Consider the following 72,089-nt stretch of genomic DNA (forward strand, 5'->3'; position numbering starts at 1 on the left):
CTGCGGCCCAGCACCGAGGAACGTCTCCAGGTAGTATTGCCTGAGGCCGCCAGGGCGAGGGGCCGCTTGGACGACAGCTTCGTCTCCTTGTTTGACGAGGTCCTCGTCGGTTTCCTCGACAAGTTCACCGTCGTCAAGAAGCTTGCGGACGACTTTGACGTAAGCCTCCAGCCGACGCGCCCAGGCTCTGCGATGCCCGCCACCCTCAACGACCACTATGGTAACAACCTCTTCGACGCACTGGTGGCCCTGCGACTGCCCGCCGTCGCGCCGAAGAATGTCCACCTCAAGGTTGCGCTCGCCGCGCAACGCCTGGCGCAGCAAGACACCATCGACATAATCACCCACGTCTACGCGCAAATCGTCCACAATGACTACTACATGAAAGAGGAGGACGATAGGACCCTAGCCTTCTTGGAGCGCAGGGCAACCTTGGACGGCACTGTTCAGAAGCACGTTGAGCTCGCCGCCAACGCCGCTGCTCCTCACACGTCGGTTGGTGACCTGGCGCACTAGGGCGTGAGGATATCGTTGAACGTTGATGGATCCGTATGTATTTTTATCTTTCTGTCAAATCCATGTAGTAGTATATGATACTATAGTAATTATCTTGTCGGATGGCTGAGAAAACAGGAGGGAGAAGAGATGGCTATAGCACGGACTCCAAGAAAATTGGTGTCGGATGGGACTCGTGTGGGTGGCGTGTGCCGTACTGCTAGACGTGAATGCTACTGAGTTATGGCCCATGCCACCCCACTATATCGAGGTACATAGAACAAATTTCCTGCAGTCCGTGCTCAGCCCTCCTCTATCTCTCTTCTCAGCCAGCCAGCGGACGCGCGGAGCCCATCGTCTGTTTGCTCACATGCGGCCCCACATGTCAGTGAAAACGCAAGAGGACCCACTGAACCTGCACATCTTTCACCTCGACGTGCTGGTGATGAAAAACAAATCCAATAAAGATCTTCGGTGGCCGCTTTTGGAGTTACTCAAGAGTAGTAAGATTCTATTTACAGTTTAACCCAAGATGCACATCTCGTGGCTTCAACTACCACTCTATTTTCTTTCATGACACAACCTGGATGCTGGATGTCCCACGTGTCGGCAAAAGGAGGAAGAACCCGACCAAATCTTCGGTTCTGCTATCAGATGAGATTAGTGCACTTGTTGATACTCCTACTAGAATAGAGGCTAGACATGAAACTAGATGCGAGGAAGCAACGTCTACTTCTTTACACTCAAAGAAGAAAGAAGCACGCAAGATCGAGCCTCCGCAGATCAACAATGAATGCATTAAGAAGGCACTAATCCAACTTAAAGGAGTAGTAAAATGTATTCTTGTGGTTCTTGTTTTCTTTGGTCTTGCTTTTCTAGTCAAAATTATCGTTGGAGTTCATGCAAAACGGAGGTCCGTTTGGGGTCATGCATTGGAGTTGGCCTTACAAGTGGGACCGTAGTTAAGGAAACTAACTATCGGCAAACTCCCACCTCGCCCACCGCGTGATGGCTGAAGTTAGGCTGGTCATAGTGGGAGTAACTTAGCAAGTAACATAGTGCATTTCAAGACAAGTTTGCTTATGTGGCATATAGTTAATGACGAGAGAAATGTTTGGAGTAACATAATATGTTACTATAACATAACGCAAACCAAAGCAAAATGAGTCTATAATGTAATAAATGCAATCATCTATGATACTACTTGTATGTTACTTTGCACTATGAAGGTAGTAACAAAGACTAGTGTCATATGCATGACACTAGTCTAAGTTACTCCCCACTATAACCAGCCTTAGAGAAACGACGAGGTTGAAGAGATTGCTCTAGCACGGACTCCAAGAAATAATATGGTGTCAGATGGATGTCGTGGTGGTGGCGTGTGCCATACTCCTGGACGTGAATGCTTGTTCTGGCCCATGCCACCCTACTACTCCTACTACTTACTCCTACTAGTATATAGTATACTAGTATCGAGGATTCGAGGTGCTGGTTACGTACAACGAACACATTAACATATGGCTACAGTAAAAACACCCGCCCGACGCGCGAAGCATGTGAAGCTAGTACAAATTTAGAGAAGCGACTCGAAAGCCATTCATAAATTTAGTAAGTTTATCACAGGCATATCATTTTATTACATACAACAGGTCATCAACCCACATCGACAACGAGGATACATTATAAATACTAAAGTTTTCACCACACAACAAATAACAAGCCATGAAATGAACGTCAACTCAACCATTCCGCGGCGTTGGAAACGCTTGCTTTGAACCACAACTGATTCTCTGGGATGGGCCATCTGTTGTCGATCTGGAGACCAACGCAGGACCGATCATCCAGGCTGAAGCGGCCTACTATATCAGTACGAGGGTAGGGAACCACCCAAATGTCCGAGGTATAGACACAGTTGCTTCTCATAAATGTGTCAGCGGCAGTTGGATCACCTTTCACCATCATCGGATAGTTTTGTCCAAGGAAGAGCGAGTTTTCTCCAAGACTATCAATTCTGTGCCAGGGAGAAGGAGTTGGCGCTAGCACACTAGTATCCATCCCGAATACCATGCAACGGGTGTTGGAATAGATCCGGAGAGTGCGACCATGGGAGACACCTGCTTCCTTACCAGTAACATCATCAGTGGGTTGTATACATACAAGAAGAGGTGATCCATCGGAATTAGTTGCCAGGCGCCACAGAGTATATCGGCGCTGCTTGTCCTCATGCTCGTGATCATCACCATCGTCATCTCCCCCTTGGTTATAAAAATTTTCAAGTATAGGTGGTGGGATGTACACAGGACCTTGGAAACACAAGAAGAAGGTTAATTAGTAAAGGGAAACTTGCTAACCCGCATGCATGTGGATGAAACAATTATAATTATGGTGGAAGACAAACGTACCGAAACTACTAGGATGCCATGCAAAAACAGTGCCACGAGTGGTGGCAGCAAACACAAGGCCCTCATATTAAATTGCATCACAGTACTCATCCGTGTACAGAAACTAATTTTTGAGCAATATCCATCGAGTCGAACCACGAAGGACGGCAACAAGCTTGTCGAAGATAGCAACAACTTGATAGTTGTTGTAATTCCAAGAGCGGTTGGGAACTCGACAAATTGCTATCTTCCATAGAAGACAGTCACCATGATCGTATTTGAACATGCGTACATTACCGGTGTGCTCAACCTCTGGGCAGTGTGCTGAGATTTTTGGAAGTGGAACCCACTGACGAGTGTACACATTCACAAGTTCCCACTTGCAGTTGGACCCAATGTAAACAAACCAATCTCCATTTGCGCCCGCCCAAGCCTTGCCCTCGAGCGATGTCATCTTAACATCATACATATCATTATCAAGCGGCATCAACTGGCATAGGGCGAGGCCTCCGTCATGCCGGCGCCAGTCATCAGGGTCACGGCAAAGAAGATAGGGGAGATTAAACCGCTCCTTGACTCTTGGGTTCTTTGTAATGATGTTATTAGTTGACTCGAGAATGGGCTTGAACGAACCTGCCATGCTAGCCAAGGTGATGATGTCGCACCGATCAATGAGTTCCTCCACCACGTCATCTTTCAGATCGGGGCAAGAATAACGGGGTCGTTTCCGGCCTGTTACCTCCATGGAGAAGACGATCAAACAATGGCAGAAGAAAGGGTGAAGGGCTGAAGGAAAATGGAGGAGGGAGAGGAAGAGCATGCGACAACAGTTCCAAATCGAGAGGGAAAGGCGAAGAGTCGGTGGACGGTTGCGAGTTTGCCATAGTTCACGAAGAGGCGCCCCGGCCTACACGTCCGTTCGGAAATACTGGGTTGTGCGGGACACTCTGGCCTGTCTAGACAGCCTTTTCTTTTATGTTTACCACAGACCAGCCCAGTAGTTTTTTTTTCTTTCTGAAAATGGCTAGCCCAGTTCTTTTGTGATTTGTCAAGTAAGTCGCTTTATCAGGCCTGCTGGGCTGCAAATCTTTCAAGACGAGGAGAGCTTCATTCGGCTGGCCGAGAAAATGGCCTATCAGTAATGAGAAATGGTCTGTACATTTTTAAAACACATCAAACCGGCAATTATTTTCAAATATCTTTTTTTCATTTCAAGATTTTAAATTGCACTGATTTTCATGCGTGGACAATTTATTGGATTTTATATTGATATACATTTATTTTTTAAATCAGTCTGAATGTGACTCGAAATTTCGGGATTAAAAACAGTTCAGACCGCACCGACATATGCAAAATTTCGCATAATTTTTTAATCGTGGCCACAATATGGGCTGTAATGCTAACATAAAGAATATGGGCTCCAAAAAAACCCGTAAGAATCAGCAAATGGGCTGTAAATTATTTGAAATAATGGCAGATGGGCTATATGCTGTTTTCCATAGATTTGAGGCTTTCCACAGATGGCATGTATACTGTTGGATGTCCATCCAACGGCCGTCGTGCTTCTTCAATCTCTGCTCTTCCTACTCCAGCTGCTCAAACAAGCGCCGGCGGGACTGCCTGCTCCCTCCTCCCCGTGGCCGGCTGTGCTGCCGCGCAGGCCTCACTGCCCCATCGTACTCCCATCGCTGGCCTAGCCATCCCTCTACTCACCCACACCTGTTGTTATTCTCCGGCGATGGCAAACGAACCAGTAAACCCTCGTACAGTCATACTCCCCTCCGCGTGGGAAACAAAAACAACGGCCGAGTCTTCCCTGCCTCCGTGTCATTCCCGTCCTAGGCCTCGCCGTCGTCCACCACCCTGGTGCTCTCGGCGTGGCGTGGTCGGCGTGGTCAACGACCGACATGCATCTGAAGTGGACTGTACGTGGAGAGGCTGACAGCTGGGTCCATGGCCGCACGCAAGGAAATGCCTCCTTATTACGCGCAAAATAATGATTTCCTCCACCTGACATCTGAGACCCACCGAAACGGCCTCTGTATTAAGCGGAAAAAACGTTACCGCCGCTGACAGCTCGGACCCACCAGCTATATCTTCGCACGCAAGGAAGTGCCTCCTTATTACGCACAAAAAAATGAATACCCCCTGCTAGCTGGGACCCAGTATAGTGGGCCTACTAAGTTGACGGGGACGAAGGGCTTTGTCAACTTAGTCAATACGCACGATTCTAGCTCGACTGACCGTACGATGTCCATCCAACGGTCGTAGTGCTTCCTCAACCTCTGGTCTTCTTGCTCCAGCCGCCCAAAGCAGCGCCGGTCGTGCCGCCTGCTCCTGCCTCCCGTGGCCGGTTGTGCTGCCGCGGAGGCCTCACCTTCCCCATACTACTCCCACCGCTGGCCAGGCCATCCCTCCACTCCACTCACCCACACCCCTTGTTATTCTGCGGTGACGGTAGCGCAGCCAAACCAGTGAACCCTCGTACTCCTCTCCGTGTGGGCATCCATTGCCGCATCTTCCCCGGCTCCGCGTCGTCCCCTTCCTCGGCCTCGCCGTCGTCCACCGTCGTGGTGCTGTCAGCGCGGCGTGGTCAATGTGGTCAACGACCGAATTCCATCGGAAGAATACTGTACATGGAGAGGTTGATAGTTGGGTCCACGGCAGCCGCAAGGAAGTGCCTCCTTATTACGCGGAAAATAATTATTCCTCCACCTCATAGCAGGGACCCACCGGACGCCCACCAGTATATCGCGAAAAAAACGTTTGCCCCTGACTGCTGGGACCCACCCGACGGGCCACCGTATTTCGTGAAAAAAACGTTCCCCCTGCTGTCAGCTCGGACCCACTGGAAGTGCCTCCTTATTACGCACAAAAAAATGAATACCCCCTTGCTAGCTGGGACCCACCTTAGTGGCAGGCTGACTTGTGGGCCTACTAAGTTGACAGGGACGGAGGGCTTTGTCAACTTAGTCAATATGCACGATTCTAGCTCCAGTGACCGTGCGATGTCCATCCAACGGTCGTAGTGCTTCTTCAACCTCTGGTCTTCTTGCTCCAGCCGCCCAAACCAGCGTCGGTCGTGCCTCGTGCTCCTGCCTCCCGTGGCCGGCTGCGATGCTGCGGAGGCCTCACCGCCCCTACTACTCCCACCGTTGGCCAGGCCATCCCTCTACTCACCCACACCCCCTGTTATTCTGCGGCGACGGCAGCCTCACACCGCAGCGAACCAGTGAACCCTCATACTCCTCTACGCGTGGGCATCCACTGCCGCGTCTTCCCTGGCTCCGCGTCGTCCCCTTCCTGGCCTCGCCGTCGTCCACCGCCCTGGTGCTCTCGGCGCGGCGTGGTCAACATGGTCAAGGAACGGCTTCCATCGGACGTGGACTGTACGTGGAGAGGCTGACAGCCGGGTCCACGGCGGCAGCAAGGAAGTGCCTCCTTATTATGTGCAAAATAATTATTCCTCCACCTAACAGCGGGGACCCACCGGACGGGCCACCAGTATTTTGCGAAAAAAAAATCTTTTCCCCCTGACAGCTGGGACCCACCGGGCGGGCCACCGTATTTCGCGAAAAAACGTCCCCCCCCCCCCGCTGTCAGCTTGGACCCACTGGAAGTGCCTCCTTATTACGCACAAGAAAATGAATACTCCCCCGGCTAGCTGGGACCCACCTTGCTGGGAGGCTGACTTGTGGTCCTACTAAGTTGACGGGGACGAAGGGCTTTGTCAACTTAGTCAATATGAACGATTCTAGCTCCAGTGACCGTACGATGTCCATCCAACGGCCGTAGTGCTTCTTCAACCTCTGGTCTTCTTACTCCAGCCGCCCAAAGCAGCACCGGTCGTGCCGCATGCTCCTGCCTCCCGTGGTCGGATGTGCTGTCGCAGAGGCCTCACCACCCCCTACTATTCCCACCGCTGGCCAGGCCCTGCAGCAACGGCAGCCTCACACCGTAGCTGAACCAGTGAACCCTCGTAATCCTCTCTGCGCGGGCTTCCACTGTCGCGTCGCCCCCTTCCTAGGCCTCGCCGTCATCCACCGCCGTGGTGCTCTCCATGCGGCGTGGTCAACGTGGTCAAGGAACGACTTCCATCGAAAGAGTACTGTACGTGGAGAGGCTGACAACTGGGTCCACGGCCACAACCCAGTTTTTTTGTGATTTGCCAAGTAAGTCGCTTTGTCAGGCCTGTTGGGCTACAAATCTTTCAAGACGAGGAGAGCTTTCATTCGGCTAGCCGAGAAAATGGCCCATCAGTAATGAGAAATGGGTTGTACATTTTTAAAACACATCAAACCGGCAATTAGTTTCAAATATCTTTTTTTCATTTCAATATTTTAAATTACATTAATTTTTATGTGTGGAGAATTTGTGGGATTTTATATTGATATACATTTATTTTTAAAATCCGTTTGAATGTGAGTCGAAATTTCGGGATTAAAAACAGTTCGGATCACACCAAAATATGCAAAATTTCGTATAATTTTTTAACCATTGCCACAATATGGGCTGTAATGCTAACAAAAAGAATACGGGCTCCAAAAAAACTTTAAGAATTAGCAAATGGGCTGTAAATTATTAGAAATAATGGCAGATGGGTTGTATGTTGTTTTCCACAGATTTGAGGCTTTCCTAAAAAAAAGGTTGACGCACAAGCACTAACTGTTGGATGTCCATCCAACGGCCGTCGTGCTTCTTCAATCTCTGCTCTTCCTGCTCCAGCCGCTCAAACAAGCGCCGGCGGGACTGCCTGCTCCCTCCTCCTCGCGGCCGGCTGTGCTGCCGCGCAGGCCTCACTGCCCGACCGTACTCCCATCGCTGGCCTAGCCATCCCTCTACTCACCCACACCTGCTGTTATTCTCCAGCGACGGCAGACGAACCAATAAACCCTCGTACAGTCATACTCCCCTCCACGTGGGAAACAACTGCCGAGTCTTCCCTGCCTCTGTGTCGTCCCCTTCCTAGGCCTCACCGTCGTCCACCGCCCTGGTGCTCTCGGCGCGGCGTGGTCAACGTGGTCAAGGAACGACTTCCATCGGACGTGGACTGTACGCGGATAGGCTAACAGGTGGGTCCACGGCCGCAGCAAGGAAGTGCCTCCTTATTACGCGGAAAATAATGATTCCTCCACCTGACAGCTGGGACCCACCGGACGGGCCACTGTATTTCGCGAAAAAAACGTTTCCCCCTGACTGTTGGGACCCACCAGCTACATCTTCGCACGCAAGGAAGCGCGTCCGGGAAAAAAAAAGATTTGCCCCCTGACTGCTGGGACCCACCAGCTACATGTTCGCAGGCAAGGAAGTGCCTGACAGTCGGGACCCACCTGGTCGAAGTGTGCGTAGCATTGTCATTCTGGTCGCGAATGTGTATGTACATACTGGTCGATGTAGAGGCGCGCACGTGTCGTAGTAGAGGCACGCACGTAGCATGTACATGTACGTACAGCGGCCAGGGTGCAAGAAAGAAAATATTGCCACATATGTGTACATACGGGTGGGGTCTCGAACGCCTACTCGCGCATATGTCCGGCAAGGGCTTGTGTACATGGCTGGGTCGGAACAGAGAAACAGCGTCATCATCGTGTTCATGGGGAGGCAACGGAATGCGTCGTGTTCATGGGGAGGCAACGGAATGCGTCATGTTCATCGGGAGGCAACGGAATGCGTGGGAGCCAACCGGCTGGGTCGGAACGGAATGTGTGGTCGTGTTCATCGAGAGGGCTTGGACGGAACAGACGATGGAAACGAGGCCTGGCGTACCGCACAATGGAGGAAACAGACCTCCTACGTTCGGAACGGGGTCCTGTTGATCGGGAGGGGTCTGGCGTACCGCAAAATGGAGGAAACGGACCTCCTACGGTCGAAACAGGGGTCCTGTTGATCGGGAGGGGTGTGGCGTACCGCAAAACGGACGAAACGGACTTGTGTTGGAGCGCTACGGTCGAAACGGGGGTCCTCTTCATCGGGAGGGGTGTGGCGTACCGCAAAACAGGACTCCACGGGATACTGTTCATCTCCACCGTCGACCCCCTCCAGCCTCCACGAGCTACTGTTCATCCACCGTCGACCTCCTCCAGCCTCCACCTGCGACTGTTCATCCACGAGCTCCTGTTCATCCAGCCTCCACCGCGCGCTACTCCACCGGCTACTGTTCAACCAGCCCTCTCCACGGGCTCCTGTTCAACCAACCATCCACGGGCTACTGTTCATCCTTCCCTCCACCGTCTACTGTTCATCCTGCCCTCCACGGGGTGGTCCTGTTCATCCAGCCCTCCACGGGGTCCTGTTCATCCAGCCCCAACCGGCTTGATCGATCGGGGTCCTGTTCATCCAGAGGCAACACCATGGGGTCCTGTTCATCCACCCCACCGGGAACTGTTCATCCAACCCCCCTCCCCCGCAACGCTCACTGTTCATCCAGAGGCAGCATCGATCGGTTTCAGTTAGCAACAGTAGCGAAGGAATCGCTCGATCAGGTTCAGTTAACAGCCATCGATCGATCGCTCGGATTCAGTAACGCGTAGCCTGCAGTGCAATCGCTCGGGTTCAGTTAGAGCCCAATGCCTCGCTCGGGTTCAGTTAGAGCCAACGCCTCGCACACACGCGCGTACGTGTACGAGAGAAACGCGCATCGGTCGGCCCCCGACCTCCCACCGTAACCGGGAACTCCCCGAAATTTTCCTCCCCCTCGCTTCTACCATGGTTTTTTTCATCATGGACGGCCCAAAGAATGTCATGCAGCTGCGTCTCCGGCCCGCCCAGGACGAAAAGCCCATTTTCTGTCATGATTTTTTGTCATAGAAGTAGGAGCCCACCACATCTATGATGATACCAGGTTTTGTCACAATTATCGTCATAGAAGTGTCATATGTATGACAGGAAAAAAATTCGTTCAGCCCAAAATGTCACGGATGTGTCTTGTTTTTGTAGTGTCAAGTTTCCGGTTAATACATTTCTAGGATGAATAATAAACATTTATCATGATATAAGGAAATATAAATAACAACTTTATTATTGCCTCTAGGGAATATTTCCTTCAGTCTCTCACTTGCACTAGAGTCAGTAATCTAGATTATATTGTAATGATTCTAACACCCATGGAGTCTTGGTGTTGATCATGTTTTGCTCGTGGAAGAGTCTTAGTCAACGGGTCTGCCACATTCAGATACGTATGTATTTTGCAAATATGTATGTCTCCCTCCTTGACTTGATCATGGATGGAGTTGAAGCGTCTCTTGATGTGTTTGGTTCTCTTGTGAAATCTGGATTCCTTCGCCAAGGCAATTGTTGCAGTATTGTCACAAAAGATTTATTGGACCCGATGCACTAGGTATTACACCTAGATCGGATATGAACTCCTTCATCCAGACTCCTTCATTCGCTGCTTCTGAAGCAGCTATGTACCCCGCTTCACACGTAGATCCCGTCACGACGCTTTGCTTGGAACTGCACCAACTGACAGTTCCACCATTCAATATAAATACGTATCCGGTTTGTGACTTGGAGTCATCCGGATCAGTGTCAACGCTAGCATCGATGTAACCATTTACGACGAGCTCTTTGTCACCTCCATAAACGAGAAACATATCCTTAGTCCTTTTCAGGTACTTCAGGATGTTCTTGACCGCTGTCCAGTGATCCACTCCTGGATTACTTTGGTACCTCCCTGCTAGACTTATAGCAAGGCACACATCAGGTCTAGTACACAACATTGCATACATGATAGAACCTATGGTTGAGGCATAGGGAATGACTTTCATTTTCTCTCTATCTTCTGCAGTGGTTGGACACTAAGTAGTGACTCAACTTCACACCTTGTAACATAGGCAAGAACCCTTTCTTTGACTCATCCATTTTGAACTTCTTCAAAACTTTATCAAGGTATGTGCTCTGTGAAAGTCCAATTAAGCATCTTGATCTATCTCTATAGATCTTGATGCCCAATATATAAGCAGCTTCACCGAGGTCTTTCATTGAAAAATTCTTATTCAAGTATCCTTTTATGCTATCCAGAAATTCTATATCATTTCCAATCAACAATATGTCATCCACATATAATATTAGAAATGCTACAGAGCTCCCACTCACTTTCTTGTAAATAGAGGCTTCTCCAAAAGTCTGTATAAAACCATATGCTTTGATCACTTCATCAAAGCGTATATTCCAACTCCAACATGCTTACACCAGTCCATAAATGGATCATTGGAGCTTGCACACTTTGTTAGCACATTTAGGATCGACAAAACCTTCTGGTTGCATCATATACAACTCTTCTTTAATATATCCATTAAGGAATGCATTTTTGATGTCCATTTGCCAGATTTCATAATCATAAAATGCAGCAATTGCTAACATGATTCGGACAGACTTAAGCATCGCTACGGGTGAGAAGGTCTCATCGTAGTCATCTCCTTGAACTTGTCGAAAACCTTTCACAACAATTCAAACTTTGTAGACAGTAACATTACCATCATCGTTAATCTTCTTCTTGAAGATCCATTTATTCTCTATGGCTTGCCGATCATCAGGCAAGTCAACCAAAGTCCACACTTTGTTCTCATACATGGATCTCATCTGAGATTTCATGGCCTCAAGCCATTTCGTGGAATCTGGGCTCATCATCGCTTCCTGGTAGTTCATAGGTTCGTCATGGTCTAGTAACATGACTTCCAGAACAGGATTACCGTACCACTCTGGTGCAAAACGTATTCTGGTTGACCTACGAGGTTCAGTAGTAACTTGATCTGAAGTTTCATAATCATCATCATTAGCTTCCTCACTAGTTGGTGTAGGTATCATGGGAACGGTTTTCTATGATGGGCTACTTTCCAATTCGAGAGAAGGTACAATTACCTCATGAAGTTCTACTTTCCTCTCACTCACTTCTTTCGAGAGAAACTCCTTCTCTAGAAAGGATCCATTATTAGCAACAAAGATCTTGCCTTCGGATCTGTGATAGAAGGTGTACCCAACAGTTTCTTTTGGGTATCCTATGAAGACACACTTCTCCGATTTGGGTTCGAGCTTATCAGGCTGAAGCTTTTTCACATAAGCATCACAACCCCAAACTTTAAGAAATGAGAACTTAGGTTTCTTGCCAAACCACAATTCATATGGTGTCGTCTCACCGGATTTAGATGGTGCCCTATTTAATGTGAATGCAATTGTCTCTAATGCATAACCCCAAAACAATAGTGGTAAATCAGTAAGAGACATCATAGTTCGCACCACATCTAATAAAGTATGGTTACGATGTTCAGACACACCATTATGCCATGGTGTTCCAGGTGGCGTGAGTTGTGAAACTATTGCATATTGTTTTAAATGAAGGCCAAACTCGTAACTCAAATATTCACCTCCGCGATTAGATCGTAGAAACTTTATTTTCTTGTTACAATGATTCTCAACTTCACTCTGAAATTCTTTGAACTTTTCAAATGTTTCAGACTTGTGTTTCATTAAGTAGATATACCCATATCTGCTCAAATCATATGTGAAGGTCAGAAAATAACGATACCCGCCGCGAGCCTCAACACTCATCGGACCGCATACATCGGTATGTATTATTTCCAATAAGTCAGTGGCTTGCTCCATTGTTCCGGAGAACGGAGTCTTAGTCATCTTGCCCATGAGGCATGGTTCACAAGCACCAAATGATTCATAATCAAGTGATTCCAAAAGTCCATCCGCATGGAGTTTCTTCATGCGCTTTACACCAATTGACCTAAATGGCAGTGCCACAAATATGTTGCACTATCATTATCAACTTTGCATCTTTGGCATCAATATTATGAATATGTGTATCACCACGATCCAGATTCAATAAAAATAGACCACTCTTTAAGGGTGCATGACCATAAAAGATATTACTCATATAAATAGAACAATCATTACTCTCTGATTTACATGAATAACCGTCTCGCATCAAACAAGATCCAGATATAATGTTAATGCTCAACGCTAGCACCAAATAACAATTATTCAGGTCTAAAACTAATCCCAAAGGTAGATGTAGAGGTAGCGTGCCGACGGCGATCATATCGACCTTGGAACCATTCCATATGCGCATCATCACCTCGTCCTTAGCCAATCTTCGTTTAATTCATACCACCTGTTTCAAGTTGCAAATATGAGCAACAAAACCAGTATCAAATACCCAGTCGCTACTACGAGCATTAGTAAGGTACACACCAATAACATGTATATCAAATATACCTTTGTTCACTTTGCCATCCTTCTTATCCGCCAAATACTTGGGGCAGTTCCGCTTCCAGTGACCAGTCCCTTTGCAGTAGAAGCACTCAGTTTCAGGCTTGGGTCCAGTATTGCGTTTCTTCCCGGGAGTGACAACTTGCTTTCCATTCTTCTTGAAGTTCTCCTTCTTTCCCTTGCCCTTTTTCTTGCAACTAGTGGTCTTGTTAACCGTCAACCCTTGATGCTCTTTCTTAATTTCTACCTCCGCAGCTTTGAGCATAGCGAAGAGCTCGGGAATTGTCTTATTCATCCATTGCATATTATAGTTCATCACGAAGCCTTTGTAGCTTGGTGGCAGTGATTGAAGGATTCTGTCAATAACACTATCATCTAGAAGATTAACTCCTAGCTGAGTCAAGTGGTTATGGTACCCAGACATTCTGAGTATGTGTTCACTGACAGAACTGTTCCCCTCCATCTTGCAGCTATAGAACTTGTTGGAGACTTCATATCTCTCAACTTGGGCATTTGCTTGAAATATTAACTTCCACTCCTGGAACATCTCATATGGTCCAGGATGTTCAAAACATCTTTAAAGTCCCAATTCTAAGCTGTAGAGCATGGCACACTGAACTATAGAGTAGTCATCAGACCGCATCTGCCAGACGTTCAAAAGCGTCTACATTAGTGGGAGGGAGCTTGTCACCTAGCGGTGCATCAAGGACATAATTCTTCTGTGCAGCAATGAGGATAATCCTCAGGTTACGGACCGAGTCCATGTAGTTGCTACCATCATCTTTCAACTGAGCTTTCTCTAGGAACGCATTAAAATTCAAGGGAACGGTAGCACGGGCCATTAATCTACAACATAGATATGCAAAAACTATCAGGACTAAGTTCATGATAAATTAAGTTCAATTAATCATATTACTTAAGAACTCCCACTTAGATAGACATCCCTCAAGTCATCTAAATGATCACTTGATCCATATCAACTAAACCATGTTCGATCATCACGTGAGATGGAGTAGTTTTCAATGGTGAACATCTCTATGTTGATCATATCTACTATATGATTCACGTTCGACCTTTCGGTCTCCAGTGTTCCGAGGCCATGTCTGTACATGCTAGGCTCGTCAAGTTTAACCCAAGTATTCTGCACGTGCAAAACCGTCTTGCACCCGTTGTATGTGAACATAGAGCTTATCACACCCGGTCATCACATGGTGTCTCGACACGACGAACTATCGCAACGGTGCATACTCAGGGAGAACACTTATACCTTGAAATTTTTAGTGAGGGATCATCTTATAATGCTACCGCCGTACTAAGAAAAATAAGATGCATAAAAGATAAACATCACATGCAATTAAAATATGTGACATGATATGGCCATCATCATCATCTTGTGCCTTTGATCTCCATCTCCAAAGCACCGTCATGATTTCCATCGTCACCGTCTTGACACCTTGATCTCCATCGTAGCGTCGTTGTTGTCTCACCAACTATTACTTCTACAACTATTGCTAACACATAGTGATAAAAGTAAAGCAATTACACGTCGATTGCATTTGATACAATAAATCGACAACCATAAGGCTCCTGCCAGTTGCCGATAACTTTTACAAAACATGATCATTTCATACAATAACGTATATCACATTATGTCTTGACCATATCACATCACAACATGCCCTGGAAAAACAAGTTAGACATTCTCTACTTTGTTGTTGCAAGTTTTACGTGGCTGCTATGGGCTTCTAGTAAGAACCATTCTTACCTACGTATCAAAACCACAACGGTGTTTCGTCAAGTTTGTTGTTTTAACCTTCAACAAGGACCGACCGTAGTCAAATTCGATTCAACTAAAGTTGGAGAAACAGACACCCACCAGCCACCTTTATGCAAAACAAGTTGCATGTCTGTTGGTGGAACCGGTCTCATGAACGTGGTCATGTAAGGTTGGCCCGGGCCGCTTCATCCAACAATAACGCCAAATCAAAATAAGACGTTGGTGCTAAGCAGTATGACTATCACCTCCCACAACTCTTTGTGTTCTACTCGTGCATATCATCTAAGCATAGACCTGGCTCGGATGCCACTGTTGGGGAACGCAACATGAAAATTCCTACGCTCAGGCAAGATCTATCTAGGAGATGCATAGCAACAAGAGGGAAAGAGTGTGTCCACGTACCCTTGTAGGCCGAAAGCGGAAGCGTTAGCTTAACGCGGTAGATGTAGTCAAACGCCTTCTCGATTCAACCGATCAAGCACCGAACGTATGGCACCTCCGAGTTCTACACACATTCAGCTCAATGACGTCCCTCGAACTCTTGATCCAGCAAAGTGTCGAGGGAGAGTTCTATCAGCACGACGGCATGGTGACGGTGATGGTGAAGTGATCCGCGCAGGGCTTCGCCTAAGCACTACGTGAATATGACCGGAGGCGTAAACTATGGAGGGGGCGCCGCACACGGCTTGGAACAATTGATGTGTGTTAGAGGCGCCCCCACCCCCGTATATAAAGGAGGGAGAGGGGAGGAGGCCGGCCCTAGGCGCGCACCAAGTAGGGGAGTCCTACTTGGGCTCCTAGTAGGATTCGCCCCCCCCCCCCATTTCCATTTACCGGAAGGGGAAAGGGGGAAGGAGAGAGAGAGGAGAAGGAAAGGGGGGCGCCACCCCCTCCCATAGTCCAATTCAAACTCCTCCCTTGGGGGGGAGGCGCCCCCTTGTGGGATGGCTTGCCTCCCTCCTATGGCCCATATGGCCCATATCTCCCCCCCGGGGGGGGTCCAGTAACCCCCCCAGTAATCCGACATGTACCCGATACAATCCGAAGCACTTCCGGTGTCTGAATACTATCATCCAATATATCAAACTTTACCTCTTGACCATTTCGAGACTCCTCGTCATGTCCGTGATCTCATCCGGGACTCCGAACAACATTCGGTCACCAAATCACATAACTCATATAATACAAATCATCATCGAACGTTAAGCGTGCGGACCCTACAGGTTCGAGAACTATGTAGACATGACGGAGACACCTATCAGGTCAATAACCAATAGCGGAACCTGGATTCTCATATTGGTTCATACATATTCTATGAAGATCTTTATCGGTCAAACTGTAATGACAACATACGTCATTCCCTTTGTCATCGATATGTTACTTGCCCGAGATTCGATCATCGATATCTTCATACCTAGTTCAATATCGTTACCGGCAAGTCTCTTTACTCGTTACGTAATGCATCATCCCGCAACCAACTCATTAGTCACATTGCTTGCAAGGCTTATCATGATGTGCATTACCAAGAGGGCCCAGAGATACCTCTCCGATACTCGGAGTGACAAATCCTAATCTCGATCTATGCCAACCCAACAAACACCTTCAGAGATACTTGTAGAGCATCTTTATAATCACCCCGCCCGTTACACTGTGACGTTTGATAGCACACAAGGTATTCCTCCGGTATTCAGGAGTTGCATAATCTCATAGTCAAAGGAATATGTATAAGTCATGAAGAAAGCAATAGCAATAAAACTTAACGATCATTATGCTAATCTAACATATTGGTCTTGTCAACCACATCATTATCCTAATGATGTGATCCCGTTCATCAAATGACAACTCATGTCTATGGTCAGGAAACTTAACCATCTTTAATCAACGAGCTAGGCTAGTAGAGGCTTACTAGGGACACTGTGTTTTGTCTATGTATTCACACATGTATCAAGTTTCCGATTAATACAATTCTAGCATGAATAATAAACATTTATCATGATATAAGAAAATATAAATAACAACTTTATTATTGCCTCTAGGGCATATTTCCTTCACAGGGTCTGGCCAGAGAGGTTTTGGTGAAGTATTGACTGCCTTAGAAATAGTACAACAACGTCTCGGTTCCTAGGGTGAGCGCGAGTTTGGCAGCCTGGCTAAGAAGGTTCGCAAATTGCAATCTAGACTAGAACGCCTCCGTGCCACCTCGGTTGGGCAAGGCCCAACAGTGGAAGAGCTCACGGTTGCTGCTCAGCTATGTGAGGCCCTTCGTCAAGAAGAAATATGGATGAAACAAAGTTCTCGGGTTCGTTGGCTTCGAGCTGGTGATTGGAATACGGTTTTTTAAGCCCAGGTAGCCCAGCGAAAATGAGATAATAGGATTACCTCTCTCCAACTTGGAGATGGGAGAATCAACGTGGATCCGGGCAAGCTGAAAACAAAAATAAATGAATTTTACCAAACTTTGTATCAGTCTCAGGGATACAATGATATGCAACTCTTGTTGCAGCATGTTCCTAGCCGAGTTAGCGAAGCCATGAACGACTCTTTATCCAAGGATTACTCGTCAGAGGAGATAAAAACCGCTCTATTTCAAATGGCTCCCTCGAAGGCCCCTGGAGTAGATGGGTTTACAACAGGCTTCTTCCAACGGCATTGGGAGATAGTGGGCGAAGATGTGACACATGCCCTTTTGGGATTTCTTAATGGGGGCGATCTTCCTTCGGGTCTAAATGACACGTCGATTACATTGATACATAAGGTACGGAACCCCAAAAAGATCTCTCAATTTAGACCGATTACTCTTTGTCCCGTTCTTTACAAGATCGCGTCCAAGATTGGTACAAACAGACTAAAGGGTCTTATGGACGAGGTAATTGGTATGGAGGAGAGCGCATTTGTACTAGGACGATTAATCACTGATAATATCCTGGTTGCATACGAGAGTGTACACGCCATGAAGAAGAAGAAAAGATGTAATTCAACGTCTTGTGCAGTTAAGCTCGATATGCTTAAGGAATACGATAGAGTCAAGTGGCACTACCTGGAAGCGATGATGATCAAGCTGGGTTTCTGCACCAAGTTCGTTAGGTTGGTCATGAAATGTGTTTCCTCTGTATGTTTTTTAGTCAAGGTGAATGGATGTCTACTCCCCTCCTTCATACCGTCCAGAGGATTACGCCAAGGGGATCCTTGGTCTCCTTTTTTGTTCTTGTTGTGCGCCAAAGGTTTCAGTTCTTTGACGAATTACTACGGTGACAACTTCATGGATCGTGGCATTCGAGTAAATGTTCAGTCACCTTGGATTAATCATTTACTCTTCGCCGACGATAGTCTCATTTTTCTCAATGCTCAAGTACAAAGTGCCACACGTTTGAACGACATACTTCACATTTACTCTGAGTGTTCGGGACAAGCAGTGAACAGAGAAAAAAGCTCTCTATATTTCAGTCCTAATGCCTCACAACCTGTCAGAACAACAATGAAACATACATTAGGGATACATGTGGAGGCTTTTACGGAAAGATATCTTGGCCTTCCCACTGCAGTCGGACAGATCAACATTGGCACGTTCGAACATATCTGCGAGAGAAGCCGGACAGGAATGAAAGGTTGGTGAGAGTGGAATTTTGCATGTGCAGGGAGAGAATTTTATCTGAAGTCCATTATTCAGTCCATCCCGTTACACAACATGAGTTGTTTTCAACTAACCAAAAAAGTTTGTAAGCAATTGACGTCTTGCATGGCAAAGTACTGGTGGAGCAGCTCTATCAACAAACGCTTATTACACTGGATTTCATGGGAGAACCTAGCTACACCAAAAATCAAAGGAGGCATGGGATTTTGAGATTTTGAGAAGTTTAACTTGGCACTTATTGGGAAACAAGGATGGCATTTGATTGCACATCCCGATTCACTATGCTCACATGTCCTCAAAGGGAAATACTTCCCGGAGTGTGATTTTATGCAGGCTCAAGCTCCAACTAAATCTTCTACAACATGGAGAGCGATTATCGCCAGGAGAACAATGCTACAAATAGAATTGTTGAAACGAGTGGGAGACGGCTCAACAATTCCCATATGGATCGATCAGTGGATTCCTACCATAGCAACACTGATGCCTATGGGAAGAATAGAAAATGAGGACCTGAATCTGGTTTCAGACCTCATTAATCAACACGGACAGTGGGATGTTGAAACAGTAAGGAGAAATTTCTTTGCGACAGACATAGAGGCCATTCTCAACATACCTTTGCGGGCGTCAGGTGGGGAAGATACCTTGAGTTGGGCTTTGGAAAGATCAAGGGAATATTCAGTCAAAACAACATACCGCACTCTTGTGACTCGCGACAAGCATCGAGCTCTAGAGGAAGGGCGGCAACAGGGACTTCATTGTCAGATGTTCACCTCTGGTATGCTTTATGGAAGCTCAAGGTAATCCCGAGAATTCGGGTCTTTTGATGGAGAGTTCTTCAGGGAATTCTTCCAGATGCTACACTGAAGCATCGACATATTAGACATATTGCTAGATGCGACCTCTGTGAAGCAATGGATGAAAATATGATGCATGCTCTTGTATCATGTTCCCATGCTATTGGATGGCAGCCAGAGAGGTTCTGGATGTTAAACTACCTCAACTCCATCCGGACACATGGGCTAAAGATATTGTGCTTGACCAACGGTTCGGTGACAAGGACAGATGCAAAATTATCACGACCATACACATTATATGGGCGTCTCGTAACAATTGGACACATGAAAAGGAGCCTTTTGACCCAGTTCATACGGTCAAAAAGGGTCGGGGATGATCTCTCAGTACTGGACATGCCTCCAGATACACAACAATTGCGGCAAGGACAGTGTTTAAGACCCCCGAACCGGGCTGGGTAAAGATAAACACCGATGGTGCTATTGATTCCGATTCTTAGAATGGAGGTGGAGGAGGTGTAGCAAGATCGCATCTCAGTTTCCAAGGAGCTTGGAGCAAACCGTTTTCAGGGATAACCGATCGATTTATAGCTAAAATTTTGGCTTTACAAGAAGGAGTTATATTTGTCCAGCTAAGGGACTTCTCACATGTGATAATGGAGACAAACCGTTTAGAGGTTGTCAACCTCTTGTTGTCATCACGGCACAATGATCACTCAATTGTGACGCCTATCTTTGATGAAATAGGGGAAAGATTTTCAACATTTTGCATCTTTTTCGGTTCGTCATGTTATGAGGGAGGCTAATTCCCCGGCTGACTTATGTGCTAAATATGCAAATACAATTAGTAGTACAGATTGCTGGATTGACGAAAATCTAGGGTTTCTTATTAGAACCCTTGTGGCTGATTGTAATCGAATTTTTGTAAAGTAATAAAGATCCTGAGTTTTGAGTCAAAAATGTAGTTGTACCAAATATGCGTCAATTAATATATGGATTGGACGGAGTAGTAACTCTTTTTCAAATGAATAAAGTTCGACGTAGGCTTTTCCTTTTTTATGTAGTACTATTATTAGATATAGAAAAAAGGGAAAAATTCAGCAGCACAGCTGTATCCTACAACTGCAGTTCCGTTTCTTCTCTCCTCGCCTCCCCTCTCCCCTCTTCAGAGTTCAGACCCCTGCCGGCCTGCCGTCACACGAACCCGTAGAACCCCACGCAAGCGCCTCTCAGCTGTGTACCTCGATCCGAATGGAGACGGGAAGCAGCGGCGGCCGGAGGCTGCCGAAGACGGAGTCGGCGGAGATGCGGTGGGTGGTCCCCGGCGGCGCTTATGAAGAGGATGAGATCGATAGCTCGGACGACGGCGACGGCGGCACAGACACCCCCACGGCCGCCCTGGGCTCCCGTGGCGGTGGAGGCGGCTACTCGGACGCTGAAGAGGATGAGGAGGACGCGCTGCTGCGCCAGCGCCTCGTGCGCACCGGCCCGCGCGCCGACTCCTTCGACGTCGAAGCTCTCGATGTCCCCGGTCTGTACCGCCACCAGGTCTGCCTCCCATCCGCCCCCATCGCGTGTGATTAAATTGGCTTCAATTTCGTTGCGGGCTAGGTGGTTGCGTGCAAGCTGTTAGTGGGATTGCCTTCTTGCCTCCATCTCTTTGATCGATCGATATCTCTTGTTAGAACTTAGGTGTTCCTACTTAGCGCGATTGTTTATACGAGTTTGTGGCATGGGGCTGATAAGCTTTACCGGGTTAGGAGTGTTAAGACCATGTATTGTATGATTGCTCACTAGGTGTTTGTGCATTTGATTATGAGCTTGCTTGGAGTGGGTTGCTAAGGTTTGTTAGGTTGGTTCGGGCGGTGCATGTAGCACAGTCTTAGACGGGCTTGCTTGTGCAGTGCGGGTTCTATTGGGTGGTTTACATCTACATGCGGGCGAGGTGTGTTTGCAGCGTTGTTCAGATGAACCTGCCTAATGCGAACGTCCAGTAAATCTTCGGTAAATTTGATGATCTTGCCTTCTGTAGTATCTGTGTTGGTACTTGTGGTCTGCAAGCTAGATTTTGTTCTTAATTTTGTGAAGGCCTAATTAGGGGGCATAATTTGTATTTTTTAGACATAATTTCTTTCCATGAAAGATTTATTTTGTTTCAGAAAAGTTAGGTTATGTTCATTGTCCTTATAATACTCAACTTGCTTTATAAGAGTGTTTCGCAAAAGCTGAAGCATTTGAAACAAATCTTTGATGGTCTGCTCAGACTTCCAGTGTTGGTTCCACCTCAAGATATCCATCAAACAAGGTTGTAAGTTTTAAAATTGAGTTGTGTCACCATGCCACCAACTTGCCAACTTGTCATGACTAGTCTTTGACTATGTGTCACCTCTATTTGTTGCCTGTTGCTGCTACAACTTCTAGGCAGGATCAGAGAGGGAAATAGAGAGATTGCTTTATTTTAACACATTTGGCCTCATACGACAGGCTCAAATTTGGATTTCGGGGCTATGAATACTGGAAAGAGTGGCAGATTGTGCATTGAGGGGTGGTAGCCTATTTAGAGGTATTGGTGGTGAGTGAGTGAGGGATTTTTTTCCTATCTTTTTATTTTAGTTCTTGCAAGCATGATTTGCGATTTACCTTTTCTGAGGTACATAATCTAAATTTCTCATGATTTTTTTAAGGCGTACTATGATTACCTAAGAACATAGAGGTGAAGCAATGAGCAATGGCAAGTTGTGAAAGACTTATATGCACTATGCCCTTTAGGTGGAATCAGGTTGAATGGACATCCAAAAAATCATGTAATTTTTCAAAAAAATATAAATAGCTTTGACACAAGATGTATCTACCATCACAAAATTTAAAATCTAAATGATAGGTTGATGAAAAAAAGAATTCTTTGGGAAAGCTGAAAAGTTGCTAATTCTGATTTGACTGCCCCGCTACTATTCATGCTAGAATATCAAGTGAAACCCCCGCTACTTTGATAGCCCTGTGGACTATCCTCTTGCTCCTACTAGCTAATGGCCCGTGTGTTGCAGCGGGAGCAAACATATTTTAGTGATTCAGCATCAATTACGAGTGCCTCAACAAAGAAGTCACGAGTCTATGGCACGTCCCACATCGACATCGTCAGGTAAGATCGTGTGGCAGAACGTGAATATGATGGAAAGGAAACGAGAGATTTTAGGAGGAGCCCACATAAAATGGTACTTTCCCTAAATTAAGGTGATCCTCGCTTGAGGTATTTATAACCGTAGTACGCACGCTATAGTCAAAACCGGAAAAGAATGATACTCTCCGTAATTAATGCGATTCTTCCGTCGCGATAGATGATTGTTAGAGTACGTAATGGGCCTAATGGCCTGGGCTGGCGGTATAGCCCGTTAGTCTTAGGGTTAATTAGAGATAAGGGTCGCTTGCTTAGGGGTCAAGTAAGCCTTGCTTGGGAGTCAAGTAAACCTCTCTCTATAAAGAGAGGAGATGTATCAATCTAATCAAGCAAGAATTAAGAAGGAAATCCCTTCCATCTTGCCCGGCCGTGGGCAAAAGGCCCCTGGCCGGCCCTCTCGCGCCCTCCTTCTAGCAGCGCCATAACAATTTGGTATCAGCTAGCTTCGGTTCGATCATGTCTTCACCGCCGCCCAACCCGTCTCTTCCGTTGCCGGTCACCTCGTCGCCTCCGGTGACCACCACGACCGTCGCCCCGCTCCTGCCCACGCCGGGATCCTCCGTCGGGCCCGCCCCTGCCGTCCTCACCCCGGAGGAGGTGTCCAGGGCGCTGCGAGACCTAACCCAGGCGGTCCAGGAGATCTACCTGTTCTTGGACGGGTCCTACGGGCCGCACCCGGCTGCGCCACCCATCGCTGCCACCGCGCCGCCGTGGCAGCCGCTGCACCAGGCGGCCTCCGCCGCACTCGCCGGGCCGCTGCCGCTGCCATCCACCGCCGCGCCCTGGCTGCAGTGGCAGCCGCCGCTCCTGGCGGCCTCCGCTGCGCCCGGCGCTCCGCCGCAGCAGCCGATGCCGCTGCCCCAGGGCGTTCCCGCCGCGCTCGTCGGGCTGCTGCAGCTGCCATCCACCGCCACCACCGCCCCACCCTGGCTACAGTGGCAGCCGCCGCTCCTGGCGGCCTCCGCCGCGCCCGGCGCTCCGCTGCAGCAGCCGCCGCTCCTGGCGGCCAACGCCGCGCTCGGCGCTCCGCTGCAGCAGCTACCGCCGGTCAGCTCCGGCCCCGCATCGACCGCGTCGGCGGGTGTCCCGATCCACCAGATCAAGTTCCCGTCGTCGCCATTACCGCTTCCCCAAGGCGTCACCATCCAGCAGATCAAGTTCCCGCCGTCGCCGTCATCGCTTCTGGTTTGGATCACTACCCGCCACGTGTCGGCGGCGGTGAGGCTGCAGGCTGCTGCGCGCGGCCTCCTAGCGCGTCGGTGTGTGCGGGAGATGCGTGGTCTACAGCTGCCGCTCCTCCCAGCTGCCCTTCGCTGCGCAAAGGACCTCGATCTCGTCCGCTGCGTCGGGGATCTTGGGCATGCTGTTTTCATCGCGGGCAGCGACCTTAAAGTCTCCGACATCTGCAGTTGGGGGGGGGGGGCGCACCCCTCCTCGTCATTCTCCATCGCAAGCTCTCCACTCTTCTCTGTGTAGTGCAGACCAACAGCCGTCCGGCGGGGATAAGGCAGGGTGTCACCGATAGGAGTGCACCGCGTAGCACCACTGTATTCCGCCGGCCGCCGCGAGGACGCCTCTGCTGGTCGCTCTTGCGACCACTTCCAGGTGGCCATACACATGCACTCCTTTTGTCCAGATGGTGTCCATGGGATCCAGGTGGCTGTACACGTGCACGTCCGACGTGCGGATGGTGTCCACTTTTTGTTAAGGGGTCCAAAATAAATCGTCCCAGTCCATTTCAGGTTGAGAGTAATAAAACAAGCCGAGATGTAAAAGGCTTGTTTTTAGGTGTTAGGTTTGTGTTGCGTCGAGTCATGGTTATAAGTTGGTTAGGCTGCAGCTCGAGGACAAGCTGCATGTCCAGGTGGGGTGTCGTGTTAGAGTACGTAATGCGCCTAATGGCCTGGGCTGGCGGTATAGCCCGTTAGTCTTAGGGTTAATTAGAGATAAGGGTCGCTTGCTTAGGGGTCATGTAAGCCTTGCTTGGGAGTCAAGTAAACCTCTCTATATAAAGAGAGGAGATGTATCAATCTAATCAAGCAAGAATTAAGAAGGAAATCCCTTCCATCTTGCCCGGCCATGGGCAAAAGGCCCCCGCCCGGCCCTCTCGCGCCCTCCTTCTAGCAGCGCCATAACAATGATATTTTCCATAAATTAATGGATGCTGTTTTTTGTTTTTTTGTTTTAAGGGAATGGGTAGGACAAGGAAAGGAAAATATCGATTTGGTTCAGAGCCATATATGTATTTTTTGTTTTGTGTGACATCGGTTGAGATTACCAACAAAATCTACAAAAAACCAAGCGGGGATGGGGACGCGGGGATGAAAAAACTGGGGGAAGAGGCGAGGCGAGCCTACCAACTCCCCTTTAATAGTAGAGATAAGTTTTTTTTTGGTTACTTTGTAGATAAACCAGGGAAGGGGAGCCTTGGCACAGTGGTAAAGCTGTTGCGTTGTGACCATGAAGTCATGGGTTTGAGTCCTTGAAACAGCCTCTTGCAGAAATGTAGGGAAAAGCTGCGTGCAAAAGACCCAAAGTGGTCGGACCCTTCCCTGGACCCTGCGCAAGCGGGAGCTATGTGCACCGGGCTGCCTTTTTCTTTTGTAGACCCATGTAGTTGAACAACTTTTCTTTTGCCCACAACCTCTTTGCAAATTTCTAGATCGGCCATATGAAATTGGTATAAGTAGATTTTTGTCATAATATATACCTTTTAGAAGTAAAATACCGCTTCCATTCCAAAATATAAGGCGTTTTTTTTGCAGAAGTCAAACTTTTCTATGCTTGACCATGTTTATAAAAACAAATATCAATATCACAGTAAAAATTCTAGTGAAGATCATATTTTTGCAGAGCAGTCAATGTGCAAAGGCCCACTTTTTGTGATGAGATCTAAGCATTTTTTTCTAGTCTTTATTAAATTTTCCTAAATAATTATGGGAATTTGCTGTGTCATGGTAAATTGGTAAATTTAAGAAGCAACTTTCATGGATCATACATTGCTATTCCAGCTGCTATATCCGCCATGCATACGTCATCTCTGCACAGGATATTGTTATCAGATGTGCATGAGTATGTTGATTGTTGAGCCCTTGACTTTGCTGATATCTTGATTCTTCATTTCCTTTCAGGAATTTACCATGGGAAGGAGTATTGTTTTGGCCCTTCAGACGTTAGGCGTTGTCTTTGGGGATGTTGGCACCAGCCCATTGTACACTTTCGATATAATGTTCAACAAATACCCAAATACTTCGAAGGAGGATGTGCTTGGAGCACTCTCACTTGTAATATACACTCTGATTCTAATTCCATTTCTGAAGTATACTCTGATTGTTTTATGGGGAAATGATGATGGAGAAGGTATTAATACCACCCCATTGGAACTAGATTAGACAATAGTACTTTTATTTGAGCTTTATGTTTAATAATGATTGTTCTGTATATTTGGCAGGAGGGATATTTGCTTTGTACTCTCTAATATGCAGGAATGCAAAGGCTAGTCTCCTCCCTAACCAACTGCCCTCTGACACCCGCATATCAAGTTTCCAACTCAAGGTACCATCGGTCGAACTCGAGAGGTCTCTGAGGATCAAGGAGCGCCTCGAGACTTCATCTATGCTAAAGAAGCTACTTTTGATGCTTGTTCTTTTTGGTACTTCTATGGTGATAGCGGATGGTGTTGTTACACCAGCGATGTCAGGTTCATATATTTCTGATCCATTGTTCGTCTTATTTCTCTTCACCTAGTCTGATGATCTTGCATATTTGCTTTCAGCAGTAGTATTGTGTTATCAGTTTTCATCTTATCACAGTATTAATTCCTTTTTCTCTGTCGGTAAATCTGCAGTGATGTCTGCTGTTAATGGCTTGAAGGTTGGAATATCTAGTGTTAATGAAGGTGACCTTGAATATATTGCTTGGTATTAATTGGTTAAATAGAAAATTATGGTACTGCTTAAAAGTGCAGGATGCTCACCTTATATTGTAATTTTTTTGGCAGGTGAAGTGGTCATGATAAGCGTTGCATTTCTCATTGTTCTATTCAGTCTGCAAAGGTTTGGAACAAGCAAAGTTGGGCTTGCTGTTGGACCTGCCTTGTTCATATGGTTTTGCTGCCTTTCTGGGATAGGAATATATAACATTATGAAATATGGTACAGAAGTATTACGGGCATTCAATCCTATATACATCTACTACTATTTTGAAAGAAACCCAACTCAAGCTTGGATGTCTCTTGGGGGCTGCCTTTTATGCGCTACAGGTATGTTTTTTTGACCATATTCTTAATGTTAGTTATGATTAAACATTTAAACTTGTTTGAAGATCTCTAAGGTGTGTTTGCTTGAGGTGCATTTTTTGTTTGAGTTACATAAAATCAGTTACAGTCTATCATGTGTCCTTTTGTTTTTTCTTCTGTTATAGGAATTCTGCAACCTATAAGTATGCTGACTGCATTTGTGGTGGTACTAAACATAATTAGACCTCTTTCTTGTTCTTACTAGTAACTGTGCCATGTGCAACGCACGCCATGAGCCCATGACCAAATTGAACGTATCACAAGCACAGGAATTTGAAGAAACCCTCTTTGATGTTTTTTTATCTCTCGAGAAAACGCAAAGGACCTTTGCGTTTCTTCTCACTGAAAAGGTAGAAGTTCAGTTACAATCCTCCGAGGAGGTGGGGTGTACAAAAAGATGAAAGAAAATCAGTGAATATCCAGGTTGAGGGTAGAACGACCCTGAGTCCTGGAGCACCAGCCTTTGCCTAGGAGGAGGCCTCATCTTTGATCCTGCGAACTAGTGTAGCAGTTGAAGGTCTGGCATTCTCGAAGACGCACTCGTTCCGGTGTTTCCAGACCATCCAAGGCACGAGCAGGGCGATAGATGCCAGAGCCTTGCGTTGCATCGTCGGCTTGTCCTGTTTCACGCGCAGCCACCAATCCATCAGCGTGGCTTCATGGTCTGGAGTCCGGATTGGTATTCTTAGCCAAGCTAGGATTTCATGCAGGTTTGGCAGGCGAAGGGGCAGTCCAGCAGTAGATGCCGAATAGTTTCCGGGGTTTAGTCACATAGGAGGCAGCGGGGATGGTGCTGCAGTCCATGGCGAGCAAGCCTATCAGCGGTCCAACATCGATCCTGGTTGGCCAATCAGTGGAAGAACTTCACCCGCGGCGGCGCCCAGCTTTTCCAGACGAGTTCCAGGAGTAGCATTGTAACGCCCACAATGCGGCTATATCTCCCACGTGTCGAAGCACGACTTAGAGGCATAACCGCAGTGTAAGCAATGTCGCAAGTGAGGTAATCTTAACACAACCCATGTAATACATAAGGGAAAGAGATACATAGTTGGCTTACAATCGCCCCGTCACACAATACATGAATATAGCATTACAACATCCAGATACAATCAAGGCCCGACTACGGTACCAAAATAAAAGAAGACTACCCCAAATGCTACAGATCCCCGATCGCCCCGACTGGGCTCCACTACTGATCAACTGGAAACGGAACAACAAAACGAACACGATCTTCATCGAGCTCCTCCTTGAGCTTGGTTGCGTCACCTGCATGATATCATCGGCACCTGCAAGCTGGTTTTGGAAGTATCTGTGAGTCACGGGGACTTAGCAATCTCACACCCTCGCGATCAAGACTATTTAAGCTTATAGGTAGGGTAAAAGGTATGAGGTGGAGCTGCAGCAAGCACTAGCATATATGGTGGCTAACATACGCAAATGAGAGCGAGAAGAGAAGGCAAGGCACGGTCGAGAAACTATGATCAAGAAGTGATCCTAGAACAACCTACGTCAAGCATAACTCCAACACCGTGTTCACTTCCCGAACTTTGCCGGAAAGAGACCATCACGGCTACACACGCGGTTGATGCATTTTAATTAAGTTAAGATTCAGGTTTTCTACAACCGGACATCAACAAATTCCCATCTGCCCATAACCGCGGGCACGGCTTTCGAAAGTTCATATCCCTGCAGGGGTGTCCCAACTTAGCCCATCACAAGCTCTCACGGTCAACGAAGAATATTCCTTCTCCCAGGAAGACCCGATCAGGCTCGGAATCCCGGTTACAAGACATTTCGACAATGGTAAAACAAGACCAGCAAAGCCACCCAGATGTGCCGATAAATCCCGATAGGAGCTGCACATATCTCGTTCTCAGGGCACACCGGATGAGCCAGATGTCGGGTAGGCCAGCCCAGAGTTGCCCCTGGTAGCTCCGGACATCGCTCAGTTTGGATCAACGCTTAGAGAAGCACTGGCCTGGGGGGGGGGTGTTAAAATAAAGATGACCCTTGGGTTGGCCGACCCAAGGGAAAGAAAAAGGCTAGGTGGCAAATGGTAAAACCAATGTTGGGCCTTGGTGGAGGAGTTTTATTCAAGGCGAACTGTCAATGGGTTCCCATTATAACCCAACCGTGTAAGGAACGCAAAATCAAGGAACATGACACCGGTATGACGGAAACTAGGGCGACAAGAGTGGAACAAAACACCAGGCATAAGGCCGAGCCTTCCACCCTTTATCAAGTATATAGATGCATTAATTAAATAAGAGATATTGTGATATCCCAACAAATATCCATGTTTCAACATGGAACAAACTCCAATCTTCACCTGCAACTAGCAACGCTATAAGAGGGGCTGAGCAAAGCGGTAACATAGCCAAACAACGGTTTGCTAGGACAAGGTGTGTTAGAGGTTTGACATGGCAATATGGGAGGCATGGTAAGCAAGTGGTAGGTATCGTAGCATAGGCATAGCAAAAGCGCAAGCAACTAGCAAGCAAAGATAGAATTGATTTCGAGGGTATGGTCATCTTGCCTGAGATCCCGCAAGGAAGAAGAACGAGTCCATGAAGAAGACACACGGACATAGTCGAACGGATTCTCACAAACGCGACGTTAACGGAACTAACCCGAAGAAGCAACAACGGAAAGAAGCAAACAACATAGTAAACAACCAAGCATAACATGGCATGATGCACAACCAAGTATGATGCATGTCCGGTTTAATGAGGCATGACATGGCAAAGTGCACAAACAATACTACAAGTTAAGTGGAGCTCAATATGCAACGAGTTACATATTGACGGAACACCACATCCTTATTTGGTTCACTCTCGGTTAGATACTCAACAATATTAAATGTTGTTAAACATGGCAAGAGGTGAAACATGAGTAGAAAACATAGTTAGGCATTTTAAATGAGGCCGGAAACAACAACAATTCCGGTAAATCCCCATATGCATTTAGCAATTTGGTGCAACAACAAATTTAAACATTTAAAGGTTATTATCATGATGCAGATGACGTTTGCAAGTTTTATGCAATTTTTATTAAAAGTTGACATGAGCGTGATGAGAGCATTTGTCACTGTGGTAGAAAGAAAGGGGTGCCACGCGATGATAACAATAACGGTGCCACGGCAACGTTCCGGTTCCGGTACTTGATTGAGATACCGATGCAAAGGGGAAGTGTGCGGATGCGTGCAACAGATGGTGGGGCGCTCCCGGATTCCAGGTGTCCCACGAGTTGGCGACAAGGAAACGAGTGACACTTTGGACAGGGTGCAAACACGAGCATCTCAAACATCGCAAGCATTTGTTCACGGACGTCGTCTCGGGGTTATACCTTCGAAGTGTGCAAACGGGACGGTTCTCGTTCGGTGCCAAGTAAAGGAAGTATACGTTCTCGGGACGTAGTGGAAGTAGGGGGTACACGACGACGGTAGAGGTACTCGCGACGGTAGTGGTACACGTTTTCGTAGAAGGACTTGACGAATCCGAGTCACTTGGGGTCGACGGTAGTTGTTCATGTTTCGAGGAGGAAGTAGAGGTTCTCGCGATCTCGGCGACGGTAGTTGTTCACGGCGGTAGTGGAACTTGACGGATCCGAGCTCTTCGAGGGTCGTCGTGGTACTCGTTCACGTTGTAGTCATACATGTTCAAGAAGAAACTTATGCGGTGTCGTGGCACTTGGCGACATGCCCGTCGATGGTAGTTGTTCTCGTATCCTCGTGGTACTTGGCGATATCCGTGCGTAGAGGTACTTGGCAGTCTTGTGTAGACGAACTTGAGGTGCTCCGGGGTAGAGGAATCAACGTTGCAACGGTGGTCTCGACGTAACCAGATTGAAGCAAGGCCAAGGGGCTTCGCGCATCGCAGATCGAAGCCGCGGTCGTACTCATCCTCCCGCGAGCAGAGACGAGGGCACCATGACGACCTACGAGGAGCAGCAACAGCAAGGGCGTCGAGGAGGCCTAGCGCGGCGCCGGAGACGGGAACGGGTGGAAAACGAGGTTCCCCGGCAGCAGGGACGACATCTGGCGATCCCTGGCCCGGCGGCTCGATGCAGGGCGCGGGAGGAGGCTAGAAGGCGCGGCGGTGGCCTCCTGCAAGGTCACCTGGATGGCGATGCGCGGGGCTTGACATCAGCTTGGCGCGAGCGTTGGGGCCGCCGGAGTTGTCCCCTCCAGTGGTGGCGCGGGGAGGCACGGCGCTCGAGGTCGCCGACGTTCGGCAGGGACCGGCGTTGAGGAGGGATCGGGGAAGGGGCGCTGCCTCTTCCTCTCTGGTGGCGCACAGGAGGGAGGAAGGGAACGAGAGGGAGGTGGCGGCGCTACGGGAGGAGCTGGCGATGGGGGTGGATTAGGCGAGCGCCCGTGCGAGCGGACCGAGCAGGGCTCTCCCTGGCTCGACGCACGGGTGTGGGTGGCGGCGGATGGGAACGAGAGAGGGAGAGGGAGAGATCGAAGGAGATGGTGGTTGGACGTGGGGCTTCTGCCTGGCGCGTGAGGGAGAGAACGAGAGGAGGGAGAGATGGATCGAGCCGCGGCTCTCCTGGCGGCGCAGCGAGGGGAAACGGGAGAGATCGAACGAGGGGAGAGGGAGCGAGGGTTAGGGTTAGATCCGGTGCGGGCTGGGCCTTAGAGGTTGGCCCAGTGGAGAGGCAAAAGACCAGGGGCCTTAGAGAGGGATTAGGAGGGGGGGTTCGGCTGGGCCTGCAGATGGGCCGGCTAGTTGCCGCTTCGGAGCAAAAAGGCCGACTTTTGGCTATTTCTCATTTACAGAAAAGTAGACAGAAGGAAAAAGGAAGGAAAGAAATAGCTAGGGGTTTTAGAAAATGCTGAAACTTTTCCTACTGAGTCTAAGAATTATACTTAGACCAAGAAAAGAAGTTTCACGCGAAATAGAAGAGTTTAATTCAAACTCATTTAAATTTAATTCAAATGATTTGAACTAGGCCGAGGTTTTAGGAGTATCCAAAAAATGTTCGGATTTTTGAGGAACCTCGGAATATGATGAAAGAATAAATAGCAAAGTTAGAGGCCAAGAGTTGTGATAACAAAGGCATTGAGATTTATTTTGCAAGTGTGTTCCGGTGAATTCCAACAAATGGAATATTTAATATAGCTCCCTACTATCGGGAGGGTATGTTATAAAGAGAAGTCACCAGGTGAATTCCCTCGGTTTAAATGGATCAAAGATCCATGCCATTTATTTAGTTGAGTTGTAAAAGATTTATGAGAAGATGGCATGGTGACATGATGCAATGCAAAAATAAAAGGGCAGGCACAAATGAAACACACAGCGAAACCCGGAAACCCTGGAAGGCATCTGAAGCTCCGGTCTTGGGGCGTCACAAGCACAGTGTGGACCCGTGGAAGGTGGCCAAATTGCAGGACTGCGCAGAGTTGGTGCCATTGACAGACCACTTCCAGAGCAGCCGTCAGGCTCGTCGGAGAGGATGGTGTGCTGCACAGCCTGCCAGAGCTGCAAGTATTGGCTGATCTCATGTATGCCAAGGGCCCCGTGTATGTCTTGCGCCCTGGTATTGCCCTGGAGCCCATCGTCCACCGTTCTGATCTTGCGGTGCCTCTTGTGGATGCATTGGTGGAGCAGGGGCATGATCTCGCTGACAGACTGTCCGTTGAGCCATCGATCCTCCCAAAATAAGGCGGGGGCACTGTTGCCGACAAACATGGTTGTGGATGCGAAGAAGAGTGCACGCTCCTCAGCCAAGAACTGTAGGTCGAGCCCCTGCCGTGTGTTCCCTGCATCTGTGTGAGAAAACCAAAGCCAGCGTAGCCGAAGTGCAAGCTCAGCGTGTTCCAGATCCTGTACCTCCAGGCCACCATGCGCGAGAGGGCGTCAGTCCGTCAGACATGGCGCCAGTTCATGTGACAATGCCCTCAGTTGGCGCGGCGCGTCCAGCCCAGAGAAACCCTCGCTGAATCTTCTTGAGCTGCTTGAGGGTTTTCTTTGGGGGTGCAAACGCCAGAATCTGGTGAACCGGGATCGAGCTAAGGACGGACTTGACCAGGGATAGGTGTCCGGTTTTGTTCATCAGCCAGGCCTTCCACGCTGGGAGTCGGCCAGCCGCCCCATCGACGAGGGGCTGCAGATGGGCGGCTGTGGGGTGGCGCGCCGTCAAGGGGATGCCAAGGTAGGTGATTGGGAGCTCCACGACGGGGCATCCTAGCTGGGCGATCATCACCGCGGTTACCTTGGGGTCGCCTTGCAGAAGAGTGGCTGAGGTTTTTGTGAAGTTGACCCGGAGGCCAGAGGCCTCGCCAAACAGGCTCAGAATATCTTTGACTGTCGTGACATCGTCCTGCGTGGGGTGGCAGAACAGCATCACATCATCGGCATACAGATATAGCCAGGATCTCACACCGTGGGTGTAGCTGCTGCAAGATGTCGAGGTCGTGGGCACGTTTCACAAACCAACCCAGGGTGTCGACGGCGAGAACGAAGAGCTGCGGGGACAAGGGGTTGCCTTGGCGAAGCCCACGATGGTGCTAAATTGGCGTGCCAGGCCGTTTAGCAAGACCGGGGTGCTGGCCGTCGATAGGAGGATGGCTAGCCACTTCAAAAAACGGGCGTCGAAACCATATTGGCGCAAAACCTCAAATGGCCAAGATATAGAGTCGAAGGCGCGCCCTAGGTCGAGCTTGAGTGTAATCCTCAGGGCCCCAAGTTGGTGCAGCAGCTTAAGCGATTGCTTGACAAGGACGAAGTTGTCGTGGAGGCTTCGCCCCGTGATGTTGATCAGGCTGTTGAGCTTGGGGGCGAGGCGCAGCGATAGGACTTTAGCGAAGATCATGGCCATGAGATGGATCAACCTTATCAGGCGGTAGTCGTTAAGCTGGCAGGCATTAGCGCGTTTGGGCAGCAGGGCGAGGAGGGCCTGGTTGAGATTGCAGAAACTGCGGCCGCGCATCTCGAAAAGCTGCTGGAAGAAATCCACAAAATCCTGCCTGACCGTACCCCAGCAGGCGCGCAGGAATTCGGCAGTGAACCCGTCCGGTCTGGGTGCCTTTCGTGCGGGCAGGTGCTTAATTGCATCCCAAATCTTGTCCACGCTGAAGGGGGCGTCGAGGTCAGCCAGGTCACAGGGATCGATGAGCTGCGACAGGTCCAGCGTGTGGTCGTGCTCGACGGCGGTGCCAAGAAACGCGTCAAAGTGCAGGAATGCCGCTTCCGCCATCTCCTTGTGCTCGGTGAGCACGTGTCCATCAGCGGCGAGGCTGAACACACGTTTTTTCTGCTGGTGGAAGGTGCACTGCCGGTGGAAGAAAGCTGCGTTAGCGTCGCCGTCCTTGAGGTTGGTGATGCGAGCACATTGCTTTGATGTTTCCAAATAGTGGAACCTCTGTCGAAAGGCAGAACATCACACACATCTGAATTCGACATCATAGAAAAGAGAAACTTATTCATTTTATTGCTAACAAATTTAACACATTATTGCTAAAATTATTATTTCGAGATATATGCTACACTCAGCATACACTTCTATTTTACCAAGACACTATAACTATTTGCATCAGTTACCAATATGGCGCATTTCTGAAACCTCTGGCCCTCACAGAGATCCTAGAAAAGTTTGAAATGGTTTTCCCCCTCTTCTATTTAGGGACAGCATCCAGTATATTCACAGGTTCCTTAGTTAATAGTTAAATCTACTTCAACTTAAGATGAGAGGTCGAACATCAGGGCTAGGGGTGGGCGTTCGGTTCGGTGCTTCGGTGTTTTTTGATTCTCGGTTCTCAGGAAATATGGACCGATCGGTCTGTACCAATTAACATAACCGAGAGTTCGGTCTCTGGATCGTTCGGTTCGGTCCTCGGGTCTGCACCGGAAAGACCTGCTACTGGAAAGATGGGGCGCTGGGCTAGGCTGGGATGGTCGGATAGAATATATTATATATAGCTGCTAATGCTAGATGAATTGGCATAGCAAACAAACGTGAGAAACAAGCACAGGCGCACAACTTCCTCTCACGAAAAAAACTTCAGGCAGCCACAAACTGCACCAACAGACAACATTCAGGCTTACAAATGATCAGCTACAAATTTTCACAGCAGGCGATTAGCTGCATATTATGTACAAAAAATATTGCCAGCATATAACCTGTACCACACCGTTCTCTAACAGAAAAGAATGACAGTAAACATAGCAGATTCGTCTCAAAAAATAGTATCCAACAAAACCTGTAGTTTAGCACACATGACACATTGATAGGTCTGACTAAATACTTAAGTTGATAAAAAGAAGCAGGCAATCAGCAAGAAGCTTTTCGAACAGGATACGTAGAACCTCGCCGCTGCCATCTGCTAATCTCCCATCATCTAAACTTCAAGCTTGATTGTTTGTTCTTCAACCTTCATCAATGGTTGACTTGCAGCACATCTGCACGACACCATCAATCTTGATCTTCTCGAAATGATTCCAGATCTCTGCTCGTGCAGCCATCAGCTTTTGAGCCTCCTTATTTTCACTCTCGTCTATGTGCACACGAGTCTCCTCTGCCTCAGAAGACATCTACAACATAGAGCAACCCTTAATTCACACAAGAACAGTGCACCTGACAACAAGGATCAAGTCACGAACTTGGATCTGGATGGAATCAAGAATATGACAGAATAGAAATCAACTACTGTACTTACTTTGCAGGCAAGCAGCGGTATTCGATGCGGAATTCGTCCAATCACTTGTTGCGGCTTGCAGCAGCCAATTTTCTTCTTCTTGTGCAGAAATTGACCCTGCCGCCGCTGCCGGTGTGGTGGACAGAGGACAGGGATCTTGGCGGACGGGCGGCACAGCGAGGCATCAGACCTCATATAGGATTCTCGGGCGACAGAAAATCAAGCGGCCATGGGGAGTACAGATTACGGACGCGAGACTTGCGGTCTTGGGGAGGGAAAGATTGATCTGTGCCGCAATTTTGGGAGGAGGCGATTTGGGAGGAGCGACGTTTTGGGAAGAGGGCAGGAGGAGGCGCTAGTTACCTAGTTCTATGGGTGCGAGCGACCGTGCGGGGCTGCGGTTGTGCGGCAGCTGGCAGGATAGGAATTAGGTGTAGGGCGTCGGTGCTTCGGTCAGTTCGGTGGACCGAGGGTACAGACCGAATTCACCGAACTTAATTCGGTTTTTTAGAATTGCTAACCGAGCTTTGTACCGAAGGTTTCGGTCACTTCGGCTTCGGTCCAGGTTAAATCGGTTCGGTAAATCGGTTTTCAGGTTATATGCCCATCCCTAATCAGGGCAAGCAAATGGCAGTCAAGTGATATTGGATTTTATACCAGTTATTAAATAATTGCTACTATGGTTCCGGCGTTAGTAAAGTAAGTAAAGAGAGGTGAATGTCAAATTCTTTAAGAGGATAATGCGGGAGATAACCATCACCTAGAACATTAGAATCCTCTCTATTGGTGTGATGCAGAGATCCTACAAACAGTGTGGGCTCTTTTATGGACTCTTCTTGTCATTCTATCTTTACTTGTGTTTGCAATACAAAATATGTCATTCTACCTTTACTTGCCTCAGTTTGGAAGTAAACTATTGTAGTTTGTAGCATAGATGGAGAAAGCTTTCTGTACTAATGAAGTAGGAAAAATAGAAACAAAAGAACGAGGGGAAATGTAGATCCATATCTTGGTGTGTCCACACCCTATAATGGTTTGCGCTTTCTGTATTAAAAAATGAAAACAAAATCATGGATATAGAATGCGTGAACACTTGGGTTTTGAAAATATTTAAGTTTTTTTTTTTTTGGCAGGATCTGAGGCAATGTTTGCTGATCTATGCTACTTCTCTGTTAGATCTGTCCAGGTAGTCTTTTGTACTGTCTGAGGGCTCCATGCTACACTTCCAGTACATAGTTTATAACTTACTGTTGCTTATATGTTGCAGCTTACCTTTGTGTGTCTTGTTCTTCCATGCCTTCTACTGGGTTACCTAGGGCAAGCTGCATTTCTTATGGAAAACTTGACTGAAAATGAGCAGGTCTTCTTTTTATCTATCCCGAGTAAGACCAACTGGTTTGTTTGAAGCCCATTTCAAATCTGATATGTTTATTGCCACGTAATGTTTCAAGCATTATGAAATTATTATATTATAGTAAAACTAAGCTTCTTTTTATTTAAAAAATTAAGCTTCGGTTTACCACTAGTCCCTTTTTGATAACTGTTTCGTTCCATGTTTCAGGTCAGGTGTTTTGGCCAGTGGTGTTCATAGCTACTCTAGCAGCACTAATTGCTAGTCGTACAATGACAACTGCTATTTTCTCAATCATTAAGCAGGCCACAGCTCTTGGCTGTTTTCCCCGCCTCAAGATTATTCACACTTCAAGAAAGTTCATGGGTCAAATATACATCCCAGTGATGAACTGGTTTTTGCTGGTTTCCTGTCTCGCGTTTGTTACGACATTTGGGAGCATTAATGAGATTGGCAATGCATACGGTGCGTAAGTTTAGAATAAGGGCCACTCTGTTTATTCACATAGAATATTATCTGCTGGTTCATTCTCAGTGCACTAGTTCCTCTGATTATTTTTGTGTGATGTAGTTTCGTTTCCTTTATAAATGATGTTTCATTTAATTTTTTATACCAATGCAAGACCTCATAGCCTTACTAAGATTATATTCCGCCGAAGTGTAAATTTAATAAGCTATGTAGGATATGACGAAAGGAAGAGAGTTCTAAGCATTTGAAAATTTACTCAAAGGCATTTCATAAGAACTTTATAGGCAGCCAAATGAGATACACAAAATGATAGATGTAACTATTGTTCAATAGCACTGGTATTTGACCGCAAGAAATATTGCTTTTATTCGCGTTTAATTTTATGAAGAGTTTTGACTTGTTCGATGAATTAAAACATCATCAACCAGCAGTTTCTCATTGGAAGTTCTGAGATGTACATTACTTCATTGCATAAGTAGGGGCTAAACTATGTTTCTATGCTGACTTTATAGTGTTTCTCATGATATGCATAGTGTTGAAACTGGTAGAACTGGATCTGTTCAATTTGTGCCTATCATGTATGTATAAATTGAATTTGGTTGTTTAGAACTGTTGTCAGTTCAATATTTCTCTGTGCTAGGTTTACTTGATGGGCTTGGTAATGCTTTAGTATGGTACTATATTAAGCACACATTATTGTGGATTGGCAAAAAAATATAACATCTATGACTTCTGTTATTCTGAATAAAAACCAATGTCCTACGTCATTCAAGCACTGATTTGTTATATACTATTCCTTTCTTTCACTCTAATTGTCACCACTACCGCCACATAATCTTTCTAATGCCCAATATTTATTACAGGTATAGCTGAACTTGGGGTCATGATGATGACTACTATATTGGTGACCATCATAATGCTTCTGATATGGCAGGTCAACATCATTGTTGTTCTATGCTTTCTCACCCTCTTCCTGGGCCTGGAGCTATTTTTCTTTTCTTCTGTATTGGGCAGTGTAGCAGATGGCAGTTGGGTTCTTTTGGTGTTTGCGGCTGTACTGTATCTGGTAATGTACATATGGAACTATGGGACCAAGTTGAAGTACGAAACTGAGGTTAAGCAAAAACTTTCGATGGATTTAATGATGGATCTAGGCTGCAATCTCGGTACAGTCAGAGCGCCTGGAATTGGATTGCTTTATAATGAACTGGTGAGGGGGGTTCCTGCAATCTTTGGTCACTTCCTGACCACAATGCCAGCCATTCATTCGATGATCATTTTTGTCTGCATCAAGTGGGTTCCTGTTCCTGTCGTTCCTCAGAATGAAAGGTTTCTCTTTCGCCGGGTCTGCCCAAAGAACTACCATATGTTTCGCTGCATTGCTAGGTATGGACATAGAAAAAGTTCTGCTTGGCTTCAAACCTTCTGACTCATAATTATGTTATACTGACTACACTGGCTTGAAACCTTTAAGGTATAATGGAATGCATCTATTTATTTTTGGTATCATTACTGTCACAACAATCTATCTATTCTGACATCTTCGCGAATATATAGGCAGGCAGGTGCTTCTGGGAATACTATAGTTTAGTATCCCCTAATGCTGTCATTCATATTTCACACCGTAGCCAGTCAAAATGTTTTTTTATCCCTCAACTGATCATATCAGGGGATTCTTGGCTCTTGGGCAGAGCACTTTTTTACTTAGTGATCGATTCCTTTGATTTGGAACTTCATTTTTATTCCTCACAACAGTGTAGGTGATATACACTAGCTTGAAATGTGTCAGGTTGGCCCTTGGTGGTATTTTCTTAACCTATGCATAGCTTTGATATGGACATAGCAAAGCTGCGTCGTATATATAGAATAACTTTATGGTGAGGAGAGTTTATTTGCTACCTGTGCTAATCATACATGTCTGCAGGTATGGGTACAAAGATGTACGCAAAGAGAACCCCCAAACATTTGAACAGCTTCTGATAGAAAGTCTAGAGAAATTTATACGGCGAGAAGCTCAAGAGCGCTCCTTGGAGAGTGACGAGAATGGTAACACGGACTCTGATGAGGAGGTTGCGTCAAGCTCATCAAGAGTTCTTGTTGGTCCAAATGGTAGCATCTACTCTCTTGGTGTTCCACTCCTTGCGGAGTGTGCTGGTGTTTCAAATCCAAACTTTGGATCAAGCACATCATTTGATGGATCTCTGGACGGGACAATGGATGGAAGGCGAAGCCTGGACAATGAGCTGTCTTTCATTCACAAGGCCAAGGAGTGTGGCGTGGTTTACCTTCTTGGACATGGCGACATCCGAGCTCGGAAGGAGTCATTCTTTGTCAAGAAGCTAGTGATCAACTATTTCTACGCGTTCCTGAGGAAGAACTGCCGGAGAGGCATAGCAACGTTGAGCATACCGCACACAAGGCTGATGCAGGTCGCAATGCAATACATGGTGTAGGGTTGTTTTTACCCCAAATTTTCTCTCTCCGATGGCCAGGGTGCTAACTCGTGGTAGATACAAAGGCACTGTTTACTGGAGCTACTTTTCTGCTATAGATTCACTATGTAGTAGTGGGCGTTAACAAATGCACTGTTTAGTGGAAGGCTGTCGGAGACTGACCCGTTTAATGAAAACATGAAATCTCCGTTTCTCCCTTTTCGTCAGCCTATGTCCCCCTCGGTCGAAAGAAGTATCCAAGTATACACCTGTGCGTGGACTGCTGCTCTGATGGTTTTAATGGCCTCTCTCTCTCCTTCTCGGGTTTCTGCACAAGTAGGACGGGATGCATCCATGGCAATCTCGTTGTCCTTATATTTTGGCCTTTTGGCCGGGGGAAGATGCTCTTTATCAAAAAGATATGTCCCGATTCTCATCTTGGAATTGATCAACATTTGTATGTGAGGGAAATATTTACATGATCTCTTTTGATTAGCAACTGTTCTCTTCATGGTCTCAACAATCAAACTCATCACCTTGAATTTTTGGGGTACATCAAACATGTGGAGCAAGCTGATTGAGTGACCATGAATCATTCTATGATCTCCTGATTTGGGCAAAAGAGTGTGCCTCAAGATAGTGTTGATAGTGGTCAAGCCAGACATCAGATAGTATATTGATCCAAGCTTATGTGTCTCGAGGGCCTTATCGGGAATGGTCTTAAACATGTTGGTCATGGAGTTGTGATCCTTCCTAGGCTTGGCATATACATCAGTGGCATTCTCATCTTTCTTTGGGGCATTGATCAATTTGGCCCGTTCAGAGATTGTTGATTGATACTTTGTTACTTTAGTCATCCAGACAATCCTTTCATATGGGTAGAAGTGAGCAGTGGAGTATGCATGATCATCTCATCGTTTCACTTTGTCAATTTTTGACCAACAAATTTGTCAATGTCATTCATTCTGAAGCTCTCATGCACACTTGGGAAGTAGTCCTCATTGTCATCAATATATTCCCAGTCAACCCACTTCATATCATAGACAATGGGCTTCTTGTCTAACAAGATAGTCTCATATAAATCTTATTGTTCCTTCGTGTGAAAATGATAGTCCACATCAGTTCTCCTCCTGATGGCATAGGGATCAGTCTGTCTCCAGAGTCTCAGATGCATCCTTCTTTTCTTTCATGTTCTCTGCCACAAGATGATCATCACTATGATCTGGAATCTTGGACTTGAATTTTCTGAGCACTAGTGGCTCATCATCTTCTTGAGCTTCAGGCACTAGGGCCTTATTCTTCTTAGCAGCAGAAATGTTCCTTGTTGATCTCTTGGGTGCAGATGGTTTGGGGGCTTGAGCTTGAGCTGAAGGCTTGGGGGCAGACTTGGGCTTAGATGGAGCAGCCCCAGTCCTTATGGCATCCCCCATAAGCTTTTGTGTCTTGGCAGGAGGTGCAACAGGCTCTTCCTCCTCATCTTCTTCATCAGACTCTCTCATCATAGAGGGTTTGCCAATGACTTTGACCAGTCTTTTTGACTCTCTCCTTCCTCTTTTTTCCTCCAGCAGTCTTTTTTCCTCCAGCAGCCTCTTCCTCTCTTGGTTCAAGAGTGAACTCCATGGTTTCCTGAGTTGAGGCTTTGGCTTTTGACATAGGCTTCCTCTTAGCAGGAGCTTTCTTGGACTGACCAGGCTTTGTGGCAGCAGCAGTAGAATACTATTTCTTGAGCACCTTCTTTTTGGAGGTCACCTCCTCAATGACAAAGTCCTCCTCCTCAGACTCAGAAGTTCTCTTCCTTGTCCTGGTGGCTGCCTTGGGCAAGTTCACTGTAGCTCCATGGGCGCTTCATTGCAACCTCAACAACAACCTGCTGCTCGCCGTCGAAGCTTCACTGGAGCGCCATCGCCGCGTGGCGGTGCTCCATCGCAGCACTGGCTGCCCTGTCGAAGTTCCAGCATAGCATTGATGGCCGCCGACAAAGTTTCACTACAACGCAACACGACAATGACGGGGGTGCTGCGACAAAGCACACAGCGGCAACATGCAGATCTTGCGACACAACACGATGGCGATGGAGATGCTGCGATGCAGCACACAGTGGCGATGGATGGATCTTGCAGCAGCAAAAGGAGCTCCTGAACTCGTACGCTAGTGGTTAGGAGTGGTGGTCTGCTCCTTGTCTTGCAGTATCAGCATGGCTTGCAGCGACGGTGAGGTCGGGCCTTGCAGTGTCATTCCATGGCGGCGGCGGCCCGTTGGTGATGGTGGATGGAAAATGTGAAAGGGGATGAAAGGAAGGAGACAACTGAGAGTGAAAGGATAAGGAAGGTGGATGGGGCAGTGGGTGGCTCCTGTGACACCTTGGATTTTGCATTTTTCTTTTTATTGGATTTATTGAATATTTGAATGGAAAACACTCCATTTCAACCAGATGATAATAACAAACGTAAACCTCGCGCGGTGCTTGCCACGTGCCCCTCTGGGCCCATCCACTTGCTTCGCTCCAGCCAGCCTTATCTCTTTGCTTCGCTTCTCCTCCGCACGTCGTCACCACTTGTCTTTTCCCCCTCCCCATCTCTGCTCATCCCGCTCAAAGGAGAGAAGATCCCATGGCAACTCTGGCGACCCCGCCTTGCTGCAGCAAACCAGGGAGGAGCGACGACGCCCATGACCTGCTACATCCCTGCCACAAATGGAGGGCGCTGAAGCCGCCTACGCCACCGCTGTGGTGCAGCATCCTAGCGGCGGCGACACAACACACTGAAGGAGGCGACTGCTCGTCGTAGCTGCCGGCGATGCGGCGCTCACCCACAATAGCCGGTGCTGCAAAGCATCCATGGCCAACGTGCTGCGACGCAACAACTCGCGCACTGCCGTCATGCTGCGATGCACCTCGTCGACGCTGCTTTGCTCTGATGCATCTCGTCGACGACATCCGGTGCTGCAACACAACAATGCTTCCATGGCCGTCGTGCTGCGCTGCAGCAACTCACCACTATTGCCGTGTTGCGATGCACCTCGTTGGTGCTGCTCATGCCGCAATGCAACCTCATCGTGGCTGCTCTTGCTGCGATGCAACTCGTTGTCACTGCTGGTGCTTCAACACACCGGTGGACATAGCTGCAATGGAGCGCTCGTTGATGGCTCTCTCGTGCTGCATCGCAAAGCTCGCCGGTGGCTATCAGAGAAGTTCGGTGATGCAATGGAGCGACCTCCCATGGCTCCCCTTGCTCCAATGCAACGCTTGTCGACGGCTCCCGGTGCTGAATCACAGCGTCGCCGACGGCTACATGCGGCGGTGGGTGCTGCTATGGAGCCCTCGCCCAACGACACCTGATGTTGCGATGGACAACTCGCCGGGGTCTCTTGCATGCTTGGAGATTGAAGCAGAGCAAAGGCTGGGTGGTGCGATGCAAGGAGAAGAACGTGTGGCATTGACATATCTAAGGGCCGAGAGAAACAGATCGGAGGGCTGGCGACCCGACTGATTTTTGCCAGAATATTATTCGGTTGACGCCTAGCAGCGGCCTATTTGAATTTGCATTTGGGTTTTAGTCAATTCTTTGGACTTACCACTTGGAAATCATTTTTATTTTCTTCCAAGTGGGTTCTATCATCCTTAAACCCTCTCTAGACCTCATCCCTCTCTATAATGCCATGGGATAATTTTCTTTAATGGCACAATATTCATTTTCCTTCTAAAAATGAATGTTTCTCACTATGCTATGAAGCAACCCGCATTTTTATTGCTCTATAAATCCCAAGAAAATTCCCAAATATTCTTTGGATCATGCCTCACCTTCCCATGCAAAATTTTCCCACTGTCCTTCGTAATATTTCAGCTAAGGAAAATGTCGCGGGAAACCACGACCACCTATGGGACCAGGAGGCCCCTTGCTGGTTCGGCAGGGGGACTTCGCGTTGCACAAAGAGCAGACGGGCGTGGGGCAGCACAACAGAGATCACACAGACAATTTTACCTAGGTTCAGGCCGCCGTGAGGCGTAAAACCCCACTCCTGCTTTGGTGGATTGATGGTGGAAAGGTGGTGGTGGAGCGCAGTACACTTGCCCGGCAGGGATTGCCTCAGGGCGGCAGTGGCTACGCGGGTATGGGGGTGTGAGTTATCCAACCTTCTAACCCCGTCTATGGTTGCCATGGGCCTCCTTTTATAGATCAAGGGGTTACCACAGTGGCAAAGTAGTCATTATGCACTGATAAGATAGCAAACAATGCTATCGTACCTAACTCTGCGGGCTGACAGGGCGCATTAAATGCACCGCTCAACGTCACATCGTTGGTTGCTCGGCAAGGCTTGCCAGGCAATCTTGCCAGCTCCACGCCTGCTCACTTGACACGTCGCAGGACGGGTGTCATCTGTGGGTTTTCCTACAGAGAGAGGCTGCCATGTGGCGAATGGCTACCACTTAGCCACTCTGCGGCTTGACACCGCACTGATCGATGACGTGGGTCGTGGTGGAGTGGTTGGTGAGGTGGTCTCGTCTTCGTGAGTCCCGGCAGGCCCTGCCGTGGTGTCTTGGTTGTCTCCTTCTGGGCGTGGCCTCGCCCTTTGCAGGGCTCGCCTGCCCGGCAAAGGAGGCCTTCTCCTGATGGTGTCTTGCTTCTCTGGCTCGACCCTGGTCCCTCTGATCTGTATGTTGGTCCTTCGAATCTCTTAGTCCCTCGAACTCTGACTTGGGCTGGTGCTCTAATCTTATTCCCGTGCCTGTGCACAGTCTGGGCAACAGACCCAAGATTTGTTGCACCGACAGAAGCCCCTGGGCCTGCCCCGAACACGCTGCCGAGCATCGTCGGGGTAGGGTCTAATAAGTGCACATGCAGGGCTGCTGAAGAGGCTGGTCTTTTGAGGTCCTCTTTGCTTCTTCATTAGCCTTGATTTTCGGGCTAGTTTCTGGTTTTCTCGCGCGTCCTGTAAAGCCGATAGTGGTGGGGCCGCTCCAGTAATGGCCCATGAATGACTTTAACGCACGGGGTAGAAACTGCCAATTCACTCTTCCCATCACGCCCTTACCCTTAGCCACGTATGCTGCATGCATCGTGCGGGGTAGGTAACGGAGGCGCATGGCGTGGAAGAGCATCAAGGTGAGGGCCCGGTCATCTTGAATTGGAGGAGGAGGATGGTGGCCGCCCATTGAGGGAGCGACTCCCCTCACCGACCCGCCTATAAAAGGGAAGGGCGGAGGAGGGCGGAGTCATCGTCCTCATGTTCCTCATCTTCTGTCTTCTACTTCTCGTCGGATATGCTGAAGAGGAGAGCCTGGGGCCAGCCCCGGGCTCTTGGCTGGGGCTAGTGTTGCCAAACGCTGGTAGTGGCGCTCGGGGAGTGAGCTTGGTCCTTGCTGTGGCGAATCTCTTTGTTCCTTCGAGGCTCGGCCGGGAGGCGGGGCCGGAGATCATCAGTAATCCTGGCACTGCCCCTCTTGGAAGTCTTGGGTCTGATGTCGATGAGAGGCGTGCCTTCCTACCCGCCAAGGTGGGGAGCGGCGCGCCTCGAGCCCCCTGGCCGTCTCCTTGGGGGAGGCGCTGGACTAGAGTCTTGGCGCTTCTCGGGAGCAGCAGTGGGAAGGAGAAAACAAGGGAGGACGGAGAAGGCGGGTGGCAAGGGGTCAGGTCGAAGTACGATGGCATGGATGCCTTCGCCTCCGACCGGCGTCCTGCCGCCTCGTCTTCCCGCTCTTCCCCTCCCCCCGGCATCATCATCACCAGCCTCCTAGGGTGATAGCCGGGGATGGATGTTCTCTTGGCGCCTTCGCCTCCCCTCCAGTAGTCTTCCGGCTGAGCTTTGGTGGTTGACCCCACCGGTGCTCAAGCCGGGGCTTCTTGCTGGCTCTGGAGGTGGCGACCAGAGGGCGCCACCCCGTCCTCCATACTCCTCCTTCGCAGCCTCGCCACTCCCGGTCTTGTCAGGCCGCGTCATGTGGGTCGCGACGGGACCGGGATGGGCTCCTGTTTGGGTGCCCTTTTCTCATCTTTTCCTCCTTCCGCCGCAGTGCCTGATGGAGGGAAAATGAAAAGAGGGGATTACGGGGCACTTATCTTTTTTCAATCTTAAATCTGTAGGCATTAGCCAAATTTTAATTCAAATAATGTAATCTCTGGAGTCCGTGTTTGTGTTCTGTAATGCTTGTACTTGTTTCCACATATTAATGAAAAAGATGAACCTTGCTGGGAACCAGTGCATGTGTATGTCCATGCAGAGGTGGGATGCCTCTTTAATGTAAATAAACGAGTTTTCCCCGCCAGGCTATCCTTTCGGTACCCTTTTTGTCTACCGAAGAGCTACGTCTACCAGGTGACAGACAAAGGGACCAGCCCCCCGCCAACTCCTTTTTACCAAAGGCAACTGCGACCATCCTGACCGAAGCAACGTTCGAGTCAGGGATGGGAGCACCTAAGTGTCAAAGAGTGGAGAGGTTTTCTTATGCACAAGTTATAGCTTACAGAACACTAACGGACATGAGGTAGAACTTATCTGTTTGGCTTGCCGGGGATTGCAACGCTGGGCAATCTTCTCAACTCCTTGTCAAAGCCAAGTTCACGGCAGGAACCTGCAGCTTCATGCAGATGAGAATGAATGCAAGATACAATCTATATGCATATGCAAATGCTCATGAAATGCTTATGCAGTGATCTTGGAATGCTCGTGCATGCATGCAATCTTGGTCGCCCCCACCACTTCTTTATTTTCTCTTCCATAGGGTCATCGCCCTGGCTTTGTACAAGGGGTTACATGCAGCTGAGGCAAGGCCTATACAAAAGGGTGGCTGCCGAGCAGGGCCCGACAGCCGCGCCTTACGGGTAGAACTTGCAGAGATGCTCAATATTCCATGAGTTTTGCAACCGAGTGCCATCTCCTATCTCCAGACGGACTGTGCTAGGTCTGGTGACTCGTACTACTTGGTAAGGGCCTTCCCACTTCAGTGAAAACTTGTTTGTACCCTTGGTGGACTGAACACGCCTAAGGACAAGGTCACCTTCCTCAAAACACCGTGTGTGAACCCTGTGGCTATGATAGCGACGCATGCACTACTGCAGGATGCTGCTAACATGACACTACGATCAAAGACCCTTCGACGAAACTGTGTGTGATGTAATAATCGCAAACGGTGGTGTAAAAAGACTGTCAAAAAGGTACAAAATGTTTGCGATGACGGATGCATCAAACACGGTTCGGATTTTAGTTGCTGTGCGATGCAGTGCATACGGTTTAGTTCAATTAACTGTTTGCGATGAGGAGGAACAAAAGAAACGACAGCCAGATGGAGGTGTGTGCGATATATAGCATATGGTTCACTAGGATGAACTGTTTGTGATTAGGCAACACAAAAGAAACGGTCAACCATATCAAGTTGTGTGCGATATACGGCATGCAGTTCACTCGGATGAACTGTTTGCGTTGAGACAAGAGAACAGAAACGGTCAACCAGATTAAGGTGTGTGCAATGTACAACATATGGTTCACTCGAATGAACTGTTTGTGATTAGGCAACACAAAAGAAACAGTCAGCCAGATCAAGGTGTGTGCGATATACGGCATGCGGTTCACTCGGCCTTGTCGTCAATGTGTGACCTCTATGGCAACTGTTTGCTCCCCACTAGCCTCTTCTTGTACCGTGGCAACCGTCCATCGCCTCTTCGCCTTTCCCTCTCGATTTGGAACTGCTGTCGCACGCTCTTCCTCCCTCCATTTCCCTTCACCCTTCGTTCTGCCATTGTTCGATCATCTTCTCCATGGAGGGAACAGGCGGGAAACGACCCCGTTATTCTTGCCCCGATCTGAAAGATGACGTGGTGGAGGAACTCATTAATCGATGTGACGTCATCACCTCGGCTAGCATGGCAGGTTCGTTCAAGACCATTCTCGACTCAACTAATAACATCATTACAAGGAACCCAAGGGTCCATGAGCGGTTTGATCTCCCCTATCTTCTTCGCCGTGACCCTACTGACCGGCGCAGGGACGAGGGAAGCCTCGCCTTATGCAAGTTGATGCCGCTTGATAATGATACGTATGATGTTAAGATGCCATCGCTTGAGGGCAAGGCTTGGCAGGCGCAAATGGAGATTGAGTTGTTTATATTGGGTACAACTGCGAGTGGGAACTTGTGAATGTGTATACTCGTCACCGGGTTTCACTTCCAAAAATCTCAGACTGCCCAGAGGTTGAGTACACCGGTATTCTATGTGAGTTCAAATATGATCATGGTGACTGTCGTCTACGGAAGATAGCAATATGTCGAGTTCCCAACCGCTCTTGGGATTACACAAACTATGAAGTTGTTGCTATCTTCGACAAGCTTGTTGCCTTCCTTACTTCCACGCCTCGATGGATATTGCTCAAAAATCAATTTCTATACATGGATGAGTACTGTGATGCAATTCAATACGAGGGTCTTGTGTTTGCTGCCACCACTCGTGGCACTATTTTTTGCATGCAATCCTGATGCTTTTGGTATGTTTGTCTTCCACCGTAATTATAACTGTTTCATCCACATGCATGCGGGTTAGCTAGTTTCCCTTTACTAATTAACCTTCTTGTGTTTCCAAGGTCTTGTGAACATTCCACCACGTATACTTGAAAATTTTTATAACCAAGGGGGAGATGACGATGCTGATGATCACGAGCATGAGGACCCATATACTCAGTGGCGCCTGGCAACTTATTCCGATGGATCACCTCTTCTTGTCTGTATACAGGGCACTGCTGATGTTACTAAGGAAGCAGGTGTTGTCTCGCATGGTCGCACTCCCCGGACCTATTCCAACATCAGTTGCAGGGTATTCCGGATGGATACTAGTGTACTAGCGCCAACACCTTCTCCCTGGTTCAGTACTGAAAGTCTTGGAGGAAACTCGCTCTTCCTTGGACAAAACTATCCAATGATGGTGGAAGGCGATCCAGCTGCTGTTGACACAATGTTACTGCCATTTATGAGAAGCAACTGTATCTATACCTCGGACATTGCTATGCTTCCCTACCGTCCCAATATGGGTCCTGACATAGGTCGTTTCAGCCTGGATGATCAGTCCTGCGTTGGTCTTGAGATTGACAGTAGCTGGCCCTTCCTAGTGACTCACTTCTGGTTCAAAGCAAGTGTTTCCAACGCCGACAAGTGGTTGAGCTGAAGTTCATGTCATCGCTTTGTTATTTGTTGTGTGAGAAAAACTTTACTTTACTAGAATGTTTTGTTGGAAATGATCTATAATCCAACGTGTATCCTCGTTGTCGTTGTGGGTTGATGACTTGTTGTATGTAATCAATGGTACATTTGCATATGCGTCCATCAACTCACGCCTGCTAGTGCTGTCCATATGAACAGTGCTAGTGATTTTAGTTACAAAAATTAGATAGTGCTAGTGATTTTTAGCTGCATATTTTGACAAATCGCAGTGTTACAAGGTTGACAAATGGCAATGTTACTAGGTAAACAAATGTCAATCTTTCCAGTTTGACAAATGACAACATAACCAAAATGACAGATGCAAATCTTACCCAATTGTTTCTACGTGGTTGCACACGGGTCATGCAAAACAACCGTTTGTGTTGAAGGGATGCAGAAATCCTGCTCGTCACATTTTCCCTTGGCTTCCTGGGGAAGCAGTCGGTTTGCGTACGGGTGTTCTAACTAAAACGTTTGCGATGAGTGTTTTATATTTAAAAGCCATTGGCGTTTTTTTTCAAAATAAAATGGTTTGATAAGTCTATACATTAAGAGAGAAAAAGGCAAGTTCGTTCAAACCATATCTTTCATTCAGTCACACTGCGAATTTATATTCATATGATCGAGAATTCGAGATACAGTATTAAACCCCCAAAAGAACTATTTCTGGTGGCGGCGGAGGCGGCGTGCCTCGCCGTCGTTGTCGTCCTTCGGGACGCCGTTGTTGAAGTCTTCAAGGCAGCACAAAATGTTCTTCACTTGTAAATCAAACATCATGTCGTCGCGCAATTGACGGGCGGGGCGCGGGAGGACGGCAACTGGCGCCGCTGAGAGGTAGCGGTCGACGGCAGCGTCCCATGCCGCTGAGGGGGGCACGCGCACGGGCACGGGCGCGACGGGTGCAACCAAACGCACGGGGACCGGTGCCATGATGGGTGGAAGGGCGCACACTTGCAGGGGCACGGGCGCGGTGGGTGCAGCCAAACACACGGGGGCCGGCGCCACGATGGGTGGTGGGGTGCGCACGAGCATAGGCACGGGCGCTGGCATGTACACGAGCTCGCGCGGGTCCACGGAGACCTCGCTGACGCCCGTGGCTTCGAGCTCTGCGACCAGCCCGTCAATGCTACGGGGATGGTCGCTGGCGCGAGCGCGGGGATGGGGGCTGGGACGGGAGCGGGGGCAGAAACCGCCGCGACCAGCTCGTTCTGGGCCATGTCCATGAGGCCCCATTCCTCCTTATTTTCTATCTCCTCCGGCTCGGAGTCGGCTTCACCAAACTTGAAGACTAGTGGCAGATGATCATTCTGCGCCATGGGGTTGGTGGAGGTCTGCGGGAGGGAGGGGAATGGGAGGCGAACAGTAAGGCCGCCCGTATTAAACAGCAGCTCGGGCGCCATCAATGGAGAGGAAGGCGGGCGGCCCTGGAAGTCGAAGGGCTCACTTCCGAGTGAGCCTGCGCAACGTATAGCTCGCACGCTTCCCGGTGAGCCTGCACATTGGAGGACAGCTTGCACGCCTCTTGGTCAGCCTGCGCACCGGACTCCGCTCGCACGCCTCCCGTTCAGTCAAGGTCAACCAACTGTCCACACGACACCTCCTATAGCCATTAAAATGACGACACATGGCGTCACGTGAACAGTTAACACAACGCACACGATTTGAATTATACAACCTTTGAGATATTAAAGTGACAGCTATTTTTTCAAAGTGCCTTTGTTGGCTATTATTTGAGTGCACCTTCTCTCAAAATGGACACGAAAAATACCACAACATGTCGGGTGCCATTCCATGATAGCATGCCAAGTTTCATGAATTTCAGACGAGTTTTAGATTTACTAGAATTTAAAAACAAAGTATCTCAACGTTTTGCCGGCAATCAACGGTGCCCTTGTGTTTGAAATTCATTCCCATTTCTTGCATGGGACCTAAGCATGCACCCAAGGACACATATTTGATTTTTCAACCAATTTATATGCACTGGACCATATGCATGTAGTTAAAATTTGAATTATGCACGTAAATGCACTGAAAAACTCAGTTAATGCATAAAAATGTCCAAACGAACCCCGAAAAATCACAAAAATTGACACAACACTCCTGTTGTTCTATGTTGACACGAGAAAATATTTGAAAGCAATAAGAGGCAATGGATATTGTTTCGTCCCCAAAGGTGGGACGTCCCTATCGAAACCATCATGCTTGTTGTGAGAAGCTCTGGCCTGTGAGAAGCATATACCCAAACCTGCCCCAAATGGGACAAATTTTTTACCACGACATGTTGATGCCGCTCCATTATAGCATGCCAAGTTTCATGAATTTCAGACGAGTTTTGGATTTACTAGAATTTATAAACCAGGCATCTCAACATTTTGCCGGCAATCAACGGTGCCCTGGTGTTTGAAATTCATTCCCATTTCTTGCATGGGACCTAAGCATGCACCCAAGGACACAAATTTGATTTTCAACCAATTTATATGCACTGGAGCATGTGCATGTAGTTCAGATTTGAATTATGCACATAAATGCATTGAAAACACAGTTAATGCATAAAAATGTCCAAACGAACCCCGAAAAATCACAAAAATTGACACAATATTCCTGTTGTTCTATGTTGACACGAGAATTTTTTTTTGAAAGCAATAAGAGGCAATGGACATCGTTTCTTTCTCAAAGGTGGGACGTTCCCTATCGAAACCATCATGCTTGTTGTGAGAAGCATATACCCAAACCTGCCCCAAATGGGACAAGTTTTTTACCACGACATGTTGATGCGCTCCATGATAGCATGCCAAGTTTCATGAATTTCAGACGAGTTTTGGATTTACTAGAATTTAAAAACCAGGCATCTCAACGTTTTGCCGGCAATCAACGGTGCCCTGGTGTTTGAAATTCAATCCCATTTCTTGCATGGGACCAAAGCATGCACCCAAGGACACATAATTGATTTTCAACCAATTTATATGCACTGGAGCATGTGCATGTAGTTCAAATTTGAATTATGCACATAAATACATTGAAAACTCAGTTAATGCATACAAATTTCAAAATGAACCCCGAAAAATCACAAAAATTTACACAACACTCCTGTTGTTCTATGTTGACACGCGAAAAAAATTGAAAGCAATAAGAGGCAATGGATATTGTTTCGTCCCCAAAGGTGGGACGTACCCTATCGAAACCATCATGCTTGTTGTGAGAAGCTCTGGTCTATGAGAAGCATATACCCAAAACTACCCCAAATGGGACAATTTTTTTACCACGACATGTTGATGCCGCTCCATGATAGCATGCCAAGTTTCATGAATTTTAGATAAGTTTTGGATTACTATAATTTAAAAACCAAGCATCTCAACGTTTTGCTCGCAACCAACGGTGCTCTAGTGTTTGAAATTCATTCCCAGTTCTTGCATGGGACCTAAGCATGCACCCAAGGACACAAATTTGATTTTCAACCAATTTATAAGCACTGGAGCATGTGCATGTAGTTCAAATTTGAATTATGCACATAAATGGATTGAAACCTCAGTTAATGCATAAAAGTGTCCAAACGAACCCCGAAAAATCACAAAAATTGACACAACACTCCTGTTGTTCTATATTGACACGCGAAAAAATTTGAAAGCAATAAGAGGTAATGGACAACGTTTCGTCCCCAAAGGTGGGACGTTCCCTATCGAAACCATCATGCTTGTTGTGAGAAGATCTGGTCTGTGAGAAGCATATATCCAAACCTGCCCCAAACGGGACACATTTTTTACCACGACATGTTGATGCCGCTCCATGATAGCATGCCAAGTTTCATGAATTTCAGACGAGTTTTGGATTTACTAAAATTTAAAAACCATTCATCTCAACGTTTTGCCGGCAATCAACGCTGCCCTGGTGTTTGAAATTCATTCCCATTTCTTGCATGGGACCTAAGCATGCATCCAAGGACATAAATATGATTTTTCAACCCATTTATATGCACCGGAGCATGTGCATGTAGTTCAAATTTGAATTATGCACATAAATGCATTGAAAACTCAGCTAATGCATAAAAATGTCCAAACGAACCCTGAAAAATCACAAAAATTGACACAACACTCCTGTTGTTCTATGTTGACATGAGAAAATTTTTTGAAAGCAATAAGAGGCAATGGATATCGTTTCGTCCCAAAGGTGGGACGTTCGCTATCGAAACCATCATGCTTGTTGTGAGAAGCTCTAGCCTGTGAGAAGCATATACCCAAACCTGCCCCAAATGGGGCAATTTTTTACGACGGCATGTTGATGCTGCTCCATGATAGCATGCCAAGTTTCATGAATTTAAGACAAGTTTTTATTTACTAGATTTTAAAAACCAGGCATCTCAACGTTTTGCCGGCAATCAAGGGTGCCCTGGTGTTTGAAATTCATTCCCATTTCTTGCATGGGACCTAAGCATGCACCCAAGGACACAAATTTGATTTTTCAACCAATTTATATGCACTGGACCATGTGCATGTAGTTCAAATTTGAATTATGCACATAAATGCATTGAAAACTCAGTTAATGCATAACAATATCAAAACGAACCACAAAAAATCACAAAAATTGACACAACACTCCTGTTGTTCTATGTTGCACGCGAAAAAATTTGAAAGCAATAAGAGGCAATGGATATTGTTTTGTCCCCAAAGGTGGGACGTTTCCTATCGAAACTATCATGCTTGTTGTGAGAAGCTCTGGTCTGTGAGAAGCATATACCCAAACCTGCCCCAAATGGGACAATTTTTTTACCACGACATGTTGATGCCGCTTCATGATAGCATGCCAAGTTTCATGAATTTCAGACGAGTTTTGGATTTACTAGAATTTAAAACGGGACATCTCAATGTTTTGCCGGCAATCAACGGTGCCCTGGTGTTTGAAATTCATTCCCATTTCTTGCATGGGACCTAAGCATGCACCCAAGGACACAAATTTGATTTTTCAACCAATTTATATGCACTGGACCATGTGCATGTAGTTCAAATTTGAATTATGCACATAAATGCATTGAAAACTCAGTTAATGCATAACAATATCAAAACGAACCACAAAAAATCACAAAAATTGACACAACACTCCTGTTGTTCTATGTTGCACGCGAAAAAATTTGAAAGCAATAAGAGGCAATGGATATTGTTTTGTCCCCAAAGGTGGGACGTTTCCTATCGAAACTATCATGCTTGTTGTGAGAAGCTCTGGTCTGTGAGAAGCATATACCCAAACCTGCCCCAAATGGGACAATTTTTTTACCACGACATGTTGATGCCGCTTCATGATAGCATGCCAAGTTTCATGAATTTCAGACGAGTTTTGGATTTACTAGAATTTAAAACGGGACATCTCAATGTTTTGCCGGCAATCAACGGTGCCCTGGTGTTTGAAATTCATTCCCATTTCTTGCATGGGACCTAAGCATGCACCCAAGGACACAAATTTGATTTTTCAACCAATTTATATGCACCGAAGCATGTGCATGTAGTTAAAATTTGAATTACGCACATAAATGCATTGAAAACTCAGTGAATGCATAAAAATGTCCAAATGAACCCCAAAAATCACAAAAATTGACACAACACTCCTGTTGTTCTATGTTGACACGAGAAAAAATTTGAAAGCAATAAGGGGCAATGGATACCGTTTCGTCCCCAAAGATGGGACGTTCCCTATCGAAACCATCATGCTTGTCGTGAGAAGCTCTGGTCTGTGAGAAGCATATACCCAAACCTGCCCCAAATGGGACAATTTTTTACCACGACATGTTGATGCCGCTCCATGATAGCATGCCAAGTTTCATGAATTTCAGACAAGTTTTGGATTTACTAAAATTTAAAAACCATTCATCTCAATGTTTTGCCGGCAATCAACGGTGCCCTGGTGTTTGAAATTCAATCCCATTTCTTGCATGGGACCAAAGCATGCACCCAAGGACACATAATTGATTTTTCAACCAATTTATATGCACTGGAGCATGTGCATGTAGTTCAAATTTGAATTATGCACATAAATGCATTGGAAACTCAGTTAATGCATAAAAATGTCCAAACGAACCCCGAAAAATCACAAAAATTGACACAACACTCCTGTTGTTCTATGTTGTCACGAGAAAAATATTTGAAAGCTATAAGAGGCAATGGATATCGTTTCGTCCCCAAAGGTGGGACGTTCCCTATCGAAACCATCATGCTTGTTATGAGAAGCTCTGGCCTGTGAGAAGCATATACCCAAACCTACCCCAAATGGGAATTTTTTTACCATGACATGTTGATGCCGCTCCATGATAGCATGCCAAGTTTCATAAATTTCAGACAAGTTTTGGATTTACTAGAATTTAAAAACCAGGCATCTCAACATTTTGTGGGCCATCAACGGTGCCCTGGTGTTTGAAATTCATTCCCATTTGTTGCATGGGACCTAAACATGCACCCAAGGACACATATTTGATTTTTCAACCAATTTATATGCACTGGAGCATGTGCAAGTAGTTCAAATTTGAGTTATGCACATAAATGCATTGAAAACTCAGTTAATGCATAAAAATGTCCAAACAAACACCAAAAAATCACAAAAATTGACACAACACTCCTGTTGTTCTATGTTGACACGTGAATTTTTTTGAAAGCAATAAGAGGCAATGGATATCGTTTCGTCCCCAAAGGTGGGACGTTCCCTATCGAAACCATCATGCTTGTCGTGAGAAGCTCTGGTCTGTGAGAAGCATACACCCAAACCTGCCCCAAATGGGATAAATTTTTTACCACGACATGTTGATGATGCTCCATGATAGAATGCCAAGTTTCATGAATTTCAGACAAGTTTTGGATTTACTAGAATTTAAAAACCAGGCATCTCAACGTTTTGCCGGCAATCAACGGTGCCCTGGTGTTTGAAATTCATTCCCATTCTTGCATGGGACCTAAGCATGCACCCAAGGACACAAATGTGATTTTTCAACCAATTTACATGCACTAGAGCATGTGCATGTAGTTCAAATTTGAATTGTGCACATAAATGCATTGAAAACTCAGTTAATGCATAAAAATGTCCAAACGAACCCTGAAAAATCACAAAAATTGACACAACACTCCTGTTGTTCTATGTTGACATGAGAAAAAAATGAAAGCAATAAGAGGCAATGGATATCGTTTCGTCCCCAAAGGCGGGACGTTCCCTATCAAAACCATCATGCTTGTTGTGAGAAGCTCTAGTTTGTGAGAAGCTTATACCCAAACCTGCCCCAAATGGGAGAATTTGTTTACCACGGCATATTGATGCCGCTCCATGGTAGCATGCTGTAACGCCCCGAGACCGATGTGCCAGGTGTCCTCTAGTTATTCGCTGTTGTTGACTTGTCATTGCTTGCGTGTCATGCATTGTATATCATGTCATCATGTGCATTTCATTTGCATACATGTTCGTCTCATGCATCCGAGCATTTTCCCCATTGTCCGTTTTGCATTCTGGCGCTCCTATCTCCTCCGGTGGTCCTTTCTTCCTTCTTTCATGTGTGGGGGTTAAACATTTTTGGATTGGACCGAGACTTGCCAAGCGGCCTTGGTTTACTACCGGTAGACCGCCTGTCAAGTTTCGTACCATTTGGACTTCGTTTGATACTCCAACGGTTAACCGAGGGACCGAGAAAGCCTCGTGTGTGTTGCAGCCCAACACCCTTCCATTTTGGCTCAAAACCCACCTAAACCATCTCCATCATCTCAGTCGTTCGATCACAATCGCGTGGCCGAAAACCGCACCTCATTTGGACTCTCCTAGCTCCCTCTACCTATAAATATGTGACCCCCTCCGAAAATCCCGCAGTCCAAACCCTAGCCCCGCTCCTCTCGCGTCGCCGGACAAAAATTCCCGCGCCTGGACATGTCCAACCGCCGCCGCCGGCGAATCCCAGCTTGACATGTCATCCACCGCCACCCTCTCTCTCCTCCAGCCCCGCCGCCGGCCCGCGCGGCCCAGATCGGGCCCGCGGGGCCCATCTCCGCCGCCGCCAGATCCCGCGCGCCCCGCCGCTTGGCTCTTCCCGAGCGCCTCGCTGCGTCGCCTCCCGCCGGCGACTTGCTCCGCCGGCTCGCTCGCCGGCCGGCGCCGCCGTCTCTGTCGCCGCGTTTTGCTCCGCCCCGCCCGCGAGATGCCGCGCCGCCCCGCTCCTCCGCTGCTCGCTTGCCGGCACGCCGCGCCTCGCACCACCGCCACTGTCCACCGTCCGGCGCCCTGCCTCGTCACGCCGGCGAGCCGCCTCTCACCGGAGTTGCCTCGCCGGACCCCGTCCCGGCCAGATCTACCCCGGTGGATGAGATCCACTGGGAGATGAACCAAATGGCCCCGTCCAGATCCGGATCCCTCCGTCCCGCACGTCTCCGTCCCGAGTTGACTTTTCCCACGGGGTAAAATTCCTCTAAGTCCCCGAAGTTTCCAGATTCATATGCCCATGTTCATCATGTCGTAACTTTGCATCCGTAGCTCCGTTTCGCGCGTGTAGCATATCAAAATGTTCATATCAGAGAGAAAATCATTTCATATCATTGCAACATTTTTATTTGAGCTCATCTTGATGCCCGAAATGCTGTTGGAAGAGAGATATTTGAGTTAATTGTCAGATCTGCTGCACCAAATAGCTATTTGCCATTTTTGCCATGATTAATGTGTGCATGGTATGCCCTGAGCTCTACTTGTGTTTTGTTATGTGCTTTGCCATCTTTACAGAGGTGCTATCCATGTATTTTTGTGATATGTGTGGTGACTAGCACAAGCTTGCGAAGTGGTGCATTCGTTAATGCTGATTTCAGGGACTTAGAATTTCACCAAGTCCTTGATCTGTTTTTATCAATATGCCATATGTTCATGTTGTTTCCTAGTGATCCGTGCCTCTTTTGAGGACGATTAGTAAGGATGTTTTGTTAATCTTGTGGTGCTCTATCCATCCATGTCTTTGTTTGCAATTATGGAGCACCCTAGCTTGAGTCAATCAAACTCTACTTTTGCTATTTCATGAATCTGGGCAGATTGTCTACTTGTTAGCAATTTTGCCAAGGATGTTGTTGTTGATCCGTGCATGCTATGTTGTGGTTATTGCCATGTCTAGCTTGTACAATATGTATTCTTGATGGGTGTATGCTTAGATTGTCATGCCTTGCTCTGTAGTGAGTGCATCGAGCTCGTAAACATGCCTACTTGATATCTGATTTGCATGCTCCAGTTTTTCACTAAGTCTGAGATCTGATTATATTTTTGCCATGTTCACATGCTTGCAATGGTATTTTCTGATCCCTTTTGGCTCAAGGTCACTAAGGGACATTTGTTAAGCTCTTTGAGTAGCTCAATGCCATGCTTTACTTTGCCATGTTAAGTTCCTGTAGCATATAGTTTTCTTGCTCCAAAGTGTGCTACCTGATCTGAAATTCCAGGCTTGTGTTAATTTCACCAAGTCTGAAACCTGTTATCATTTGCTCTTTTGCTATGCTTGTTTGAACCTGTTAATGGATGAATTGGCCGTAGCTCAGTGTTCATATTTTGTCAAGCATCATGAGTGGATCCCTGCCTTGTATTTTGTTGTCATGTTTGAGTGCTGTAGCACAATTATCTTGATGCATTTAGATGGCTACTTGTTGTTTATCGCACACCGGTGCCATATTTGTTTCGCTTGCCATTTCCAAACCGTGTCTCCGATTCCGGTGTTCTTTATATAGATTTCAACCGAAATCACCTCACCTTTCCAGTGGCACTCTTGGATTTCCAAGTTGAGGCCAGGTCCAATCATTCCTTGTCAAATCTTGCATATGCATCCCATACCGCATCCCGCATATCATACCATGTTCATGTGTTTGTTGTTTACTATGTTGTGTGCTTCTTTTTGGTGTTTTCTTCTTCGGGTTGGTTCCGGTAACGTCGCGTTTGTGAGGACCCGTTCGACTATGTCCGTTTGTCTTCTTCATGGACTCGTTCTTCTTCCTTGCGGGATCTCAGGCAAGATGACCATACCCTCGAAATCACTTCTATCTTTGCTTGCTAGTTGCTCGCTCTTTTGCTATGCCTATGCTGCGATACCTACCACTTGCTTATCATGCCACCCATATTGTTGAACCAAGCCTCTAAACCACCACATCCTAGCAAACCGTTGTTTGGCTATGTTACCGCTTTGCTCAGCCCCTCTTATAGCGTTGTTAGTTGCAGGTGAAGATTGACGTTTGTTCCTTGTTGGAACATGTTTACTTGTTGGGATATCACAATATCTCTTATTTAATTAATGCATCTATATACTTGGTAAAGGGTGGAAGGCTCGGCCTTATGCCTGGTGTTTTGTTCCACTCTTGCCTACCTAGTTTCCGTCATATCAGTGTTATGTTCCCGGATTTTGCGTTCCTTACGCGGTTGGGTTATAATGGGAACCCCTTGACAGTTCGCCTTGAATAAAACTCCTCCAGCAAGGCCCAACCTTGGTTTTACCATTCGCCACCTAGCCTTTTTCCCTTGGGAGTCGCGCATCCCGAGGGTCATCTTTATTTTTAACCCCCCCGGGCCAGTGCTTGTCTAAGTGTTGGTCCGAACTAGAGTCCGTTGCAGCGCTACCTCGGGGAAACTCGAGGTTTGGTTTTAGTTGTATGGAGCGCTCATCTGAGTGTGCCCTGAGAACGAGATATGTGCAGCTCCTATCGGGATTTGTCGGCACATTCGGGCGGTGTTGCTGGATTTGTTTTAACTTGTCGAAGTTGTCTTGTAGAACCGGGATGCCGAGTCTGATCGGAATGTCTCGGGAGAAGGTATATCCTTTGTTGACCGTGAGAGCTTGTCATGGGCTAAGTTGGGACTCCCCTGCAGGGATTTGAACTTTCGAAAGCCGTGCCCGCGGTTATGGGCAGATGGGAATTTGTTAATGTCTGGTTGTAGAAAACCTGAAGTTGACCTTAATTAAAATACATCAACCGCGTGTGTAGCCGTGATGGTCTCTTCTCGGCGGAGTCCGGGAAGTGAACACGGTGTTGGAGTTATGTTTGACGTAGGTTGTTCTAGGATCACTTCTTGATCATAGTTTCTCGACCGTGCTTCGCCTTCTCTTCTCGCTCTCATTTGCGTATGTTAGTCACCATATATGCTAGTCGCTTGCTACAGCTCCACCTCATACATTTACCTTACCCATAAGCTTAAATAGTCTTGATCGCGAGAGTGTGAGATTGCTGAGTCCCCGTGGCTCACAGATACTTCCAAAACCAGTTTGCAGGTGCCGATGATACCGTGCAGATGACGCAACCAAGCTCAAGGAGGAGCTCGATGAAGATCTTGCCCTTTGTGTTGTTTCGTTCTAGTTGATCAGTAGTGGAGCCCAGTTGGGGTCGATCGGGGATCTGTGTAGCATTTGGGGTAGTCTTCTTTTATTTTGGCTCCGTAGTCGGGCCCTGATTGTATTTGGATGATGTAATGCTTTATTCATGTATTTGGGTGAAGTGGCGATTGTAAGCCAACTATGTATCTTTTCCCTTATTGTATTACATGGGTTGTTTGCGAAGATTACCTCACTTGTGACATTGCTTTCAATGCGGTTATGCCTCTAAGTCGTGCTTCGACACGTGGGAGATATAGTCGCATCGAGGGCGTTACACATGCCAAGTTTCATGAATTTCAGACGTGTTTTGGATTTACTTGAATTTAAAAACCAGGCATCTCAACGTTTTTCCCGCAATCAACAGTGCCCTGGTGTTTGAATTTCATTCCATTCTCTTGCATGGGACCAAGAAATTCACCCAAGGACACACATGTGATTTTTCAACCAACTTTATGCACCAGAGCATGTGCTTGTAGTTGAAATTTGAATTATGCACATAAAATGCCTAGAAAACCCAGTTAATGTATAAAAAGGTTAAACGAACCCCTAAAAATTCCAATATTAAACACAACACTCCTGTTGTTCTATGTTGACACTAGAAATTTTTTGAAAGCAAGAAGAGGCAACAGATATCGTTCCGTCCCCAAAGGTGGCACGTTCCCTACCGAAACCATCACACTTGTTGTGAGAAGCTCTGGTTTGTGAGAAGCTTATACCCAAACCCGCCACAAATGGGACAAAAGTTTCACCATGGCATGTTGATGCCACTCCATGATAGCATGCCAAGTTTCATGAATTTCAGACGAGTTTTGGATTTACTAGAATTGAAAAACCAGGTATCTCAACGTTTGGCCGGCAATCAACAATGCCCCAGTGTTTGAAATTCATTCCCATCTCTTGCATGGGACCTAAACATGCACCCAAGGACACACATGTGATTTTTGAACCAACTTTGGTGCACTAGAGCATGTGCTTGTAGTTCAAATTTGAATTATGCACATAAAATGCCTAGAAAACCAAGTTAATGTATAAAAAGGCCAAACGAACCCCAAAAAGTTCAGTCCCATTTCTTGCATGGGACCTAAGCATGCACTGAAGGACACATATTTGATTTTTCAACCAATTTATATGCACCGGAGCATGTGCATGAAGTTTAATTTTGAATTGTGCACCTGAAATGGCTAGAAAACCAGTTTAATGTATAAAATGTTCATTTTACGACACACATATAGCTGCATGTTCACTGGAGATAAAAGGTCTAGCAATTCAAACATCGTCCATTGCCGCTGTGACCCCATTATGTAATTCAAATCAAGTAGACCCCGCATAGTTTATTATCACTAACCGTGTGAGATGCAGTACAAAATATCTTGGAGCACCGTCGGTGTATAGTATGCCTATGTCTTACGCAAGAAGGTGCATCGGCTACAGTCCACAGCCGGCGTGTCAAGCACACTAGCTCACTTCCCAAAAACTCCCACTCTACTTCAGTCCCTTGATTCAAATTTTCAGTAGCCCCGGCATTTTACTCCCGCCTCTGCATCCCTCGCAATCTCAAAATATCTGCTCGCCCTTGATCCAAATTTTCAGTAGCCCCGCCTTGTTACTCCCGCCTAGTAAAATTTCCAGTTACCGCAGTATTTCCTGAAACACAACCTTGCCCCCTCGAAACCATTGGTAGGTCACCGCCATCGCCGGTGCCTCCATCCTCAACCTCTGCATGTGTGCTGGGGAGCTCGAGGAGCCAATGGCCAAAAAGAGCTTTATCACGGCCTTTTCGCTCGACGTCGGCGAGGTGGCCGCCGAGGTGTCCCTGTCGTCCTCCGCGGGCCCGATCCACCATCTCCGGTCCCCCGATCCGCCCTTCGCCGTGCCCCTACGCCGGTTCGAGGACTTCCCCGTCCTTCCTCGGACCCGGCAGCCGACGAGGTCCTACCTCGGGGTCCGGCAACGGCGATGGGGGACGTGGGTCGCAGAGATTACAGATCAAGAGACCCACACCCGCCGGTGGCTCGGTAGCTTCCACACGACCGAGCTCGCGGCCATGGAGTACGACCGCTGGCAGGTCCGCTACCACGGCGCGGCGGCTAGGCTCAATTTCCCCTTCGGCACACATTCGGTCGACCTTGTTCCGCTGGAGCTAGGGGTGGTGAGCTCGGCTATGTGGCGGGAGGACCACGAGGTGTGGGAGTGCCTCGAGGCCGAGGCCACCGCTGAGGCCTACATGCAAGAGCTCCGCCGGCAGCACCCGGAGCTCGTGGAGGCGGAGCGGGTGATCTTTGCCGGCATGGAGGGTGGCGAGGTTATCGCGTTCTCCTCCAATGACAAGGTCGAAGGCGACAGCGACGGTGGCGCGGAGGGTGTAGAGGTGGGCCCCGAGGATGAGGAGATCGACATCGATGAGTGGAGGAGTGCCTTCCCTAACGACCCCGACGACGGTACCGGTCCGGACCTGGCTCGCGGCACACCGTACATGACGAGGAAGGATTGGCTCGACCTCTACTTCAACCGAAAGTAGTTTAGCTTAGTTTAAATTTATGTTTTATGTTCGGTTATGCAAAAATATCTATGTTTATGTTTGAATGCATGTTACTTTCGGTTGAACCTGCTTTGAACTTGATCAAATTGAACTTTACAACCTTAAGTTTAGGGGATCGACTAGAAAAGGCCAAAAATTGCTGAAGTATATATATATATATCCACTAAGGGTTTTAGTCCTTTAACTTTTTAAGGATCGCCTAGAGATGTCCTTATGACTTGTTTATTTCAGTTCTTCACAATGTGATGCTCTATATGTGCAACTATTTGCCATGCAGTTCAATTTCATCAATAATAGTTTCAACAATACCACTATGAATTACGATATTTGGTTGTTGGTAAGGATATTGTAGCTAACATGCCTTTTCATTTTTCAATTGTTGTTTAGCAACATGAATTGTACTGAATGACTAAATATGTAATCCCAGGCTACATAGCAACATGAATTGTACTGAATGATGTCTAGATATACATGTAAAAAAATCTTATATAATGGGATGGAAGGAGTGTTGTACTACATCATTTTTCAATTGTTGTTTAGCTTCTAATATTAACTTGGTGCTTTTAGGTACATATATCATTGCCAAAGATCCACACTTCGACCCTTTCTGCGTATGGGGCAATCCGATATTCATGAACCAGCATCAAGTGAGGAAACTGATAAAGATTGTTATTAAAATGGGTCAAAAGATGTCAATCGAACTATTTGTTTACAATTTATGCAAGACAACAGTGAACTTCACGATGGTAAGTAAGAACCCTGTAGCCTTCTTTTTACTGCCCGTAATGAGTTGTGTTAGATGACAATATCTGAATCTTTTTTCTTTTGCAATGGATCCTGAAGCAGTTTACTCGAGATTACCTCTCAAACTACATGATTGGTGGCCAGCCATCACAAGGGGATGGACTAGAGTCCTCCATGCCTTCTACATCCAGGAGAACACAATAGGGCCATTCCGCTTCACCTTGTTCAGCAATCCGAATGTCTGTCGCCTCTTTCTTTACCATCTGCAATAGTACAAGTATAGAACCCTGGTTCATCATTCTTTATTTGGTGCTTATGTAATTCTTAAACATATGTACCTGTTGTCGACGTCCTGGGAATGGGGGTCCGCAGACTTGCATGCCTGCGGCCCATGGTGTAACGCCCCGAGACCGATGCGCCAAGTGTCTTCTGGTTATTCGTCGTGGCCATGTCATTTGCTTGCGTGTTGCATCTTTTCATGTCATCATGTGCATTGCATCATCATGTTTTCAAAACTTGCATCTGTCCAGGTCTCCCCGTTCCTTCCGTTGTCCGTTCTGAGTCCAACCACACTCGCACGCGCCCGCGGCATGTCCGAAATAGTATTTTATAAGTGGCCGGGAGATGTTCTCGGAATGGGTTGAAAGTTGGCGTGTGGTCTTATTAAGTGTATATAGACAGCCTGTAAAGTTTCATCGCATTCGGAGTTCGGCTAATAGCCCAACCGTTAAACTATAGCGGCATTATAGCCGGGCACACGTCGGACGTTTTCGGTCCCCGAAAAACAGTCACCGGGCCTCCCTCTCTTCTCTTCTCTCAGATCGAGACTGTCTACACAACTCACTACCTACCGCCAGGTCCAACCTAACCTCTCTCGTCAGCCCGCAGCCCCCCTCGCGCGCGTCCGAAAGCTGTCCTGGACCTAACCCGGACAGTCGTCACCGTTGGATCCGGATCATCCCCAAACGTCTACAAAACGTCACCGTTTTCTTTTTTGGACTCCCTAGCTATTTTATTCGCGACCGTCCGATTTTGATCGGAGGCTCCAGATAGCCCCTAACCTTTTTCACCTAATGTATATATTTGGTCCAACCCTAAAATTAGGAGGTCTGTCCCATCCACCCTACTGCCCGCCGCCACCTACCTTTCTTCCTCGGGATCCCCTCATTCCCCCCGATCCAATCCCACCAACCAGACTCCACCCGAGGCCTCCCCTCGATCCAACTCGTCCTTGCTCTCCTCGTCGACCAGGGAGATGAGCTCCTCCCGAGACCAGCAGATGAGCCCCCGTCGCGACCCTCTCCTTCTGTTCCCTCTTCCCTGCAGCTCCCTCTCCCTAATCTCCTCATCCCTCTGTACCTCAACAGGAGCTCCAGCACCATGGCTGATCCTCTCACCGAGCTCCGTCAAGTCCGCCGCCCGCTGCCGTCTTCTTGGCGAACCACGTCAACCCGCCGCTTCTCGTGCCTGTCGACGTCCCGCCTGCTCCTCTGCTGCTGCCATTGTTGTGCTCTGTCGGAGACGGCGATCCTCGCCTCGTATACACGCCGATCTGCCGCGGACTGCCCTCAGAACGGAGCTCCATCGCCATCGAGCCTCGGATCCGTCCGGTTCCTGCGTGTCCTCGACCGCGCCAAGTCCCTTGCCCTGCGCCGCCGTCTTCCTCTTTCGCCTCGCGCCGAACCTCTGCTTCCAACCACGTGGTTGCTCTGCTCCCTATAGATCAGAGGACCGCGCCCGCTTCAGTTCATCCCCTCTGTACGGATCGAGCGAGAGGAGCTCGCCAGGTCCAGCCGCATGTTGTCCGCGACCCCAAGGCCCAGTTGCACGCCCCTGGCCTGCCTCCTACGCGCCGTGGACCGCGCCTCCAGGCCCAGCGCGCCCTTTCGCGGCCTGCCAGGCCTCTCCTTCTACTGGGCGAGGCCCATGGCAAAGTGAGCAGCCCCTCCAGTGCCCCCTTTCCTGTGCACTTCTGGGCCTGCCAGTTTTGGCCCGTGGTATCTTTTTTTAGTCGAACGATTTTCCATATTATCCTGAGACTGCAGATTTGCAGAAAAACCCTTGCACTTCATGCATATAATAACTTCACAACCGTGCATCGGATTAAAACAAACTTAATATGAAACTTGCTTAGATTTTCATCTAGTTTAATATTATGCAACTTTCATCTATGTTCAAAATGCTTAAAATGCTGTTTGCTTAAATTTGCTCCTATGCCATGTTAAAATGCTTTATTTCATAACTAAATAACCGTAACTCGGAATTTAATAAACTTTATATGTAAATGGGGTAGAATTTTGCCTAGTTTAACATGGTGGCCTTACTTTGCATGTTTAATAACTCTAAAATTATGTTTAGGGCAGAACAGTACCAAACCTAATATATGCATATGAGGATTTATCGGAATTGTTGTTCATTGCTTTCGGCCTCATTTAAACTTGCCTAGATAGATAGTTTCATTATGCTTCACCTCTTGCCATGCTAACAACATTTAATATTGTTGGGTAAATAAACGAGATTGAACTAAATAACTTATTGTGGTGTTTCGTCAATATGCAACTCGTTGCATAGTGAGCTCCACTTAATTTGTAGAATTGCTTGTGCACTTTGCCATGCCATGCCCTCTTTAAACCGGACATGCATCATACTTGTTGTGCGTCATGCCATGTTGTTGTAGTGGTTGTTTACTATGTTGTTTGCTTCTTTCCGGGTTGCCTTTCTCGTGAGCTGCGGTTCCGTTCCGGAGTTGTGAGGATCCGTTCGACTTCGTCCATGTGTCTTCTTCACGACTCGTTCTTCTTCCTTGCGGGATCTCAGGCAAGATGACCATACCCTCGAAATCACTTCTATCTTTGCTTGCTAGTTGCTCGCTCTTTTGCTATGCCTATGGTGCGATACCTACCACTTGCTTATCATGCCTCCCATGTTGTTAAACCAAGCCTCTAACCCACCTTGTCCTAGCAAACCGTTGATTGGCTATGTTACCGCTTTGCTCAGCCCCTCTTATAGCGTTGTTAGTTGCAGGTGAAGATTGAAGTTTGTTCCTTGTTGGAACATGGAGATGTTGTTCCTTGTTGGAACATGTTTACTTGTTGGGATATCACAATATATCTTAATTGATTAATGCATCTATATACTTGGTAAAGGGTGGAAGGCTCGGCCTTTTGCTTAGTGTTTTGTTCCACTCTTGCCACCCTAGTTTCCGTCATATCGGTGTTATGTTCCTGGATTTTGCGTTCCTTACGCGGTTGGGTAATAATGGGAACCCCTTGACATTTTGCCTTGAATAGAACTCTTCCAGCAATGCCCAACATTGGTTTTACCATTTGCCACCTAGCCTTTTTTCCCTTGGGTTTCGCGGACTCAAGGGTCATCTTATTTAAACCCCCCCGGGCCAGTGCTCCTCTGAGTGTTGGTCCAAACTAGAGCCCTGTGCAGTGCCCCCTCGGGGAAACTCGAGGTTTGGTTTTAGTTGTACGGATTGCTCATCTGAGTGTGCCCTGAGAACGAGATATGTGCATCTCCTATCGGGATTTGTCGGCAGATTCGGGCGGTGTTGCTGGATTTTTTTTAACTTGTCGAAGTTGTCTTGTAGAACCGGGATACCGAGTCTAATCGGAATGTCTCGAGAGAAGGTATATCCTTCATTGACCGTGAGAGCTTGTCATGGGCTAAGTTGGGACACCCCTGCAGGGATTTGAACTTTTGAAAGCCATGCCCGCGGTTATGGGAAGATGGGAATTTGTTAATGTCCGGTTGTAGAAAACCTGAAGATTATCTTAATTAAAATGCATCAACCGCGTGTGTTACCGTGATGCTCTCTTCTCGGCGGGGTCCGGGAAGTGAACATGGTGTTGGAGTTATGCTTGACGTAGGTTGTTCTAGGATCACTTCTTGATCATAGTTTCTCGATCGTGCTTTGCCTTCTCTTCTTGCTCTCTTTTGCGTATGTTAGCCACCATATATGCTAGTCGCTTGCTGCAGCTCCACATCATACCTTTACCTTACCCATAAGCTTAAATAGTCTTGATCGCGAGGGTGTGAGATTGCTGAGTCCCCGTGGCTCACAGATTACTTCAAAACCAGCTTGCAGGTGCCGATGAGTCCGTGCAGATGACGCAACCAAGCTCAGGAGGAGCTTGATGAAGATCTTGTCCTTTGTGTTGTTTCGTTCTAGTTGATCAGTAGTGGAGCCCAGTTGGGGTCGATCGGGGACCGTGTCGCATTTGGGGTTCTTCTTTTATTTTGGCTTCGTAGTCGGGCCTTGATTGTAACTGGTTGATGTAATGCTTTATTCAAGTAATTGTGTGAAGTGGCGATTGTGAGCCAACTATGTATCTCCTTCCCTTATGTATTACATGGGTTGTGTGAAGATTACCTCACTTGCGACATTGCTTTCAATGCGGTTATGCCTCTAAGTCGTGCTTCGACACGTGGGAGATATAGCCGCATCGAGGGCGTTACAAGTTGGTAATCAGAGCCTTCCCCGACCTTAGGAGCCCCAGTGCTTGATCGAATTAGCGGACGAGTTGAGTCTAGAAAAATGTTTTGAGTCATTTAGGAATTATATATCGGAGAGTTTAGGAATTCTTTTTACTCCCTAGTCCCTTCATCGCTCTGGTAAGGCATCCTGACGTAGAGTTTTGACTCTTCTCTTCTCAAATTTCACTAATTTTTTTTAGGATCACGCGGGTATCTTGGAATCATTCCGATGGTTTTGTGATGAGAACATTGTTCTTGGTGCCTCCTGACATTTAGGGGTTGTGGCAGTGTCCCGGGGAGTTGAGCTCCGAGGTGTTGTCGTCACAATTTTATCGTTGCAGTTCTGGAATACCTGAGATTAGTTTCCCCGACATCGAAAATCTCTCTTATGAAGTTGTTCGTGAGATAACCTCGACGCCACCCAGTACTGGGGCGGGAGTTCGGGAGTATTGCCATAACTCATATAACGGATGCTTTTTGAAGGTTGAGGTAGACGATTTCCGAAGGTTTCTTGGTTATGTGTTGAAGGATGGATACAGCTGGATATAGCATTTGCTAGTTTTGGGTGAGATATTATGCTTCCCCTGTATCCCCAACACCCGATTGCATAACTGGAAAATTTCGGGAGTTTATAAGTGGGAATTCAAGTAGCTCTTAGGATATCTTTCCGACAGATGTATGATATGAAATTGGGGTTTGACGTCTAGTGGTCTGCCTATCCACGGTTGGTTTTACAGTGGTCTCGCTGTGTCTTAAAGAGTCCTTGGCTATGCCGACTCGGGGACGCTTCGTATGTCATGTGCACTGCCTTGTACATGATGGTGCTGTACGATCGAGCCCGTGTAGGCCCCACCACGAAAACTTCGGACGAAATCTCTATCATATGTTTGTTCTGGCTTATTTTGCAAGCCAATACTTTGTTTTGTTTTGAGTTGTGGTATTCGAGTTGCTTCGAAGTCAAATGTTGATTCCACACCTTCCCCAAATGGTGTTCTCATACTCCGATGTGAATACTAATCCTTCTTGATCATAGAGGTTGTCATGTTAATTCCTTTTCACCGGCATGCTTCTCTTCAAGTGGATCCGATCACTTCAACATCCGCAGGATTCAATCTCAGTTCTTCTCAATGGTGTTTGTTTGTTTTCCCGCCCTCCCTCCCTTGTTTTCTTCAAGGACTCAGATTTCTTAATCAAGTATCTTTTTATTCGTGTGAAGTCTCTCCATTCTTTTTCGTCAATGTTCTTACCCGGGGGTTCTCATGAAGATTATAATGGAGCTTCAAGTTCGTCATTCTTCATTATTTTCTTCTCCGGTGGTTTCAAGTCAAGCTTTGTTGATCATATCGTTTCCTCGTTTCAATGTTTTCTCATGCCGGTGCAATTCTTAATCATTCACCTCTCGCTATTCATTTGTTTCGGCGTGCTCAAGCTTTCTCAAAAGGCCCGTCTTGTCATTCAAGATCTGTTCAACCTATTTCGAGGTTGTTATCCCATTCAAGCCATTTAATTCAACCGGTGCAATCTTTTCTTCAAATCGTTCAACGGTGTATCTTTTGAGTGGGCCCTAACCCACAGGTCTTTTTCCCAGGATCTTACCTGACTCTCCTCTTTTTCCGGAGTTATTCTCATATTCATCTCAAAGTTTGATGTAAGAATGATTTATCATCAGTCAAATGCTTTTCTCCAAGATCTGTCGAATTCTTTTCATCGTTGGCTCAACCTCTTCGTTTTGATTCTTCCGGAGTGTCTAAATAATTCTTGGTGGTGTTTCTCGTCGTCATTCTCAAAATTTGAAGACCGAAGAAGAGTTTTACCTCCATATTTTATCCGTTTCTCTCAGAGATTCGTGATTCTAGTTTGTTGCCATCCTCTCATAATTGCTTTCAATTGTGACAATTCTCTTCACCCATCCGAAGCAATTCAAGAGTCTTCTCAGTTTGATTATCCAGAGTCCATCATTTCAGGTTTATTCATTCTCAGCTTTCAGCTATCATTCTCCAAATCTTACCGGTGCATCATTAAAGTATTCTCGTATCAGTTTGTGATCTATTCATTCGCATATATCAAATTCCCTAAAGTATCTTCATTCATTCTCTAATTCTTCCCGGTGTTTCTTTATCTTTACTTCGTTCATTTTCAATTCTTACCGGTGGCTCATTCAAGATTTCTCTTCCATTGTTATTGTATCGATTCATTTGTTATTTCTATCCTACCGGTGGTTCGTTCAAGATTTTTTTCTTCTTTCTTATCATATCAATTCATTCGTTGTTTCCTAATTCTACCGGTGGTTCATCAAAAACCTTCGTAAGTTTGCGCTATATCTCTCTTAATCTTTCTACGAGGATAAGTAGTATGACAAATCCGTTGCTTGTCAGCAATTAAATTGTTGAAGGATACGCATAACATAATTCTTATTCTTGTTCCATCCAAGTGATTAATTCCTTTTTTCCGGAGTGGTTCATCATATCATATTCTCAGTTCGAGATGCCTTATCTTTTCTTTCCCGGAGTTCCAAGCTCTAATTATCACGGAGATCCATCTAAATCATTGCAAGGATTCACCTTGTGTTTTCAATTTCTCTTTCTTGTTATTCTTTTCTTACCGGAGTTTCTTCATGGAGGCTATACATGATAGTTCACCAAGGACTTAATCCGTTCTCGAAACATTCATCAAGATTATTTTCAGAGGAGTTCAAGCTTTCTTCTTATTGTAATCCGGAGTGCAATTCTTTCTTCCGTATCATTGGAGATGGTATTTTGTCATTCTTGATAATCTGAGTTCATGTTTCATGATTCGAATGTTGTTAAGAATGAGATATTTTAAATCCATCAACCTCTTCGTTGGAGTTATCTTGGGTTATTTTTCACCTAAAGCCTTCCCTAAGGATTGTTGCTATTTATGGTGCTCATAAATGACCCAAGCTCTTCATTTATCCTCCCGGTGATATAGTTTCTCGTCTCCTTGTTCTTATCAATCCAATTCTTTTTCCCGTGAGTGGTAGGTTGACTCCTCATAATTTGAGATGTATTCCTTAAGCCCATTTCAAGTTTATTCTTTTGTTGTTGTTTCTTTCAACAATTTCGTTCGACCTTTCTCTTCAAGATGCTTTTCAAGCTCATTTGAGTTAGAAGATGGTGTTTTATTCTCCGTCCTTTTGTTCCGACGATCTACCTTTTATTCCTTCATCCGGAGGCATTGTGATGTTGCTCTCTTCAACCCTTCTTCTTGTTCTTGTCAGGACCTTGTTCTTTTTGTGCTTATCCACTTAACCGGAGTGTCGTGTCCTCTGATCAAGTTCTTTTCATTGTATCAAGTCTTGCATAACTTCTCAACCGGAGTGCTGCTCGAAGTTGTTCTTCCTTGTCCCTCTTTTCTAACGGAGTGTTTTCAACTTCGTTCATCACCGTTGTGTTCTTTTCTCGAAATGGCTTAAACTTTTCAAGGTTCGTGGTTTCACTCGTTTATCAAAGAAGCAACATAGTTTCACCTCACCTCTTCCTCTTCCTTTCCCCTCCGGTGCCATCCCTAGGATCTCGGGTCGAGATCCTCTCATAGTGGTGGAGTGTTGTAACGCCCCAAGACCGATGCGCCAGGTGTCTTTCGGTTATTCGTCGTTGCCATGTCATTTGCTTGCGTGTTGCATCTTGTCATGTAATCATGTGCATTGCATCATCATGTTTTCAAAACTTGCATCTGTCCAGGTCTCCCCGTTCCTTCCGTTGTCCGTTCTGAGTCCAACCACACTCGCACGCGCCCGCGGCATGTCCGAAATAATATTTTATAAGTGGCCGGGAGATGTTATTGGAATGGGTTGAAAGTTGGCGTGTGGTCTTATTATAGTGTAGATAGACCGCCTGTCAAGTTTCATCGCATTCGGAGTTCGGCTGATAGCCCAACCGTTAAACTATAGCGGCATTATAGCCGGGCACACGTCGGACGTTTTCGGTCTTCGAAAAACAGTCGCCGGGCCTCCCTCTCTTCTCTTCTTTCAGCTCGAGACCGTCTACACAACTCACTACCTACCGCCAGGTCCAACCTAACCTCTCTCGTCAGCCCGCAGCCCCCCTCGCGCGCGTCCGAAAGCTGTCCCGGACCCAACCCGGACAGTCGTCACCGTTTGATCCGGATCATCCCCAAACGTCTACAAA

General features: G+C 47.1%; 1 protein-coding gene across 2 annotated transcripts; it reads left to right on the plus strand.

The window, feature by feature from the left end:
- Nucleotides 1–20,400: 20,400 nt before the first annotated feature.
- Nucleotides 20,401–39,881, plus strand: LOC125537275 (probable potassium transporter 14). Of its 2 annotated transcripts, XM_048700563.1 has the most exons (10): nucleotides 20,402–20,838; nucleotides 25,597–25,825; nucleotides 25,917–26,165; nucleotides 26,313–26,363; nucleotides 26,466–26,726; nucleotides 36,537–36,589; nucleotides 36,671–36,785; nucleotides 36,965–37,219; nucleotides 38,086–38,608; nucleotides 39,147–39,881. In XM_048700563.1, the coding sequence occupies exons 1-10, from the start codon at nucleotides 20,542–20,544 to the stop codon at nucleotides 39,673–39,675; spliced, it is 2,562 nt and encodes an 853-aa protein (XP_048556520.1). In that variant the 5' UTR covers nucleotides 20,402–20,541; the 3' UTR covers nucleotides 39,676–39,881. The 2 variants fall into 2 exon arrangements, with proteins under 2 accessions (XP_048556521.1, XP_048556520.1); XM_048700564.1 differs by lacking the exons at nucleotides 36,537–36,589; nucleotides 36,671–36,785 and having other exon boundaries at nucleotides 20,401–20,838.
- Nucleotides 39,882–72,089: the final 32,208 nt, after the last annotated feature.

The sequence above is a fragment of the Triticum urartu genome, chromosome 2, assembly GCF_003073215.2.
Source record: "Triticum urartu cultivar G1812 chromosome 2, Tu2.1, whole genome shotgun sequence".
NCBI lineage: Eukaryota > Viridiplantae > Streptophyta > Magnoliopsida > Poales > Poaceae > Triticum > Triticum urartu.

Bases quoted from the DNA above. Each gene is read 5' to 3' on its own strand.
- LOC125537275 (XM_048700563.1), top strand. From the start codon at position 20,542: ATGGAGACGGGAAGCAGCGGCGGCCGGAGGCTGCCGAAGACGGAGTCG. The intron at 26,166-26,312 runs GTTCATATATTT...GTAAATCTGCAG, and splicing joins TGTTACACCAGCGATGTCAG to TGATGTCTGCTGTTAATGGC. The intron at 38,609-39,146 runs GTATGGACATAG...ACATGTCTGCAG, and splicing joins ATGTTTCGCTGCATTGCTAG to GTATGGGTACAAAGATGTAC.